This window comes from Neovison vison, chromosome 11 (genome assembly GCF_020171115.1).
Source record: "Neovison vison isolate M4711 chromosome 11, ASM_NN_V1, whole genome shotgun sequence".
Taxonomy (NCBI): domain Eukaryota; kingdom Metazoa; phylum Chordata; class Mammalia; order Carnivora; family Mustelidae; genus Neogale; species Neogale vison.
In genome coordinates this window covers 174,392,767-174,463,392 of record NC_058101.1, presented here as the reverse complement: position 1 = coordinate 174,463,392, position 70,626 = coordinate 174,392,767, and the positions used below count along the sequence as shown (strand labels likewise).

Sequence of the window (70,626 nt, the reverse complement as noted above, 5' to 3'; positions counted from 1 at the left end):
GTGGCTGGGCCACTGTTGTGTGTCTGAGAGCCTGGAGGCTCCTGGCAGGTGGGTGGTCACAGCAGTTTGAATTCCTCTTTTTCAGGTACATGGCTAACACAGAGACCTACCTTAAGAATGTTGCCTTAAAGCATATGCCTCCTAACTTACAGACGGTGGACCTCCTGAGGTCAGGTGAGCAGAACACTCTTTTCAGACACCTTCGAATAAGATCTTCATCTTTACTCTCAAGCCTGGAAAAATAAATACTTAAATAAGCAGAAAAGAGAAGAGAGGATGTTGTCTGGTTAAAAAATATATTAAAAAGTATCTGGTTAAAAAAAAAACCATCAGGGTGCCTTGGTGGCTCAGTTGATTAAGTGTCTGGCTTCAGCTCAGGTCATGATCTCAGGGTCCTGGGATCAAGCCCCAAGTCCGGCTCTGCGCTCAATGGGGAGTCTGCTTGTCTTCAGCCCCCACTGCCCACACTCGTGCACACTCTTTCTCTCTCCAATAAGTAAAATCTTTTTTTTAAAAAATCATTAAAAGCAGGTATAAGAATAGCCTTTCAGCCTTACTTTCGTGGTCTTTAGCTTACATTGAAATTGTTACGACTGCCATTAAAAATGCAGACTCATTCACATGTGCAGCCCTTCATTATTTCAGCTGGGTATCTACTGGGCATCCACACTGGGCTAGGCCTTGAGCACTAAGGAGGCAAAAGTCTTTGTTCTCGAGGGGCTAGCACACTTTTCTTCACAGGTTCCTGCCCATGCTTGGTCAGATGCTGCCTTGATTCAAGGAATCCAAATCCAGTTCAAGGGAATATCTCCAAATGCATTTCCATCCTGAAGTACTGGGGTCAAGGCATCAACATAAGCATTTGTGGGCAAGGGGGACAAGTGCAGCCTACAGCACTGGGAGCAAACCCATCGCAGATCTGTGGAACTCGGAACTGGTTGTTGTGGTGAACCTGCCTGAGGGAAACAAAAGGGCCAGTCCATGACCAGTTCCACCACTTTTTGTCTGCCTCTTGGAAGAAGAGGAAGGAAGCAGGACCACATCCCTAATCATTGCCCAGTGCTGTCACACCTGGTGGACTAAAGCAGCCACGAGCGTGCATCTGAATTCCTGAAACTGAGTCTAACTGAATTCTACCTGATGCTGGCCGACACCTCCTAAAAAACCTGTTGCTTGTCCCAGATCCTCTCCAAGGACTAGAGCCAGGCCCCTGGAATTGGAAGCTTGTGGAAGGGATCATCCTGTCCCAGTGAAATCAGTCTTGCTTAGTTAACCCAGGTGCCCTGAGTCCCCATCAGGCCTCTGGAGCATCGTAGGTCCCTGCGGGCAGAGTGGGGAAAGGCATGTTGAAATCTAAGCTGGGTTTCCTGGAATCAGTAGCTGCCCAGCCGGGTCAACTAGGTGCTCTGTGGCAGGCCCCAAACCCTGAAGCAGCCCAAGGGACCCCCTTAGACCTTTGGAGCCAGTTATGTGGAACTCCCATCTGTGGATGAGGAAATCCAAGGCGAATTTTTGTGCTGAGCTAGGATCTTAGAACAGAGTTTTCCAGTAAATTCTCAGAACCTGAAGTTGATGGGAGTCCTCTGGGTACACAGGGAGCTCTAAGAAATGAAGAACTCTCGAGCAGCCCGGCCAAGGGTCCCTCTTTCCACGCAGTGTTGGCTGGTGGTAGAAGAGGCAGCAGCCTCTCACCCTGAAGTCAACAAGTGAAGGACGGCTCATGGTGGAAACCTGTGTTCTGTCATCTGACACTCAGGACTATCCCCATGTGACCCTATCTTTCTAATGCTCTCCTACTGCTGCTATATATGAAAGATATTTCCTGACTAGATTTATACACCTTTGTCCTCCCAACACGTGTACATATCTCTGCCTTGGCCCTTGCCATTAGCGCCCAGGTTCACTCTCCCTCACTGAGTCTGCATTGACATCTTCCTACCCACTTCCCTGAGCGACTGAGCCACCGGTGTGAGGCATGATGAGAAGCTGCCAGTAGCCCTCTTCAGAGTGACCACATGTCACACCTGCTTGTATCTTCTGCGATGTGCACATTTCACTACTCGGCATCTGTTGAATGAGTCATTGCTATGCGAGACCCTGGATGGGAAGTGTACTGTTTCTGTAAGGAACCAGAGCTGTCCTCAAGCCACCCTCCCCCCAAAATGCTATCACATCAGGGGTCCCTTAGGGCTTGGTACAGTGAATCCTAGCCACTTTCCCAGATTGGTCTTGTTGGCAGAGTATTTTCTGACTGCATTATCATTTCTCTGACAGTTCCCAAACCAGATCTAGATTCATACGTGTTTCTGAGAGTGAAAGAACGACAGGAAAACATCCTGGTAGAACCAGAAACAGATGAGCAAAGGTGAGCAGCATGTGACCTTGAAGGTAGGAAATCTGCCTCCCCTGGGGGCACCAGCTCGGCTCTGCATGCGTTGTTTCCTCCTTTTTCAGGGACTACGTGATTGACTTGGAGGAAGGCTCCCAGCACTTGATCCGCTATAAAACCATTGCGCCCCTGGTTGCTTCTGGAGCAGTTCAGCTGATATAAAATCGAAAGCAAACACAGAATAATGACAGCATGGAACCCTAAAGGAAATGTGTAAGATCTCTTCACTGCTTTGTGCCTAAGGACTGCAGACTTTCCTGGCAGTGCTGCAGGTTTTGGGGCACTGAGAAGGCGCTCAGGCAGGATTCCTAACTTGCCACACGTCCTCACTGCCTGCCATCCCAGCCACAGTCAGCAGATGGAGCCACCGCTCTGTTGCTTCCGCGTGCTGGCCGAGTCCTCCGAGATGCTCACTTTGTGGGCCTTTTTCCTTTGTGGTATTTCTTGAGCTAAAGAAAGTGAGACAACCGCAGTTCATAAAAAAGCATCGCTGCCTATGATTAGGAGACAGTAGTTAGCCCTGACCTGAGAGGGACCGGATAGTTCTTTCACATCCCCGATAAGAAGAAGATAAATGCCATAGAAAAACCGAAGATGAAGTATCTTCTGGATTATCTCACTGGATTGTGTGAACTAACCTTCTGGAACCTCTAATATCAGACTTAAGACCGATGTCTGCCCTGGTTAATAGAGAATCATAACTAAACCAAGAAACCATTTCTGAGTTTCAGTTTTGTGCCAGAAGGACCCTCTGGCCAGCTCTCGGTTGGTAGCCTAATGAAGTATGTGCTCCCTGCTGCTAACCTGCAGCCTTCCTGAATCTCGGGCAGCTTTGCCAAGCCAACCTCCAGGCCATCTGGCCACTCTTGGCCGGGGATCTGCTAACAGCAACATTAACTGTCCTATCTTGTGACCTCAGTAACAGCGTTTCTGTTTTTAGCTCTACTTTCTCAAGGGAAGCGGATGAAATTAACATGAGCAGAGAGCATCATGGTGATATCTGAAGGAAGGATGTAGAGACCGTGAATGAATCGTCTTTCCCTGAAACATGATAAAAAGGAACCTGCATTCCAGTCTTTTGCTGATGAGAAGGCAGCAGATTTTCATTTATATAATATTGGCTGTTAGAGAAATCAATGTAATATGGCTATCATTTCCAAGAAAAATCACTGAGAAAAAGCAAGGAGGGTTTATTTGTTAATAAAAGCATTTATATTTCAGGCAGTGCTTTGTCTTTTCCATGATGTTTTTACCTTCTTCAGCTCTTTATAAAACAAATAAGCATGTAAGGTATCAGGCACATTTCAAGGCACTGAAGCTCCAACCCAGAATAAGATAGAGAATTGAAATAGGACAACTCACTACAGAGTTGACAGGTTCTTACCTAAGAGTGAATCTTACTAAATTGTGCCAAGATCTGAATACCAGGGAGCCAGACACACAGATCAAAAGGAAGATCATTCCAGACAGAGAAGATGGCTTATATGAAGTCCCTGAAGCAGAAACGAGCTCTGTCTGCAAGTCATTAAACACAGTTGGCGAAATGGAAAGTGGTGCCTAGTAAGGCCTGAGAGGCAGTCTGGACCCAGATCACATAGGGCTTTGTTAGCAAGGATCCCATTTGGTCCTCACAATAGTCCTGAGAAGTAGACAGGGCTGGTAGCAATAGATGGGAAATGGATGTTAAAATGGATGTTTAGTGGTAGGTCTGAGCCTAGAACCCGCGGCTCCCTCCTCACCGCGTGTATACGAGGTCCCTCCCCAATGCCTCCCTTATGCTAAGCAGCCTGGGGAGCGATGTGGGCTATTACACTGTTCTCTAGAACATGCCTCCAGAACCTTGACAAGAACACCGATTGCCCAGAGGTCTTGCTAAGATGCCGGTTCTGGTTCAGGAAGACTAGGATGGGGCCGAGGATTCTGCATTTCTGAGGAGCTCCCAGGCTGCACCATTGCTACTGACCCAAGAAGCACACTTTGAGTGGAAGAGCTCTATGCCGTCACTGGTTCCTGCCGCAGACATGCCAGGCTGCATGGAAGATTTAAAGGTCTCAGCAAAACCACCGAACGCGTTCTTCCGTTTCCTAGGCCACCTCTTTAAAGGAAGACTACTTTAAATCAGTCGTTTTAAAGATAAAGCGGAAGTCCAATTTCAAAACCAAGTAGGAAAGGAAGTGGCTTAGTGTAACACTTGACTTCAGCTTTTCCAGCTTTGGTATTTTGCTCTACAGATAAGAGCTCATCATGGAAGCATGACAGATGGTTTTTCAAATAATTGCGTCATACTTCATCATAAGCTTGCTGCCAGCAAGATGGCTATTCCTGAGAAATGCTGGCAGGTCCGTATCTGGGTTTTTCCAGCCACAGCAATCACAATTCAGCGGTGACCTTACAACAAGGTCAGCTGTATTTACTCTGGGCTCCAGCTCCGGCAGGCAACGTGACTTTGGTGCCATCCTCAAATGCATCAAACTTCCTTCCGTGATGTACACAAGTTACCCATAGGGCTTTCAGAGTAAACTGTTAAGCAAGCACATTTTTTATCATTTCTTAATGTAATTTCTTTAATTTCTCATGGGAAGCTAAAATTTCAAACATTTGGAACATCAAGAATTGGTTTATTTTATATATTTTATATATTGTGGTAAAATACACATGAAATTTACCATCTTGACCATTTCTAAGTGTACCATTCAGTGTATTAAAGACATTCATTTGTGCATCCATCTCCATAACTTTTGATCTTATAAAACTGGAACTCTGTACCTCTTTCACAGTAGTTCCCCTGTACCTCATGTAAGTGGAATCTTAACAGTATTTCTCTTTTCATGACCAGCTGATCTTTTCTTCATTTTATTTTATTTCTTTTCAGTGTTCCAGAATACATTGTTCATGCACCACACCCAGTGCTCCATGCAATACGTGCCCTCCATTATACCCACCACCAGGCTCACCCAACCTCTCCCCTCCCTTCCCCTCCCCTCTAAAACCCTCAGTTCGTTTCTCAGAGCCTCAGTCGCAGTGACCAGCTGCTATCACCTAGCATAGTCCCCCCTAGTTTCTTCCATGTTGTAACATGTCAGAATTTTTCTTTTTTAAGGCAAATAATATCCCATTGTATATGTATAGATCCCATTTGCTTATCCATTCATCTGTCATTGAACACTGAATTGCCTCCACATTTCAGCATTAAGAATACTATCAACTTGGATGTACAACCATCTCTTTGAGACCCTGCTTTTCAGTCCTGTAAACCCAGAAGGGGAATTGCTGGGTCACCTGGTAATTCTGCTTAACATTTTGGAACTGATCAACTGTTTTCCATAGCTGCTATACCATTTTACATTCCTACCAACAGTGCAAAAGAGTTCCAGTCTCCAGTTTCTCTGCATCCTCACACTGTTTTGTTTTTTTTTTTTTAATTTCTTTTCAGTGTAACAGTATTCATTGTTTTTGCACCACACCCAGTGCTCCATGCAATCTGTGCCCTCTCTAATATCCACCACACCGTTTTCTGTTTTTGTTTTATTATAACCATTCAAAAGCGTGTGAGGAGGTGTCTCATAGTTTTGATTTGCATTTGCCTAATTATTGGTGATATTGAGCATCTTTCCATGTGTTGATTGGCCATTCCCCTATCTTCTTTGGAGAAATGGCTATTCAGGTTCTTTACCTTTTTTTTAATTGGGTTGTTGGTTTTTTGTTTGTTGAGTTGCCAGAGTTCTCTATATATTCTGGTTATTAACCCTTAATCAGATGTATGATTTGCAAACATTTTCTCCCATTCTGTGGTTTCCCTTTTTACTCTGTGATGAGTATCATTCGATACACACAGCTTTTAAATTTTCATGAAGTCCAATTTGTCAATTTTTTCTTTTGTTACCTGTGCCTTTGGTGTCATGGCCAACAAATCATCATGAAATCCAATGTCATGAAGTTTTGTTGAATGTTTTCTTCTCAGAGTTTTATTGTTTTAGGTCTTACATTCAGGTCCTCGATTTATTGAGTTAAATTTTATATGTGGTGTTAGGTAAGGGTTTAACTTCATTTTTTTAAAGAATTTATTTGTTTATTTGACAGACAGATCACAAGTAGGCAGAGAGGCAGGCAGAGAGAGAGGGGGAAGCAGGCTCTCTGCTCAGAGAGCCTGATGTGGGACTCTATCCCAGGACCCTGGGATCAAGACCTGAGCCGAAGGCAGAGGCTTTAACCCACTGAGCCACCCAGGCACCCTAACTTCATTTTTTATTTTTTCATGTGGATATCCAGTTTTCCACCAGCCCCTCCTCACACACACACGTAATTTGTTGAAAAGACTGTCCTTTTCCCATTGAATGGTGTTGGCACCCTTTTCAAAAATCATTTGACCATTTATGTGAGGACTTATTTCTGGGTTCTGTACTTTGTTTCATTGGTCTATATGGCTTTATGCCAATACCACACCATTTTGATTACTGTAACTTCATAGTAAGTTTATCATTAAGAACTTGTGAATCCTTCAGTTTGTTTGTTTGTTTTTTCAAGACTATTTTTGGTTATTTGGGTTTTCTTGAGATTACATATAGGTTTTAGGATATATTTTTTTCTATTTTTGCAAAAATGTCATTGGGACTTTGATAGAGCTTGCACTGAATCTGTAGATCACTTTAGGTAGTATTGACATTTTAACAATATTAAGTCTTCTATTAAGTATTTTATTCTTTCTAATGCTATTGTAAATGGAAATATCTTTATAACTTTTCATTGTTTGTGTATAAAAATGTAACTGATATTTGTGTGTTTGACTTCATATCCTGCTACTTTGCTGAATTTATGTATTCTAACAACTTTCTTGTGAAGTCTAAGGTTTTCTACTTTTAAGATCATATCTGCAAGCAGAGACAATTTGACTTCTTTTCAAGTTGGCTACCTTTTATTTCTCTTTCTTGCCTAATTGCTCTAACAAGGACTTCCAGTACTGTGTTAAATATAAGTGGTAGAAGTGATCGTCTTTGTCTAGTTCCTGATCTTAGAGGAGAAGCTCTCACCCTTTCACCGCCGAATATGGTGTTTGCTCTGGCTTTTATTATGCGGAGGTAGTTTACTCCTCTTCCTATTTTGTTGAGTATTTTTATGGTGAAAGGGTGTTGAATTTTGTCAAGTTCTTTTTCTGCATCAACTGAGATGACCTTGTGGGTTTTTTCCTTCACTTTGTTGATGTGGCCTATTACACTTACCAGGTTTCATATATTGACCCATTCTTGCATCCCAGGAATAAATACCATTTGATCATTGTGTATAATCCTTTTTGCATCAGGACTCATAAATGATACTGATCTATACCTTTCTTATAGTGTTTTTGTCTGGATCTGGGTTATACTGGCATTGAATGAGTGAGGAAGTGTTTTTTCCTCTTCCATATTTTGGAAAAATTTGAGAAGGATTGAGATCACTTCTTTAATTGTTTGGTAAGATTCACCAGTAAAGCCATCAAGTTCAGGGCTTTTTTTGGGTGGAATATTTTTTATTACATATTTGGTCACCTTACTAGTTATGCAAGTCTGTTAATTCATAGCGGTTTAACTTCAGCAACAAAAACTTTGTTTATTTGCAGCCCTGTCCCACCCTTTCAGTTGTTGCTGTCACAGTTACATCTGTATTCATCTAAAATATAAACTTATTCATCTAAATTCATTAGTCTCCTAAATTATGTAGAAAGCAAAATTTGTAGTTACAAATTAAAGTTAAGGTAATACTAGTTTGATACTATAAAATTGGGCATTTTTTCTTAAAATACATGTCTCTAAATCATGTAGAAAACAAAAGGTACAGTTGCAATAATACTAGCTTTTATAATTGCCCATGTATTTACCATTATTAGATTTTTATCTCTGACTAGTGTCATTTCATTTCACCTTGCCAGTCTCCCTTGAGCATTTCTTGTAGGTCAGGTCTAGTGGGTCATGGACTCCCTTCACTTTTATTTATCTGGAAGTGTTGTAATTTCCTCCTCACCCTTGAGGAACAGTTTTGTTGCATACTTTCTTTTATTGACAGTTTTTTTCTTTTAGCACTTTGAATATATTGATCCACTGTCTTCTGGCCCCAAAGTTTCTGATGAGAAATCTACTCATAATCTTATTGAAGATCCCTTGTTATGTGATGATTTGCTTCTCTCTTGCAGCTCTCAAAAGTCTCTCTCTTTGGCTTTTGAAAGTTTGATTATAACGAGTCTTAATGTGGGTCTCTTTGAATTCATCTTGTTTGACGTTTTTGACCTTGGATATTTATATTCATATCTCTCATCAAATTTGGGATATTTTCAGCCATCATTTCTTCAATTAATCTCTATCCCTTTCTGTCTCTCATTTCTTTCTGGGACTCCCATGATGCATATGTTGGTCCCCTCAATGGGGTCCCCACAAGTCCCTTAAATGTTGTTTGCTTTTCTTTCTTTTTTTTTTCTGTTCTTTGGCCTCAATAATTTCCAATGGCCTGTCTTCAATTCACTGAATCTTTCTTCTGCTGTTCAAATCTGCTTTTAAATCTGCCAGTGAGTTTTTCATTTCACTTACTAAATTTTTCAGCTCCAAAGTTTCCTTTTTGGATTCTTTTAAAGTTTTCTGTATCTTCGATTTTTCCATTCTGTTCACATATCATTTTCTTGACTTTCTACAGATCTTCTTTTAGTTCTTCGAACACCTTTAAGACAGTTTTTAAAGTCTTTGTCTAGATTACTATGTATTTTTCAGGGACGGTTTCTATTATTTTTTCCTTCGAATAGGTCATAATTTCCTGGAGGGGTTTTGTATACCTTGTGATTTTTGCATTGAACACTAGACTTTTGAAACTAATAATGCAGTAACTGTGTAAATCAGACACCCCTTTTCCCCAGAGTTTGCTGTTTTTTCTTATTGTTAGTGTTTATCAGTTTTGGTTTTTTGTTTGTTGTAGGCTGTCTCAGTGCCAAGGAGTGACCTGAGGTATAAACTTAATGTCTTCTCAGATCTTTTCTGAGCCTTTTTCTGGGCATGCACAGTCACTTTCTAGTATTCCCAGCATATGAGATTATTTTTGAATGTCCTAGTTTTTAAGTCTGGCTCCCAAGTAGGGAAAAAATGAAAAATAAATGGGGAAAGAAAAGGTACCAGCCCTTTAAGTCCCTTGGAAGTCACCTCAAACAGAGGGAAAGGGGCTTGCAACAGTGAGGGGAGGTTCGGGACACCTGGGTGGCTCAGTTGGTTAAGCAGCTGCCTTCGGCTCAGGTCATGATCCCAGCGTCCTGGGATCGAGTCCCACATCGGGCTCCTTGCTCGGCAGGGAGCCTGCTTCTCCCTCTGCCTCTGCCTGCCTCTCTGTCTGCCTGTGCTCACTCTCTCTCCCTTTCTCTCTGACAAATAAATAAATAAAATTAAAAAAAAAAAAAAAAAAACAGTGAGGGGAGGTTCAATAATGGCTGCCTGCCCCTTTGCACCTCTGGGATCAGGAGAGCCAATCAGCAGTCAGAGCACAGAACCACCTGTATTTAGAGAATTGGGTCTTTTTTACCCACATGTGGAGTGCAAGCTTCTCCGGGAACACTTGTACAACTACCTACCACATGGCTAGGAGTGAAGGATGGATAACTGCTAAGAGCTGAAATAGACCAAAATTAACTGTGATTTACCATGCAAGGGTTCCCTAGAAGTTGTAAGCCTTCAACAGACTCCAGGGTTCCAAAATAGTTACAAAAGACAGATTCTGCCAGTGTAATTACTATCTAGGCAGAGAGACAGATTCCTGATGCGGCCTACTCTACTGACTTCCCAGAATCCTCTGAGAACTGATTTTTTTAATCTATCTAATAAACCAGCTCTGAAAATACTCTCACTTGTCAAAACAACTTCTTTTTTTAAAAAGAAAAATCTGTATCCTTTATTTACAACTTGGCTTCAAATAACATAGTTGTTTCTATGTTAGAACAGCCCTTCCATGGCTGAAAAACAATTACTGAGTGCTGTGAAAATTAATAAAGGAAAACCTCAGTGAAGTGGAGTTGGGAAGCCAGAAGAGAGCAGCACCATGCAACATCAATTATCAACAACAATAGAAGAGTTCCTAATAGGAAAGAATCATCAATTCCAAGTCCCAATAGGAAAAGTTGTACATTGCATCTCCTACAAGACCTTTCTTACCCCTGCAGCTCACCCAGTGGGAAACTGTCATCACCTTGGACTCTTACTTTTCTCCAATAGACTTTTGTTCAAACAACCCCTCCCAGCTTTCTCCTCCATAATATAACATTCCTCTTCTGCTTTGGTGGACATGGTTATGGTTTCACCCTAGCTTGGCATGTTCCTAAATTGCAGTTTTCTGTTATTCCAAAGTAAGCCTATTTTTGCTGGTAAAATAACTGTTTTAGGTTTTTTAAGATTAATAGGGTATTCAAAGGACTGTAGTACAGATTCTGAAGGCAATAATATTGGTCAAGTATTTACTGTGAGTCATACTATTCTATGCCTTCGGTAGGATAGACTTGTAAATCTTCACAGCAACTTTATTTTTTTCTCAGCAACTTTATTTGCTTACAAATTCTTCTAGCTTGTTAAGGAAAACTATTCAAAATAAATTCACACAGTTATCTAAGCCTTGTTTTTTGTCCCAGTTCTATTGGGTTCTATGAGAATAAAAGTAAATGACTATTTCTGCCCCCAAGGAATTTACAATGAATCCTGAGAGAACCCCCCAAGTGTAAATCTGAAAATATGTGATTGTTTGACTCAGGAAAAAGATTGTCTAAAGAGCCAGGACTATGACATTTGAAAGGAAATGATTTGCTTGGGTTCAAAGCTTTGTCTCTGAGAGGATTTTTAAGCCTCATAAGTGGGGTATTCCTTGAGACCCAAAGTTGTTCCCAGCTCCAATATAAATTTTTTAAACTTCAAGTTCCTGCTTCTGTTATCTCTGAAGCTGCAATTTTCCTCACATATAATTCTGGCCATTTCATTGCCTCTCTTAAAAAGCTTTAGTGGCTACACACTGCCTACAGAAAAAGAAGGGAGTAAAGGAGGTTAATATTTTTTATGCACCTATGTCCAGGACAATGTATGAACTGCCCTCCACAAACTACCTCGTTTAATCTTCTTACTCACATTGTCTCCCAGTTGAATCACCTTTTCTGGCTAAATCACCCTTTCTCTTTCCCTAAATGGTTTCTAATCTTTTTATACTCACAGTTTTACTATTTTCTGTTCATTAAGATCCCACCAAAATTCTTTGGAGAATTAAGTAAGGCATAAATAATTTTATATTAGAAACACGGGAAAAAACAAGATGATTTAAGCATGACTGCAATCTCCTCTCCTGAACAGATCATGAAAACATGATGAGAAATGGCATATGGCTCATCTAATTTCATTTGTTAGCAAACGCGGCGTGTGTGCACCCACTTGGCTGTGTTTGCAGGCGTGGCTGCCCTCAACCTCCAGACAAGGCAGTTGGCCTTCAGTCTCGGTGAAGCTGCAGTCCACCTCCATCATTTTTATAATAGATCACCAACTTTGCCATTTCCTGGTATCTAAAGCTTTCTGATCTGCAGTCAACACTATCACAAGTGTACACTTGCATGAACTCAGTGATGAGTAACAGGCTGCCAGCCATGGGGTGTCAACAGTTTAATAAACAAAACAAGAGAGATACCGAGGGCCATATCAACAGTCTCTCTTGGTTCCGCAACTTTTATTGCTGTATTGAACTCGGTCCAGAAAGCAGTTGCCCTGGGCTAATGGGAATGTATTAGTTCCTTGATTTTAGCAGAGAAATAGCTGTGTGAATAACATCTCCATGTCTTCCAAAATTTAGAGTCAAAGACATTCTCAATTATGTCAACTTTTGTCATATTTATAAGAAGTTTTATAAGAAAAATAAGAAATTTTTCTCAAAGCATAGTACAAGTAAAAATTTGTCTCTTCAGCCTTCTGTGATTCATTCTATCAGAAGAGTCCTACTGGTTCCCATTTTTAGCCTTCCTACCAGGGAGCTCAGAGCTAATTACTGTGTCCATTGCCTCCCCATGGCTTTCCATCACATTGTCCTGGGTCTTTCCTTAAATAGTTTCTGATCTTTTTATACCTACAATTTTACTATTTTGTCTTAATTTAAAAAGCTATGCCAAATCTTGAGGAGAATTAAGAATAAATAAGTACATCGTAGTAACTTGGACATGTATTAGTAAACTGGTGTTCCCAGTTTTTAAAACATGTGGAATAATGAGCCATTTCACGGAATACAAATTCCTGGGTGAGGAACATAAAAAAAAAGTGGTACTGAAGGCGAGACATAGTGTCCTATTACTCTAGAATTTTACGAAAGTGACTACATCATAAAAATAATAGTATGCCGTATGCTTCATCTAAAATTCAATAGTAGGGGCAACTGAGTGGCTCAGTGGGTTAAACCTCTGCCTTGGGTTCAAGTCATTATCTCAGGATCCTGGGATCAAGTCCCACATTGGGCTCTCTGCTCAGCAGGGAGCCTGCTTCCCTTCCCCGCTCCCCCCACCCCGCCTACTTGTGATCTCTCTCTGCCAAATAAATAAATAAAAACTCTTAAAAAATAAAATTCAATAGTAAAAAAAAGAAGGTGTGAAGTTCAAAAAGTTAATATTAGGGGCGCCTGGGTGGCTCAGTTTGTTAAGCCGCTGCCTTCGGCTCAGGTCATGATCTCAGGGTCCTGGGATTGAGTCCCGCATCGGGCTCTCTGCTCAGCAGGGAGCCTGCTTCTCTCTCTCTCTCTCTCTCTCTCTCTCTCTCTCTGCCAGCCTCTCTACCTACCTGTGATCTCTCTCTGTCAAATAAATAAATAAAATCTTAAAAAAATTTAAAAAAAAGTTAATATTAAAAGAAAAGTAGTATGCCAAGTGCAACTCCTCTCAATTTCGTGAACAAACATAAGGTCAGACACTGTAGTGTGCAACCTGTATGGAACCTGTGCCTCAGAGGAAGAAAGGGTATCACCCAGTGGGAAAAATCAACAAGAACACAATCACAGAATAATATGCTTTTGAAAAAGTAGGAAAGGGCAGGAAGTGGTGCAAAAGAACACAGGAAGGACTCCAAGGACAAGAAATCACAAAAGCTTCCTGGAAAGGGTAGCTTAAGCCAAGACCTGAAACACGAGAGCAGTTAGGCCACAGAGGGAAGAGGAGATGACTATTTGGGGTAGAAATATCAAGAGCAAGGCACAGAGCCATATGGCACATACAGCACAGCCCGGAAGGTGCTCCAAGAAGCTGGGCATGGTAATACATTAGGATAAGGGTGGGTCGTGGGAGGAGGGCAGCTTCCCATCTTATATGGTCCTATAGGAGACACATGGGAGTCTCTGAAGGATTGAAGCTAAGATCCGAAAGGGTTAGAATTATATTTTAAAATCTGATTTGCATTTAGAAAAATGCTTCTGGTGACAATGGAGAATGGAGGCCACACTACAGGTAGAAATCAGTGGCCGTGCTGGCTGTTCAAGGGAGAAGAAATAAGGACCCTGTAGCACATGAAGATGGGGATGGTAAGACAATGGGGCAGGCAGCTCTGCTTCCTATAGTGGCAGACTAGGTCATTTGGGTCAACTCACACTGAAGACAATTTAAAAACTGGTTAAAATATAGAAACATTTTTCTGAAGACATCAAATTGCTAACAAGCCAGTGAGAACCAGTTGCACCAAGATCTAGGAGAAAAGAGAAGCCCAGAGAAGGGAGTTTGGCATTTGCCCAGGCCAGGTGTTAACCGAGAGACTGAATAGCACTGCCAACAGCCAAATGCAGTGATCCTATATCTGAGGTTCACAGACCCTTCAATTCATGGGGTCTATGACCTTGGTTAAGAAAAAAAAAATTACATCTTTCTTTTCCTTACCCACTAAATGAACTTAGACATTTCTTCTATTATTAATCTAGGTCACAAGCCGTAGTAATAGCCACAGTACTTGAGACATTTGTCATCAATGGAAATCAGATATTTTCATGCCACATTCACAGTTGCTGCAGATCCCTCCAAATGTCATTTACGTTCATCACAATTCTAAATTACAGTTGGTATTCAACCTGCTGCTAGCACGTGCCATTTAAAACATTAGCAGAGAAGCAGATTATTACCGTATCACAAATTTTAAATCAGTGTTTTTATAACTTTATTTCAATATAATAGGTTTCCTTTGTAATCCTATTTAATGATTTTAGGGGCACCTGGGGGGCTCGGTTGGTTAGGTGTCTGACTCTTGATCCCAGCTCAGGTCTTGATCTCAGGGTGATGAGCTCGGGCCCTGTGTCAGGCTCCATCCACACCTACTTAAAAAACTTAAAACAAAACATTGTTCCAAGGAGTCCATAGCTCCATCAGATTGTCAAAGGGAAAAAAAGGTTAAGTACCTCTTGCCTGGTGGGAGTAGTGGCACAAAAATTAGAGTTCTGTGCCTGTGAAGGTTGAGACTTCTGGGAAACCAACCTCCTTTGGGATCAGAACTCAGGGAGCAAAAGAGAATCAGAAGCAAACTAAGCCCTCATACACAGATTTTAGATCAGCTTTAAATCGTGTGGATGGTCCTGCAATTTTTAACCTCATAAATTTGATTAAAGCAATCCAGACTGCTGGTGAACAGAACTAAAATCATCTCTGAGGAAAGAGAACATCCTAGGTCTCAAATGATTTCTATAAATAATTTTTCAAATGTAACGTCCGGCATAAAGTTCATGAGGCACATAAAGAGAAGAGATAATATGTGTGAGAACCAATAGAAGCAACAGATAACAGAAAGTCAGGTATTCCAAACGGTGGAATTAATTGGCACAGACTATAAAAGAAAAATCCTCCATATTCATGGGGAAAAAAGATGACCTCAAAAATTTCATTGAGGAACTAGGAGCAATAAAAAACATTGCAGTTTTGGGGAAAAAAGGGGGGAGCAGGGTTAGCAATGATTAAGTCTAAAGAAGTAGATGACCTTTTAGGTTGGAGGTGCATGGAAATTACAGTAGAGGAAAGAGAAGTCTAGAATGACATCCAATCTGGGAAACTGTGAAAATAAAGACTACATTAATTGGTATAGGAAAATATAGAAAAATTCTGTTAGTTTGAAGTAGAGTGAAGGAAATGATGATGTCATGCACATATGGACCTTAATGTATTCGTGGGACATTAAAGTAGAAATTCCTGCAGAAATATGACTGGCTGGAGCTCAGAAAAGAGGTGTGGCATGGAATATAATATGGAAGTCAGTATCCAGGTGAAGTTGAAGTCCTAGGAGCAGATGAGATAACCAAAGGACAAGTGTAGACTCGAGGGTATGGAGAGAGTTCCACAGATCAAGGATTCTGGGTACAAGTGATGAAACTCAACCTGAGTTAACTTCAGGAAAAGGAATTTACCAGCTCTTGTAACCAAAAATGGCAGCTGGCCTCCAATGACCAACTAGGTCCACAGATCCCAAAACTACTTTAAGAGGGATATGTGTGCACACGTGTGCGCGTGTATGTGTGTGTACAGTTTCTATCTTTTCTCCTGCATCTCCATGTCTTTGACCTTATTCTCTCCTGCAGATGGGGTTTCTCTTGAATAGGAAATAGAGCTGCACGCAGCTTCATGGTTATTCCACTCCAGTTTAGCGAATTCACATGTTAAAGTCCCACCCCTCTAAGGTGATGCTATTTGGAGGTGGGCTCTTTGAGAGGTAATAAGGTTAGAGAAGGTCATGAGGGTGAAGCTTCAATGATGGGATTAGTGCCCTTAAAAGAAGAGAGGGAGATCAAAGATACCTCCCTTTCCACCATGGGAGGACACAGCAAGAAGGCAAGGAGGTAACCAACTACAAACCAGGAAGTGGGCTTTCACTAGAATCCATCTAATGCTGGCATCTTGATCTCAGACTTCCAGCCTCCACACCTATGAGAAATAGCTGTCTGTTTTTTAAGCCACCCACATTATGGTACTTGCTTTGGCAGCCTGAACTAAGATAGCATGTACAAGTTACATGGAATTTCCATCCTGGGAGTCTCTGAGAAAGATGTAGATGTGCCTTCCATCATTGGTAAATTGGGAATTCCTTGCTTCTTGTGATTCACAGCCAACCAAGATGCTTTAGACTCCAGTGACATTTAAAATGAAACTGCTTAAAAATAAACTATCGGGACTACATCAAAATAAAAAATTTCTGCAGAGTAAAGGAAACAATCAAAACCAAAAGACAACCCACTAAATGGGAGAAGATAGTTGCAAGTGCTATCTCCAGTAAGGGGTTAGTATTCAAAATGTATAAAGAACTTGTACAACTCAACACCAAAAAACACCCAAATAATCCAAAAAATCCACCCAATTCAGATCCAATAATCATTCTAAAAATGTTCAGAAGACCTGAACAGATATTTTTCTAACAAAGACATAAAGATGGGCCAAGGGTATATGAACAGATCATCCACATCACTCATCTTCAGGGAAATGCAAATCAAAAACACAACGAGAGGGACGCCTGGGTGGCTCAGTTGGTTGGACGACTGCCTTCGGCTCAGGGCGTGATCCTGGAGTCCCAGGATCGAGTCCCACATCAGGCTCCCAGCTCCATGGGGAGTCTGCTTCGCTCTCTGACCTTCTCCTCGCTCATGCTCTCTCTCACTGTCTCTCTCTCTCAAATAAATAAATAAATAAATAAATAACACAACGAGATAGGACCTCACACCTGTTAGAACAGCTAAAATCAAAACCACAAAAAACAACAGTTGTTGGCAAGGATGTGGAGAAAAAAAGGAACCCTCATGCACTGTTGGTGGGAATGCAAACTGCTGTAACCACTGTGGGAAACAGTGGGGAGGCTGAACTACCATATGAGCCAATAATTCCACTACTGAGTATTTTCCCAAAGAATACCCAGATGCTAATTTGAAAAAATATATATACACCTTTATGTATATTGCTGCATTATTTACAACAGCCAAGTTATGGAAGCAACCCAATCATCCACCTATAGAGGAACAGATCAAGAAGATGTGGTATAGGGGCCCCTGGGTGGCTCAGTCGGTTAAGCATCTACTTTTGGCTCTGGATGATCTAGGGTCCTGGGATAGAGCCCGCCATTGGACTCCTTGCTCTGTGAGGAGCCTGCTTCTCCCTTTCGCTTTGCCCACCACTCCCCCTACTTGTTTTCACTCTCTCCCTTTCTGTCAAATAAAGAAGGAGGAGAAGTTGTATGTACACAACAGAATATGACTCAACCATAAAAAAGAATGAAATTTTGCCATTTGCAATAAAATGGATAGATCTACAGAGTATAATGCTAAGTGAAATGCCTGAGTCAGAGAAAGACAAATACCATATGCTTTCACTCATATGTGGAATTTCACTCAAACGAAGGAAACAAAAAAAAGACAAACAAAAAAAGAGACTCTTAACTACAGAGGACAAACTGATGGTTACTAGAGGGATGGGGGATGGGGGATGGGTGAAGTAGGTAAAGGGGATTAAGAGAACACTGATCCTGATGAGCACTGAGCAATGCATAGAATCGGTGAATTACTGTAATGTACACCTGAAATTCATATAACGCTGTATGCTAATTATACTGGAATTAAAATGTTTTAAAAATGAAATTACTTAATTTTACTGAATTAAACAGAACAGACAGGAGTCTGGACATGATGACCAACAATGAAGCCATCAACTTGTATGTGGCAATTAGAGGCATAAACTAGATCTGATGATCAATTTGGTCTTGGTTTTTAAGGGATACATTAGTTTTATGGGATAAAAAATGCAGGAGGAAATGGTTGGGAAGTTATTTAGTTGACAGGAAAAGGAAGGAATTAAGCAGCTTTTTTTAAAAAAATGAATGTTAAAAGACCAAAATTCTCTATATTATCATTAGCAGGCGGGAAAGCAATGGAAAAGAAATGGAAGCTCGTAAAAATCAAACTGTTTTCCTAAAGTATAAGTCAGCACAGTCAGGAATATATAAAGAACAAAAGAATCAGAAAAGTGACAAGTGACAAAGAAAGCCAAACCCAGAACTTTTTACAAAGAGGAAAGAGACCTATATGGTACATGAAGAAAAGGCTTTTTGTCACAATACTGGGTCAGTCTACCAAAGAAGGTTGTAGAAGCTAAGATCTTGGAGATAAAAAAAAAAAAAAAAAGTCACAGCTACTTTTCTGTTCCTGAAAGCTTTTAACACTTGCTTGCCTCATGCTTGCAAAGGCTTGGACCAAAATCTCCCAAATTCCCTTGTAGTTTTCACCCTGCCTGCAGCCCAGCAATCTTCTGCAATTTTATGCCCAGACCCACACGTGCCTCTTACAGAAAATTAACACAAAATCCTTACATCTGCAAGGTGTTTTTTGTTTATCAAGATGTTTTCACAAGGAACAGATTACCATGAAATGCTGCTGGGATTTGGAGTCAAACTTAGGTTCAAGTCCTGAATCTGCATTTTTTAAAAGATTTTATTTTATTTTTTGACAGAGAGAATGAGAGAGCACAAGCAGGGGGAGGGGCAGAAGGAGAGGGAGAGGGAGAACCAGGCTCCTCTGATGCAAGGTTCAATCCCAGGACCCTAGGATCATGACCTGAGCTGAAGGCAGACGCTTAACTGACTGAGCCACCCAGGCTTTGCATTTTTGTCAACTCAGGAACCGTGGAGAAATCACTTCCTTATATGTGAAAGAGGACGAATAGTAACACCAACGTAACAGGGTTGTCATAAGGAAAAATTAGGATGAGGTGTGAAAAGGTTTCTGAAAATTCTAAAATATTAATGCATATGTAAATTGTTCTGTTATTGCTGTCTTCTTCTACAATATATTGATGTAGACAGAGGTCCCTTTCCCATTTGTAGACTATCATGGATGTTTGTAATTACCCGTAAGTGGTTTGGCCAAGACTGGAACCTAGCACCTTTGACGCAGAAAATCAGTTATCTTTCCTGAGCCACCTCACTTGGCCAGCAGAAATCGGTTTTAGCTTTCTGCTCTTCAGATGGCAGTCACACAGACAACGCCTACCCAGCTCCCCAGTCTCTGTGTTCTGTGTAATAAGTAGTAAGGTTGTTTATCTTGTGGTAGATCTTTTCCACTTCTAATTTTGGTTCGATATGTTCTTCCAACTCAACGTCTCTTTGTGGGTGAAAGGTATTTTATTTTATTTTATTTTTTTTTAAAGATTTTATTTATTTATTTGAGAGAGAGAGAGACAGTGAGAGAGAGCACGAGCAAGGAGAAGGTCAGAGAGCGAAGCAGACTCCCCATGGAGCTGGGAGCCTGATGCGGGACTCGATCCCGGGACTCCAGGATCACGCCCTGAGCCGAAGGCAGTCGTCCAACCAACTGAGCCACCCAGGCGTCCCTGTGGGTGAAAGGTATTTTAAAATCGAGACTTTTGCATGCCTGTATGCACAGTGTATTTCTGTGTTTACCAGATAAGGGAAATTTAGGTGTATGGGATAAATGCACGTAATCCTGACAGAAGGAGTTCTGGTTGATAGCCAGATACTCCCCTTTCGGTCCACATTAGCTTTGATACCAGTGCTAGGATCTCGTTGATCTAGATGCTTGGCATTAGGCAATGAGGATGGAGATAAATCAACTCCTAGGTAATGTAGGTCAATTGAAAACCTACAGTTCATTGAAAGAACCAAAAACAAGAGGAAAAGAAGAGAAATCTAGAAAAACACAGTCCAGCTATTTATGTTCCTTCCAGATAACCTCACACTTAAAATAATAGAAAAATAATAGAAACGTAGGTAATAAGTACTAGATACAGCTGTAACAGACTGATATTAATGAAGCAAAATAGGGTACTGTTAGAATTATCAATGTAGACTGCAAGGCAGAAAGATTAAATAGGACAAAAAGGGATGGGTGTCTGGGTGGCTCAGTGGGTTAAGCCTCTGCCTTCCGCTCAGGTCATGATCTCAGGATCCTGGGGTCGAGACCTGTATCGGGCTCTCTGCTCAGTGGGGAGCCTGCTTCCTCCACCCCCATGCCTGCCTCTCTGCCTACTTGTGATTTTTCTCTCTGTCAAATAAATACATAAAATTGTATCACTCTATATAAGATAGACTCACCAAGAAGGTATAATAGCATTGAGCTTCCATGCACCAAACAAGGCAGTATTGCAGTGATATAAAGTTTAGTTATCAGAGAGTATATGAATTTGATAAAAACACTGTCGTCATAGAAGATTTGAACACTCGTTCCTCAGAATTTGCATTCAAGTGAGGGAATTTTATTTTAACAAAAGAAGAAAACACTTTTTTTTTCCAGAAAATTTGTTCACATTTTGGCCAACAAAGAAAAATCTCACTAAATTCCCCAAGATAAAGGTAATAAAGACCACATTTTCTGAATGCTAGAAATTAAACCCTGTGTGGTCAGCAACCTTGCCAGTTCTGTTCACTGTTCACCTGTGCACCTCAGCACCTAACACACTCTTTACCTACAACATGGTAATTCAGCGTATTGGTGCATAAGAAAGAAAGGAAAGGTGACCCACAATAGAACTTAAAATCAAGATGAAAAATATCCTCCCCAAGGATCATTTCTTAGAAATTTCAACATGTTTAAGAATAATTCTCTTGGGGGCGCCTGGGTGGCTTAGTCCATTAAGTGCCTGCCTTCTGTTCAGGTCATGATCCCTGGATGCTGGGATCCAGCCCCACTTTGGCGGGCTCTCTGCTCAGCGAAGAGCCTGCTTCTCCCACTCCACACCCCCCGCCACGCTCTCTCTCACTATCTCTGTCTCTCTCAAATAAATAAATAAAATCTTTAAAAAAAAAAAAAAGACAAGCCACTGTGCCAACGTTATTTATTAACCCAAGAACTACTACTTTGTTTAAAAAATATACAAATGACTTACTGTAAACTTGGCAGATTTGACTAAGTGTTTCACTGAAAAGGAAATGGAAACGGCAGGAAATATATGAGAAAAATGCTACATGCCACTTTCATTTAAAAATATAATCATGGGGCGCCTGGGTGGCTCAGTCATTAAATCTCTGCCTTCAGCTCAGGTCATGATCCCACGGTCCTGGGATCGAGTCCCACATCGGGCTCCTTGCTTGGCAGGGAAGCCAGCTTCTCTCTCTCCCACTCCCCCTGCTTGTGTTCCCTCTCTCGCTGTGTCTCTCTCTGGCAAATAAAAAAATAAAATCTTTAAAAGTAAATAAATAAATAAAAATGTGATCAGGGCACCTGGGTGGCTCAATAAGTTGAGTGTCCGAGTTTTGATTATGGCTCAGGTCATGATCTCTGGGTCATGAGACTGAGCCCCACATGGGGCTCTGCTCTGGATGAGGAACCTACTTAAGATTTTCTCTCTCCCCCTCCCTCTGCTCCTCTCCCCTGCTGCTCTCTTTCTCTCTAAAATAAATAAATAAATATTTAAGAAAAAAATCACGAGATACTGTTTTTCACCTTTCATATTATAAAACATTTTGAAGTGCAATCACTGTAGTGATGGAGAAGCTATAGAAAGAGGGCAACTCTTGAAGGTTATTGGTGAAACTGTAAACTGACGCAGTCTTTCTGGAGGCAATATGGGGTGCCCTTTGAACTAACAAGTCCTCATTCTCAATATCTGTCATGAAGAAATTTTCACACAAGTACACAAGTGTATGTATGCAAGAGTTTTTATGGGGGCATGGGGTTTTTTTTTAAGATTTTTTCATTTATTTGACAGAGAAAGAGCACAAGCAGGGAGAACTGCAGAGGGAGAAGAAGCAGGCTCCCCACTGAGCAGGGACTCCAAAGTAGGTCTAAATCTCAGAACCCTGGGATCATGACCCCAGCTGAAGGCAGACGCTTAACTGACTGAGCCACCCAGGAGCCCCAGTATGTATGTGCCCCAGTGTGCAAGTTTTAGTTGCACTACTTTACTGACAAAAAAAAAAAATTGAGAATCACCTACGGGGCGCCTGGACAGCTCAGTGGGTTAAGCATCCAACTCTTGGTTCCAGCTCAGGTCATGATCTCCAGGCTGTGGGATTGAACCCCACCTCAGGCTCTGTGCTCAGTAGGCAGTCCGCTTCTTCCCTCTCTCTCTGCCCCTTCCCCCAATCCTACTCGTGCTCTATCTCTCTAAATTAAACAAATTAATCTTTTAAAAATATTTAGAATCACCGAACTGTGTGTGATAGAGTATGGTGGACCTAATGCTAGAATACCATGCCCCATGGGTAAAAAATGAACCACGTTTATAATACAAAATGATGTTCACTGCTGTATGTATGAAGTGTAAAATACATATCGACTTTATACATATTCATTCTGAGGCCATTTTTGTAAGAATAAAATCTCCAAATCTCTATATAATTAACAATTTTACCTCCTTGCTGGTTTGTTTTATTTTTAAAAGATTTTATTTATTTATTTGACACAGAGAGAGAGAGAGATCACAACTAGGCAGAGAGGCAGGTGGGGGTGGGGGGGTGGGGGGGTGTGGCGGGGAAGCAGGCTCCCTGCTGAGCAGAGAGCCTGATGTGGAGCTCAATCCCAGGACCCTGAGACCATGACCTGAGCCCAAGGCAGAGACTTAACCCTCTGAGCCACCCCGGCGCCCATTCTTTATTTTTTAAAAGATTTTATTTATTAGAGAGAGAAGAAAAGAGTGAGAGGGGAAGGGAGAAGCAGGTTCCCCACTGAGCTGGGGCTCCAACCAAGACCCTAGGATCACAACCTGAACCAAAGGCAGACGCTTAACAGACTGAACCACCCAGGTGCCCAGGTTTTTTCCTCGAAATAAACCTTTGATTGGTTGAGGACAAAATTACAAAGTGAACTCACCTGTGGTACCACCACCCAGATCAAGAAGTAGAACCATTATCTAGGAGTCTGGAGTGCAATGAGAGAAAGGTCTAATCTAAACCCAGATGTGCTAGTCTGCATATGAAAGTAATTGAATAATTGTCAAAATTGGATCAGGATCTCCAAGGAAAAGGTCTAAAGTGAAAAATGCAGAGTGCTGAGGACTTGGGGTGCATTAAGATTGAAGGGATTGCAGGGCGCCTGGGTAGTTCAGTGGGTTAAAGTCTCTGCCTTCATGATCCTGGGTTCCTGGGATCCATCCCCACATCAGGCTCTCTGCTCAGCAGGGAGCCTGCTTCCCCCACCTCTGACTGCCTCTCTGCCTACTTGTGATCTCTGTCTGTCAAGTAAATAAATAAAATCTTTGAGAAGAAAAAAAAAAAGATTGAAGGGATGGAGAGCATACAGCGGTCTGCGGAGGAGGCTGGAGAAGGATGCCAGAGGTGAGAACACAGGGGAAGTTGTCCAGCCCCGGAGGCAACCTGATCTGATCATGTCTGGCATAAGTGTGCCATGCCCGCCTGCCCGGTGGGATTCCTTATAGAGAGACTTTGTAGCCTATGACCTTGTCACTCGGGCCACAACTGACTGAACCAGATATCCAAGTCCCAGGCCCTATATGAGTGATAACTGGTCAATGAGTGCCTCACCCAGTGACCTTCCTCTCTTCTTTGGATCACACCCACATACACACCAAGGGGTACAGAGTAATAAATCGTCGCAGAAACAGAAACACAGAAAGAAGGCAGTGGCAAGCGTGATTGGGAAGAAACCCTGAGGTGGAGAGAAGGGCAGCCAAAAAGTGGGCAACAGGTCACTGCACAGGGAAGCGCCGCAAGGCAGACTCGGTCAAGGGAAGAGGCAGAGAAAAGTCTGTCTCCCGGGGGGGGGGGGGGGGGGGGGGGGACGACAGCCGCAGTGCGCTAGAAACCCTCTCTTCCCAGGAAGCCTGGGCCCGTGTCATCGCCCTGCCTCTCCTCGCCCTTGACCACAACCACGGATAACCCCAGAGTGACCCCTCGGGCTGTCTGGTCAGGGGTGGAGTTCTGGCGGCCCCCGGCAAAGTGTCTGAGTCACATTCTCTCGTCATATCCTTTCGCTTCCCCAAGCGGTTCGGACGCGAAAGGCCTTTCTGATTGGCCGCCTCCAGGGGCCAGTGTCCCGCAGCGGCTGGCAGGCTGGGGGTCCGGAGCGCATAAGTACGTCCCGCTGGGGAGGGCGGTCCCAGACGTCGGGAGCTGCAGCTGCCGGGAGCCGCGGGGGTAAGTGCTCCCGCCTTCGGGAACCGACGGGCTCCCCAGTGGCGCCTGGCCCACAGCCCCCGCCTGCCTGTGCTTCCTTTTACCCAGTTTCATCAGATATTTGCGGGCAGGGGACCCCAGGGGAGGAGAAATGCAGCGATGGGGCAGGGAGGAAGGGCAGGCTAGGCTCCCGTGGGGAATGCCAGGTCCTTCTGCCCCGTCCTCAGAATGTCCCTGCCCTCTTGTCCAAGGTCCCAGTGCTGCCGGCCTGTCTCCTGTGCCTCGCCCCATGCACCTCTGCCTCGGCCACAGCAGGTCCCCGCAGCAGCTCCCGCGATCCGGCCAAGCCCAGCTGCGGCCCCTGTGGCCCTTGCGCTCCTGCCTGGCACGACCTCCTAACCCCCAGGGCCCCAAGAAGCAGGTGGTGTTTGCAGACACCAAGGGGCTCTCGCTGACATCCGTGCACATGTTTGAAGACGCTGTGGGCGGAGACTCAGAGGAGGGCTCCTGTCACCCGTCCAACTTGCCGCGCCTCGCACCACCGCCATCCCCCTGCGCCCCAGGTCTCCCCGCACCTGGACGGGACTCGGGGTTTCCGGGGACGCCAGCAGATCCGGAGAGGGTGCCCCGAGCTGAGCGCGCGGCAAGAGGGCTCCCTGCGAGGCACCCTGCGGGCGCGCGCTCTGGCTTTCCAGAAGGCCATGCAGGTGCGCACCGCCTTTGATGCCCGCGCCTTGTTCCAAGAAGCGCAGCGTTCACACCACGCGTCCTTGCAGAGGCGAGACTGAGAGCTTCGGCTTACAGGTGGCGAGGCCACCTAGAGTCCCGCGCCCTGGGGACGCCATCCGGCTCTGCTCCTCTTTAGGGTGTGCTCAGCAGCTTTGCGTGGTGCGCAGCTCACAGTCCCGCTCGACAGACTGAAACTGAACTCTCTTGAGGGCCCACCCGCTGCGCCCTGTGCAATGACTTTTTCTGCCTAGGCAGAGCTTGATTTTCTTGCCCAGGTGGTGCGTGTTTGCTCTCTCTCCAGGAGCCTCACCCAGACTGTCACTACCCGCGAATTCACACTGGGGGGGGATCGGCATGGAGGCAACTGCAGCTGCGCCCCTCTTCTCGGGACCCTACCCTTGAATGCCTCTCGTTCTTCTTTCTAGGGGGACAGGCTCACTTCCTGACCGAATGAATGAGATTTCCTTCCGGAAGATGCTCGGAAGGGCACCCATTACCCTTCGCAGGGAAGGAAGCCTTGGGAATGTGGAACAGAAGGACCGTAAATAAAGTTTCTACATGTAATTCTGTAAAAGGCCTGGCAGAGAGGGTCTCCCAGAGCTGTGTGGGTGAGTGGGAGAGGTCAGGAGGAGTTCCTTATGTCGAAGATAAAGATGCAGCACAGATATGTGCTCTTTTACCTTCCTCCCTATCCTGAAAGGGCTAATTTTCTGGTAACTCAAAATCGTCTTGCCTCTTCAATGTGTGCCAATAAATAAATCACAAATAAATTTGTTAAAGCATCTTCAGGAGATCATCTTGTATCATCTGCCAACACCAGACCCTTTCCCCCTCTTCCAGCCAGTAAGAGTCTGGGGAAACTCTACCTTAAAATAAATGTACTTTAAAAACAAACATTTTTAACTGCTTAGAACATTCTTTGAAGTGTAATTTACCTAGACCCAGAAGCCAGACCTTGGTTCCTAGTTCCCTGTCCCTCCCCCACACACTTTCCCTCTTATATTTATTCCCCCATAAATACAATTATCTTGTGTTAAACTGACTGAAACTGCTTATCGAACTGTTTGCTCCCCTCAGGCCCTTGGAAGCCTGGGACAGTCCCAACCATGTACATTGCTGGCTCACAGGCTGGCCACACCTGGGACACTCAAGACATTTGGGTTCAAATCATGCAGGAGTATTCAATTTATAATATTCTGAGATCCTTGGTCTTTGGAAGAGTTTAACCTCTTTTCAGAGGTTGTTCATTCTCTCAGATTATCGTTCATTAGATGACAAATTTTTAACATAAGTGTTTTGTTTTGTTTTTTGAAATCTTCATCTCCTCTGATCCTTGACTCCTTGGGCTACATTTATTGAGCAAGCAACATTTGCTTTATTTATTTATTTATTTATTTGTCCCTTAGAGGGCTTGCCCCTGGGTCACTCACTCTGTGGTAAGACACCCAGGTGGTTAACAGGGTAAAGATAGCGGTCCACCTGGCAAGTTTCCAGCTGCAGCTTCCTCATCTGATAAGGGATCCTACAGCACCTCCACTGTTTCCTCCCCATGCCCCACCTGGAGCTTCTAGTCTTTGACTCCTTTTTTTTTTTTTTTTTAAGATTTTATTTATTTATTTGACAGTGAGAGAGATCACAAGTAGGCAGAGGCAGGCAGAGAGAGAAAGAGGGACGCATGCTCCCCACTGAGCAGAAAGTCCCATGTGGGGCTCTATCCCAGGATCCTGAGATCAGGACCTGAGCAGAAGGCAGAGCCTTAACCCACTGAGCCATGCAGGCGCCCTTCTAGTCTTGACTCCTTAAGAGATGATGGCGAATAGGGTGGGCAGTCCCCACAGGGTATGCTGTTAGGATTGGGAGTCAGCGTCCGAAATTAAAGCTGGTAAGAATCAACAGAAAAAATGAGCAGTCAGCTGTAAAGTGACTTACCCCTAGAATGCGCTGTGATACAGTTCTCATGAGACTAGGGTCTTCTGCAATCTCCCTGATGAGCTTTTCAGAAAATAAAGTTGAGGTCAGGGCCCACCACTGGAGATGGGAAGTCTTGAAAGGCCATGTAGGTCAGGTCTCACAGTTTAGGGGGGTGCTGAGGAATCTAGACTTAAAAGATAGTATCTCCAGTGACATGCTCCTGCAACCACAGAGAGAGCTAACAGGATTGAAAAGAGATGCTGCCCCTTAGTCAGCCTTGAATTCCACATGTTTCAATGCCAGATCACAAAGTATATCATTGAATTAATATTTGATATTTTTAGGGCGCCTGGGTGGCTCAGTGGGTTAAGCCGCTGCCTTCGGCTCAGGTCATGATCTCAGGGTCCTGGGATAGAGTCCCGCATCGGGCTCTCTGCTCAGCAGGGAGCCTGCTTCCTCCTCTCTCTCTCTGCCTGCCTCTCTGCCTACTTGTGATCTCTCTCTGTCAAATAAATAAATAAGATCTTTAAAAAAATATTTGATATTTTTATAAAGACTTAGTTTATAAATAGCATAACAGTGTTTGTAAATTTTGGAAAGACACACATGAATTGTATGCCGCAGTTGTAATCCTCTAATTCTTTTTTCTCTTTTATAGGGATAATCTCAGAAAAACAAAAGTGGCCCAGGACTCTTGACTAAGAGTCCTTAGTCAGACTAAGACAAGCTGGCTTAATTTATGACGACCTTTCCTATGCAGGTAATTTTTCCATTCAGTGACCCCTTTGACTGTCTTTCCCCCACACACCCTGTATTGTCTTCCAAATCTCATGCATTAGGTACTAGTTCATTCATGACTTTATTAAATACATGGATACTTTGTCAAGTTTCTGGTAGTCATCATGTAGTTTTAAGTCATTCAACAAATATTTTCTGAGCAACCACGATGTGCCAGACATCATGTTAACTATTGGGGCTAGAAAGATGAATAAAACAAAATTCACAGTCTGGAGAAAGGAGCCATACATATAGATGATTGATAAAAATAATGCGAGAGGCATCAGGCAGTGTTAGACACACATGGAGAGGAGAAAAAAAAAAGGTGGGGGGAGAAAAACCACACAGAATGAATGAGCACTTAAGAAGAAATCAGAGAAAATGTCTTATTGGAGTTGGCCCCCCAAGTGAGTGCCTAAAAGATGAGTAGGTGTTTGCCAAAATTACATTTCAATTAGCTTAAGTAGCCTTACTTATATATGTGATTTCCACAAGACTTGAATTGTTGTTACACTAATTGGAAACGTCCCTTTTCTCCCCCCCACCCTCAGGATCCCAGAAAGGCAGGGGGTGATAATGGCAGGCAGGAGTGAATTTTGGAAAATAGAGAGCTGGGCAAAGAGGAGGGGATGGCTGTATTCATCCAAGAGGACATTCTGCTCAGACAAGTGTTTTTGGTTGTTTGGCAGGTAGAACCCCACACAAGCACAACTCCTGGGGTATATCAAATTGCCAGATTCTTTAGAGTTAAATATCCCTTTCCTTTCCTCTTTCTTTCTTTCTTTCTTTTTTTCTAATTTTATCATCAACATATTGATGTTGATTTGGCTTCCCAAGGACACATTGCCATAAGGGTATGAACTGACTAACGGATTCTAGTATTCCAGTTAATTTTGCATTTTCAATTATCCACCTAATTTAATTTTTCAAAAGCCCCCTTTATCAGTGTCTCCTGCAGATATGATTACTACAAATCAGTCCCCAGAAACAGAGAATCAACTTGCTGTGAATTGAGAAATTTGGGTCTGTGAATTTTCAAGTTGAGGACCACAGTGTGGATGCAGTCAGAAAACCTGTCTTCTTCAGTTTGCTCTTAACCACAACGTCTCTGCTTCTTAAGTCAGAGTGTGCTTGTATTGATCTGACCCAACACGTGTATCGGCCATATTCTGATGACTCTCAGATTTAAATCACTGGAGCTCTCCTCCCAACTTCAGACTCCTACATCAAAGAGCATCACAAATGGTGGTTCCCCCAAAATTAAATACAAAATTACAACATGATCTGGCAATCCCACTTTGGGAAATAGATCCCAAAGAATTGAAGGCAGCATCTCAGATATTTGTATATTCATGTTTGCAGCAGCATTATTCATAACAACCGACAGGTGGTAATAACTCCGATGCACATCAGGGGATGAGTGGTAAAAGTAAACGTGGCGTACACTTATAGCACGACATTATTCAGCCTTCAGGAGGAAGGAAATGCTAACGCCTTACAACATGGATGAACCTGGAAGACATTATACTAAGTGAAATATACCAGCCCTGAAAAGACAAATATTCTATGATTTCACTAGATGAAAGAGGTATGAGTAATTAAACTCCAAAACAGAAGTAGAATGGTGGTTGCCTAGGGCTAGGGGAGAGGGAATGGGTAGTTTTTGTTTAATGGGTACAAGTTTTTGTTTTTCAAGATGAAAACTTGTAAAGATTGATCACATAATAATGTGAATATACTTAACGCTACTGAACGGTACACTTAGAAATGGTTAAGATGGTAAATTTTATGTATGTTTTACCACAATTAAAAAAATTTTTTTAATAAAGAACATGGCTTTGGATGCCTGGGTGGCTGTCAGTTAAGTATCTGTCTTCAGCTTGGGTCATGATCCCAGGGTCCTGGTATAGAGCCCCATCTAGAGCTCCCTGCTCAGTAGGGGTGTCTGCTTCTCCCTCTCCCTCTGTCCCTATCCCTGCTTGTACTCTCTGCCAAATAAATAAATAAAATCCTTAAAAAATAAAATTAAAAGAATATGCCTTTGCTTAATTTGTCTTTTTCTCTTGGTACTTAGAAATGAACACTGGTCTTGATAGTTGTTCAATAAATAGTTGTGGTTCACCTCTTAATGTCAAAGACTTTACACATGAAGAGATATCTGTGGAAGACAGGGAAGTTATGCAGCACACTTATGGGATTATTCTACTGGGGGAAGGAGTACCTTTTAAAAGGAGTATCTTCCCAGGTTCATAGCACCATTTGCCATACATGCAGCAAAAACAATGATTACAGAGGCACATTTTGGGAAATTAGCTCAAAGTGGGGGGTTGTCAACACTGTGATCCCCTTTTTACATTTATTTATTTATTTGTTTGTTTATTTAAAAGATTTATTTATTTATTTGAGAGAGAGTGTGTGCATGCACAGGGTTTGGTGGGGGCGTGGCAGAGGGAGAGAAAATCTCAAGCAGACTCCTGCTGATTGCAGTGCCCAGGCAGGGCTCTATCTCAAGACCCTGAGATTGTAACCTGAGCTCAGATCAAGAGCCAGACACTTGACTGAATAAGCCAGCCAGGTGCCCCAAGATCCCCCTTTCTTAATGGACTATCCTTCATCAGGTTTTTAAGATTACTCCCACAGTTTTTGTATTAAAAGTGCATTTTCCTTTTTTTTTTTTTAAGATTTTATTTATTTATTTGACAGAGAGAAATCACAAGTAGATGGAGAGGCAGGCAGAGAGAGAGAGAGAGGGAAGCAGGCTCCCTGCTGAGCAGAGAGCCTGATGCGGGGACTCGATCCCAGGACCCTGAGATCATGACCTGAGCTGAAGGCAGCGGCTTAACCCACTGAGCCACCCAGGCGCCCCTAAAAGTGCATTTTCATTCTAGAATGTGGCAAAACCGCAACAGCAACCTAAAGACAGTCCAAATTCAGAGTGACAAGGAATTTCACATCAAAGGTAAGCCTAGTTGTGCTATGTATAGGCAGTGGGCTATATAAACGTACTGTGTGTCTAACTTTTCAAGCATTACTTACTCATCTTATCTCTCCTGTTTGTATTTCTCTGCCTAGAAGTGGATATGACACCGATATGCCCAGATCATTGACCTTTGCAAACAAAATTCTGGAGCCAGAGGGAACCATTCTGGCTCCCTCTTCAAAAGGAAGTTCGATTGCCTTCCTGCACTAAAGAAGTTTAGAGGATGTATCAAGGAGTGTGTGTGTGTGTGTGTGTGTGTGTGTGTGTGTGTTTATACCCAACAACTGAGTCTACTATTTGGCTGGGCAAAGAATCAATCAGTGTCATTTGTGTTGAGTCTCTAAAATGTGTGAAACATTTTTTAATTTCAAAATTATCGTCCAGAAGGAATGGTAATATATGGTGAGAATGGTAAGAAAATGTAAATACGGGGTGCCTGGATGGCTCAGGGGGGTTAAGTCTCTGCCTTCAGCTCAGGTCATGATCTCTGGGTCCTGGAATCATGCCCCACATCCAGCTCTCTGCTCAGCGGGAAGCCTGCCTCCTGCCCCCTCTCTGCCAACCTGAGATCTCTGTATGTCAAACAAACAAATAAATAAATATTAAAAAAGAAAAGAAAATGTAAACACGAATACACAAAAGCAGAGCACAAACTATTTCCAGGAGCAGGAAAGAAGACCAGATATCCAAATCCAAAAAGCATTGAAGGTGGTGGTGACCACTTCAAAACTAGCCCTAGCACTGAGTAGGACATAAAAATGTATCATGTCCACTTTCCTTTATGGAATTTAATCTAGTTGAAGATTTCCCATGACCATGCATTATTCAATTTTGTACCGTCATTGGGACAATGGGAAAAACTGGCCACATGGGAAGGACTCCGTGAAGATTTGTTAAATGAATAAATGATTGAGTTTAAAATATGGAGTAAGTCCCAAACAGGTGTGGTGATGAGTAGGGATGAGTGGCCCAGTGTTCTGTAATAGAGCCATCATTCTTTTTTTTTTTTTAAGATTTTATTTATTTGACACACAGAGAGAGATCATAAGTAGGCAGAGAGGCAGGCAGAGAGACAGGGAAGCAGGCTTCCTGCCGAGCAGAGAGCTCGATGTGGGGCTGGATCCCAGGACTTTGAGATCAGGACCTGAGTCGAAGGCAGAAGCTTAACCCATCAAGCCACCCAGGCACCCCCAGAGCCGTCATTCTTACAGATTTTGAGGCCTAAGAATGTGGACCTTACCCTGAAGATTTATTATCAAGTTATTTAGCAGGGAATGGCAATCTGACATTAGCACGCAGAATAAACTGGGGGTTGGGTGGAAAGGCTTGGTATTGGAGGTGAAAATGTCTTTTAAGAACAAGGGAAGGGGTGCCTGGGTGGCTCAGTGGGTTGAAGCCTCTGCCTTCAGCTCAGGTCATGATCTCAGGGTCTTGGGATCGAGCCCCACATCAGGCTCTCTGCTCAGCAGGGAGCCTGCTTCCTCCTCTCTCTCTGCCTGCCTCTCTGCCTACTTGTGATCTCTGTCAAATAAATAAATTAAAAAAAAAATAGAACAACAAGGGGAAGGGCTGATTTTTTTCCTAAGGAGAATCCATTTGAGGGAAGATGATAAACTTGGGTTCTTGGGTTAGGCATTTGAAGCCTGAAGTGCTGGTGAGAAATACACAGGCAAACTCCGGCAGTCACCAGCTGGACTTCAGCAAGAGATCCATTGGAAAGTTCCACAAACCCCTCGCACTCCCTGGCTTCATTAGCAAGACCAATGAGACTCGGGGATGATGAGGGTGGTTTCGAAGATGGTGGTGACGGTGGTGTCAGCGACGGCGACGTGATGGCAGCTAATGTTTCTTGAACGTGTCAGGCCTTGAGCTAGGTTCTTTACGTGCAGAACTGTATCTCACTGCGCACTCACAGCTGCCCCAAGGTGACAAGATAATTTAGGGACTCAAGCCTTTCTCGCTGGTCCGGACTGATCTCACCCTCTCTAGAACCTACACGAGTGTACGCTGGGGGAAGTAACCAGTATTCTGGCCCGGGCACAGCTCAGAAACGTGGAGACCCCTCTTTAGGGAGCGCCCCCCCCTTATCAGAGCGGGAATCCCCGGGACGCGCGTCACGGTGAGGGGCAGGGGCCCAGGGCCCTGGAAGCACAGTATCAGCCTCTGCGGCGCAAGGCCTGCCCGAGATACCGGCTCCTCGACCGCCAGGGGGCGCCTCGGTCCGTCCTAGGCGCGCCCGACCCGGGGCAGGTGACGCGGCGCCCCGCCCCTCGTGGGGGGGGGTCCCCGCCCGGCGCGCGCCCGGCGCCGGGCGAGAGATTAAACGGCGGGAGGGGTGGGGATGGGACGCGAGGGGTCACGTCAAAGCGGCGTAGACAAAGGGCGGGCGCGCGCACGTCTTTACGCACGCCTCGGCCGGCGGCGGCGGCCAAGGGCGGGAGGGATCGTCCGCGGAGGGATTGGGAGATTCGGAGTCTCACGGCCGGTGAGTATGACCGGGTTCCCGCCGGCCTGAAGGTCACAGGCCCCAGGGGAGCCGACTGCGGGCCGGGGGGTTCGGGGCCAGGCACCCCGCGAGCGGCCTGCGGGCTGGGAACCCCCTCCCTGCGCCGCTCCGGCGTCAGGAGACACCATCGCCGCTTCCCGGGGTTTCCCGGCCTGTCGGAGCGGTCCGCCCCTCGGCCGGAGTGGAACCGTCCGCGCCCCTCCCCGGCGAGCGTTAGCCGCGCCGCGCTCCGGTCCCGCCGCGCTCCGGTCCCGCCGCAGCGGCCGGAGCCCCGCGCCCCGCACTCCCGGAGGCCGGTGCCGGGCGGCTCCTGCCACTCCCTGCTCAATCTGGCCCCGCGCCGGACGAGCGCCCCGCGCTTCTCCCGCATCCCGGGTGCTCCGCCGCGCGTCGTCCCCGAGCGTGGAGGCGGGGAGCTTGGGACGGCCGACGGGGCACCGGGGATCACGAGGAGGCGCTTCACCTGCAATTTCTTTCTGTCCTCCTGCTTCCCTGGGATGTAGAGGGGCCTCGCTGCTTCTCCAAAGGAACCCATTTTTCTTTCTTGAATTTAACCCCGAAACCCTTCGCCTTCCCGTCTCGATACGGCGCCCTGCAAGGCGTCCTTCCAGAGGGTCTTGTTGATGTTCTCCCTTCTGGTTCATGGAGGGTTTTAACTTCGGCAGTTTCGGAGTTAGGGAAAATAGTCTCCGCGGAACACATGCATCGCTCTAGAAATAAGCTCCATACTGCACCGCTCCTGCCGGCGGGGCCACGGGTCTTCCCAGCGATAACCTTCTTGAGAGCATTTCCTTTTTGGCTCATTTTCCTTAATTTTGACTGAACTCTGCGTGCCTCTGCTCAGTTTCATCTCCTGTAGATACTGTCCCAACCCAAGGGAGATGGTGGGAAAGCGGTTATCCCTGTGCCAGAGACATAGTCATAATCATAACAGGCATCATAAATGCCAGTCTGGTATTCTTTCCTCACTTGATAGTGGTTTGTGGTCCCCCCCCCCCTTTCTGCCTACTTTGTATTATGGAGACTTTCAGATATACAAAAAGATAAAATAGTAAGCCAGCATGTAGCCAGCATCCAGCCTCAACGACTGATTTTCAGGTTAAGCCTGTCCCATCCATTTCCCCCTCCCCTAAGCTCTGGGATAAGTCCTTGATGCCAACAGTAGCTTGAGATTCAAAATAAAAATCGTACTGTGTAAAGTCATAACGTACTTTTCTGGGACAAAGTCTACTATTCGAATTTCTTTAAGAAATATGTAATAACATTGAAGAAGGGCCAGAAGAGGCACCTAAAATGATCAAGGTACTGGAGGACAGGTTGAAAGAAAAAATCTATCAGATGTCAGTGAGAACTTCCAGGTCATCTTCCTTTTTCACTTTTGATGCACCCTCAGGGTCCTAAAGGTTCGGTGACTTGTCTGGATCAACTAGGAATAAGAGTCCAACTGAGGCTGGAAACCTTGCCCAACTCCACATTCAGTCTTCTTTCTCCCAATACTGCCTTTATATTGTTTCTTTTAGGAAAGGGAAATGTGTGGAAGGGCTATAACAATGAAAGGTTTGAATGGGTTAATAGGAACTTTTCCATCAATTTCTGGAATAATGAAACTAGGGGATATGTCTTAAAATATTTCTTATGTCAGATATGGGACAAATGAGAAATTCTAATCACAGTTTTAGTAAACATGGGAAAAGTGTGACCTTAGAAGGGAAATACCAGCTGAGAATAATTACAAACTTTAAAAGATGTAGATAACATTCACAGCTATTTCAGAAAGAGCAGGTAAGGGAAACGAATGATTTGGCATACACTCCTGGTTTTGCTCTTGATAGCAGAACAATAGAACCTTTCTATGAAACATCCTTTCTTGACATTAAAAGATAAAAATCCTCAGCTAGATGTAACATGGATTAGGTGTTTGCTTTCTTTTCTTTTTTTTTTTTTTTTGTTTTCGTTTTTAACAAAACCATAGTATGTATTTCTTAGCACACTGTGCTGTGAAGTTTCCTTATCTCAGGAAAGATGGTACCTCAGTCTTCACCCTTAAAATTGGAGAGGATATTTTACCTCCAAGGAATACTGTGAGCAAAGGAATTTCTGTATATAGAGTTCATTGAGTTTGCTTTTAAGTTGTGTTTATATGATGTGACATAGTGTTTGTAAATTATTTTCAAGACTTTTGTTAGCTTGTGATTTAAATACAGTGGTCGTCACATGCATTCAGCTTATGAAACTAAGTGCTGAGAGAACAGCATCGGGGTGTCTTGGTAAATCATTACCCTAAAGACATGGATGCAGGGAGAACTTTTATGTTTTTGTGTGGGTTTTTGGTTTTTTTAGAGAGGGAGGGTGGGGAGAGGGAGGAGGAAGGGGAGGGAAAGAATCATTACCCTAAAGACATGGATGCAGGGAGAACTTTTATGTTTTTGTGGGGTTTTTGGTTTTTTTAGAGAGGGAGGGTGGGGAGAGGGAGGAGGAAGGGGAGGGAAAGAATCTTAAGCAGGCTCCACACAAAGTACAGAGCCTTACCGTCAGGACCCTGAGATCATGACCTGAGCCAAAAATTAAGAGTCAGCACTTAACCTACTGAGTCACCCGGGTGCCCCTACTGTGGGTTTGTGTGTGTGTTTGTGGTATCAGAAAGAGTGCAGTGGTTAACTAGGATTCTAACCTTGTAGCTAGTTTCTGCTGAAGAATAAACCACTTCTCATATCTGTATGAACATCACAAAATGTTACCTTTTATTAAAAATCTTTCTGGAGATAGAAGCAGAGATTATCTGATCCTGATTGAATTGTACTACAAAATTGTTTCTTCAAGTAAAATAGAACCTCATTATGGCTAGGTTCTTACTTCTTTCTGTGTCATTGTGCTCAAGGAGGACTTGATCAAGTGTCATCAATTCCATGTATCACTAAACTACAGAATACTTAGGATAGCTTGAAGAACGCTTTTTTAAAGCACTGAATTTTAGAATTTGTAGTAATGTTCTAAAGCTTGAAGTTTTTCCTAACTCCTTTAAAGGTACTCTCTCTCCTTTCAAATATGCATACCCATGCACCTGCCACCCAGTCACGGCATTGTTTTGTTTCTTTGGGCACTCTTTGAGTGTGCATTGCACTTTCTTTTAAACTAGAAGCCCAAGATCTGCAATATTAGAATGATGCTTTGTAAAAAGGAGGAACACAGTAAGTTTTTGTTGATCTTTTGAATTAAAATTCCAAAAAAACTGGCGAGGAAATTGAAATCCAGGGAAGCTGAATGATGTACAGACCAGGTAGTAACGAAGTTGTGCCTGAGCTCTTAACTAAGGAGACTCCTGAGTTCCAATTCTAAGCTCCTCTATGGGACCATTTTCTTGACACAGCAGAGGAATGGGGAGGGAAAAAATATTTATGTTTGGTATTTATGCACATATTTTATTTTCAGGGTCTTCTTTAAACGCTTCAGATCTGGGGCACCTGGGTGGCTTAGTTGGTTAAGGATCCGACGCTTGATCTTGGGATCCTGAGTTTGAACCCTGCATTGGGCTCCGCTCTAGGTGTGGAGCCCCTTTAAATAAAAATAAATAGGGACGCCTGGGTGGCTCCGTCTTTAAGCATCTGCCTTCAGCTCAGGTCATGATTCCAGGGTCCTGGAATCGGAGCCCTGCATTGGGCTCTCTGCTCAGCAGGAAGCTTGCTTCTCCCTGTCCTGCTCCCCCTGCTTGTGTTCCCTCTCTCGCTGTGTCTCTCTGTCAAATAAATAAATAAAGTATTTAAAAATAAATAAATAAATAATAAACATATTTGATCAGTGTTAACTAATAGAAATAGAGAACACATCGTATATATAATTTTACATTTTGTAATAGTTACTTTTTTTAAAAAAATTTTTTTCCTCAAAGATTTTATTTATTTGTCAGAGAGAGAGCACACGCAAGCGCTCGCACACGCACAAGCAGAGGGAGTGGCAGGCAGAGAAAGAAGCTGGTTCCTTGCTGAGCAAGGAGCTTAATGGTGGGACTGGATCCCAGAATGGTGGGACCATGACCGGAGCTGAAGGCAGACGCTTAACCAGCTGAGCCACCCAGGCATCCCATGTAAGAGCCACTTTTAAAAAAGTACAAAGAAACATGAAAATAATTTTAATCATGTATTTTATTTAACCCAAATTATCCAGAATGTCACTAAAATGTGTAATCAAGATACAGATTATTAATGAGGTCTTTTACATTTAGTTTTTCATAGAACATTTAAATCCAGTGTATATCTTATTTACATTTACAACATATTTCAATTTGGACTACCCACATTTCAGGTGCTCAAGAGTTATATGTGATTAGTGGCTGCTGTGTTGGACAACACGGAGTCACTGTCAGTTGAGCATAAAGATAAAGGAGGATTTTAGGTTTTTAGTAATACTCAATTCTGAGGTTACAATAGTTTGTGGTTGTGATCATTGTTTTTTTTTGTTTCATGTCTTAGTGATTTTTTCTCTGCATAATTAGGATTGCTTCAAGTTTGTAGCAAGTTGAATAGAGAAGTCTGATGGTCCACAAATTTTGTACCTTTGTGATGAAATGCGTTCTTGTCCTTTTTTGGGGGGGGTCTGTGGGATCAATCTCTCTCTCTCTCTCTCTCTTTAACCATCTTGACCATTTTAAAGTGTATAGGCCAGGAATAATGCTCTCTCATTTTAAAATAACACTATTTAGTTGGGGGTGGGGTGGGGAGCTTGATTTTTAAAAAACAACCAGTAGCAAAACTAATAAAATAACCTAATAAAAAATGGGTAAAGATTTGAACACTTCACCAAAGAAGATAGATAGCGAATAAGCACAAAAGATATTCAATATCATTGGTCATTGGGGAAATGCAAATTAGAACTATGAGCTGCCACTTCACATCAATTCGTGTGTCTAAAATTAAAAAGACTGATCCTGTCAAGTGGTGGTGAGGTTGTAGAGCGAATAGAACTTTTGTACATTGCTGGTGAGGATGCAAAATGTTGGTACAACCCTTTAGAAAGCAGTTTGGCAGGATGCCTTGGAGGCTCAGTTAAGTCTGCCTTAGGCTCAGTTCACCACCCTGGGCTGCTGGGATCCAGTCCAGCAGAGTCCTGCCTGGGCTCCTTGCTCAACAGGAAGCCCGCTTCACCCTCTGCCTGCCACTCCCCGGGCTTCTGCTCTTTCTCTGACAGATAAATAAAATCGTTAAAAGAAAGAACGAAAGAAAAAAGAAAAGAAAGAAAGCAGTTTGGCAGGTAAACATATACCTGCTTTAGACTCCCGTCAGTACACTCCTAGGTATTTATTTACCCAAGAGAAATTAAACTGTCCGTGTAAAGACTTGTAGATAGCAGCTTTATTCGTAACAGTTCCAAACCGGAACCGTCCAGTTGTTGGTCAGTAGGTGAATGCGTAAGCGAATGTGGTGTACCTATACATTGGACTCCCACTCAGCAGGAAAAAGGAATGAACTCGTGACCTGTGCAGCAACATGAAGGACTCTCAGAGTAATTATGCTGAGTGAAATAAGCCAGACAGAAAAAAGTTAAAAAGTAAATAAAAGTCCGGGAAGTTGCTTCCAATTACATATGTGGAGCTCTCAGAGCAGCGCTCAGGTCAGGTAATGAAATGTCGTGGGTCTTAAAACTCCAGTAAGTCAAATTGTCCTTTCTCAGGCTGATTGACCCCAGATACCAAATATCCTGTGACCTTTGTCTGTTTTTTTCTTTTCCAGCTCTGGAGACTTCATGTTGCTTTGGGGGATCTTGGTACCAGGTTTCTTATAACCCGGGTCCAAGTTGGGTTAGTACTTTGTAGGCAAGGGGAAAGTTATGTAAGGTCAGTGACTTAGTTAAGACGAAGACCCCAGAACTGACCGTATTACTGTCTTCTTTCTGGTGAGTTGAGTTATCCTTTAGCTTACTGTATCTTGACTTGGTCTTGAACCATTTATTTTATCTAGGATCGCTGTCAGCTCTGTCTTTAGTCGGTTTTTTTAGCACTTCAGATTCACTTCAGCCTAGTAGCTCTGAGTGCTGCCCTGTTCCCTTGGAAACACTGTATAGTTCCTCCAAAGCAAGGGCTTTCCATTCAAGCAAATTTCTTCTACTCTACTACTTTGATACACTTGACATTCAGTTCACTCAGCACTGTTACCTATTCAAAATGGTAAATAAGATTTTAAAGCTAGCAAAAAGATAAAGTGACCTCTCCCTTACACTCCTAGAGGCAGCAACTATAGCCATTTTTGTATCTTTCCAGAGATCTTTATCTTTGCAAATACATATAAACTGTATATATTTTTCCTTTTCCTCCCTCTCAGTTGGTATTTACTGGGGGCATTGTTTGGCATCTAACTGGTAGATTGTTTATCAGTGCACAAGTAAATTCTTTTTTCATTTAACAGATGAATAGCATTCCATTGTATCTTCTGTTGATTGTGGCCGGTGATGTTTCCTTGGCTATTATAGACAGTGCTGCAGTCAGTAAATGTGCACACACATCATCTTGTATATGCATCAGTACAGGGTTTCTCAGCCTCAGCACCCTTGTCATTTGGGGCCGAGTAATTCTTCGCTGCCAGAGGTGACCTACGTATTACAGGATGTTTAGCAATATCCTTGTCGTCTTTGTACTCATTGCTGGTAACTCCCCATCCCAAGTCCTGACAACTAAAAAGGTCTGCAGACATTACCAAATGGTGGGGAGAGTGTTGAGGGAGAGGTTAGGGGGCAAATGGCCCCTGGTTGAAAACTACTGCTCTAATTTATGAGGTTTTTGTTTCTTTGTTTTTTTGTTTAGAGAGAGAGTATGCAAGCAGGAAGGGGCCTAGAGAGAAGAAGAGAGGGAATCTTAAGCAGGCTCCACGCCCGTGGTGGAGATCATGACCCTGAGATCATGACCTGAGCCAAAATCAGGAGTTGAATGGTTAGCTGACTAAGCCATCCAGGCACCCCTCTAATTTATCTTTTTTTAATCTACTTTAAGATACATTTTTAGAGGTAGAATTGCTGGAGCTGAGGTTGTGTGTATTAAAACTCCGATGGCCCCGGCGCCTAGGTGGCTCAGTCGTGAAGCAGCTGCCTTTGGCTTAGGTCATGGTTGTCCCAGGGTTCTAGGATCCCCAGCACCTGCATCGGTCTCCCTGCTCAGTGGGAGGCCTGCTTCTCCCTCTCCCATTCCCCCTGCTTATGTTCCCTCTCTCACTGTCAAATAAATCTTAAAATTTAAAAACTCTGGTGGCCTTTACTGAGTTCTCTGAAGAGGTCGTTCTATGTTTACACTCCAGCCAGCAGGATTTGAGAATATTTTCTCACTATCACCATTATGGTGGTTTATAAAATTTTTTTTTTTCCCCGTCTCATTAGTTAAGTCACATTTCTGTGCCTTACAGATAACCTTTTTATTGTTTTATTGAGCACCTAGTGCTTGTTGGGCATGTAGTATTTTTTGGCTGGTGGGTTTTGTGACATAACTTTGAAATACTTTCCTCCCTGTCTAGCTCTCTTAAGATTTGGTATTTATAACTGAAGACAGGGGTGCCTGGGTGACTCAGTCAGTTAAGCAGCCAGCGCTTGATTTTGGCTCAGCTCATGATCTCAGAGTCCTGGATTGAGCCCCATGTTGGACTCTGGGCTCAGCAGAGAGTCTACTTGGGGTTCTTTCACTCCCTCCCTCTCCCTCTGCTGCCCCCCCCCCAACTCACACATGTGCTCTTGCTCTCTCTAAATAAATGCTCGTGTGCTCTCTCTAAAGTAAATAAATCCTTAAGAAATAAATCCTTTAAGAATATAATATATATATAAGAAGAAGAAGAAATAATATAAATCCTTTAATAAATCCTTTAAGAAAAAAACTTAAGACAATACCCTGGGTTTCTTCTGATCCTAATGTATTGATGGTACATACCATTTATTGAAATCTAATACGTGACAGACATTGTGCCTTGTGTGCTTAAAAAATGCATTATCCCTGTGTTGCCTAACATTTATGTTTAAGAAAATTGTGTATTTTCTTCCTTTGAGTTGGTATATGGCATCTCTCTGATCATATTCGGTAGTTCTGGTCTCCTGAAGTAAGGTGTGTCTCAGAGAGGTAACAGAAGAAATGCAGTTGGCCCTTTAACAACATGGTTCTTTTTTTTTTTTTTTTAACATTTTATTTATTTGAGAGACTGAGATCACAAGTAGGCAGAGAGAGAGGAGGAAGCAGGCTCCTCGCTGAGTAGAGAGCCTGATGTAGGGCTCGATCCCAGGACCCTGAGATCATGACCTGAGTCGAAGGCAGAGGCTTTAACCCACTGAGCCACCCAGGCACCCCTAACAACATGGTTCTTAAAAACACAAACTCCCTATACAGTCAAAAATCTGCGTGTAACTTCTAATCCTCCTAAAAGTTAACTAACAGCCTACTGACTGGAAGCTTTACTGATACAGTCGGTTAGATTAGCACATACTTTGTGTATGTACCATATGCTGTGTTCTTATAAAGAAGGAAGCTAGAAAAGGAAAATGTTACTAAGAAAATCATAATGAGGGGAGCCTGGGTGGCTCATTTGGTTTGTTAAGTGTCCATCTTTTAGTTTCTTTTCTTTCTTTCTTTTTTTTTTTTTTTAAGATTGTATTTATTTATTTGACAGAGAGAGGGAATACAAGCAGGGGGAGTGGGAGAAGGAGCAGGAGAAGGAGCCTGATGTGGGGCCTGATCCCAGGACCCTGGGATCATGACACAAGCCAAAGTCAGACACCCAATGACTGAGCCACCCAGCCGCCCCCACCTCCACCCCCAGTTCTTGGTTTATGCTCGGTAATGATCTCAGGGTTGTAAGATCTAGCCCTGCTCTGGGCTCTGCCCTGAGCATGGAGTCTGCTTGAGATTCTCTCCCTTTACCTCTCCCTCCCCCTCTGCTCCCTCTCTTGCGTGTGCATGCACAGATTCTGTCTCAAATAAATAACATTTTTAAAAAATCATAGGAAAGTGGGGGGACCTCGGTGGCTCTGTGGGTTAAGCCTCTGCCTTTGGCTCAGATCATGATCTCAGGGTCTTGGGATTGAGTCCCACATCCGGGTCTCTGCTCAGCAGGGAGCCTGCTTCCTCTATTCTCTCTCTGCCTGCCTCTCTGCCTACTTGTGATCTCTCTGTCAAATAAATAAATAAAATCTTTCAATAAAATCATAAGGAAGAGAAAATACATTTATGGCACTATATTTTTCCAAAAAATCCATATGTAAGTGGACCTGCACAATTCAGACCTGTATCGCTGTTCAAGGGTCAGCTGTATTTGGTTCTGTAGTTAGAATCGTAAATGTCCTTGTCTTGTGATTGGGTCAGAATTGGTTTAAATGAGCTGATATAAATGAAGTTCCCTCTGTTATTTTCTCTTCCAGGATCCTCTTTTTCTTGCTAACAATCATCAAAGTGTGAAATTTTGTGTTTGCTTATTTGCTTAACACCTGTCTCTAGGCATATTTGCTCACCTCTAAATACTACCTGACCTAATGTGTGGCATATGTTATGTGCCCAGTGAATATATGTTGAATGAATGAACTTGTCACTCTGAGAAGTGAGGAACACTAGAAATTGGGTCATTTGGGGGCCTAAAGCCTAAAGGCCCCATTTGCCATTCAGTGGGCTGAAGAGTTCAGCTAGTGGTGGGTTGTGTCTTCTGAGAGGCTCATAACTACTTGGTTCTTGGGTTTTTCTCTGGGCCCTTTGGGCTGTTACGGGTTCTTTGGTGCAAATAACTCTGTGTGAGTTTGGCTGAAAGCTGTGGAAATTAAGAGAAATGAGCAAATACTACCTCTTGGTTATGGAGTCATATTTATTTGAAGCAAAGGGGTAGCCTTTCCTAAGTGAGATTATTCTCTGAAGTGAAATCATCCAGATAATTTATCCACAATTATCTGGAAATTGTGGTGTGGTAGAGCTTTGCCATGACTAATTTTCTGATATTATTTCCAGATATCAAAGTTTGTGTTAAGGGGGCCTAAGACAGCAGTCTTCTGGTTTCAGTGGCTGCTTTGCTAATCCAGCAAGATGTTGGGAACTCTGTTTGATAACTGCAGTTTGCTTGCTTTTTCTCTTTACTTCTAAGAATTTATGTGAGGATTGTTCAGCGTTGGCCAGATAACTTGTTTGGCTAAGTGACTGTTCTCTTTGTTCCGGAGTCTGGCACTCACAGACATGAACTCAAGGGGTGGGGCAGGACCGTAGAGGGGAGTGCCCCTGGGTCAGGGGAAAAGAGTGGCTGGGTCATGGGTTGGCAAACTGTAGGGTCAGATAGTATTTTAGGCTTTGCTGGCCATGGTCTGTGTCACAAATTATTCTTTGTTTTTTTACAATTCTTTAAAGATACAAAAACCATTCCTAGCTTGCGAGTCTTAGAAAAACAGGCCAAAGCCAGATTTGGCCCACAGGCCCTGGTTCTCCAACCCTTGAGCTAAGTGAAGAAATTAGTTTATTGCTAAATGTGTTTAATGTTTGGGGACATGAACCCAGAATAACCTTGGGAATTGTCAGTTGATTGTGATTCAAAGAAAAGAGATCTAAACTCTTGGATGGGAAGTCACAGTGACCCTAGTGTCTGTCACCTTGTGTCCATGAAACTCAGGGTAACCATGGCCAGTGGGACGGAGGGATTTTGCTGCTGCTTTCCCAGGGGAATGCTGGACAAGGGAGACAGGGACCGAAGAGTGGAAGAGATGTGGCCCTAGAATTAGGCAGGAATTAGGTTTAAAGAATACAGTGACTCAGCAGATTAATCAGGAATATTTCTAATTTCCTCAACCTCTGCTGGGTTGTTGTTAGAAATCTGGCATGTAGAGTCAGTTTGGCCAGTTTATATAAAAGAGCAGGTTTGTACCTGGGATTCTGAGAACACCAGATTCTGATACATGAATCCAGTTTGGCCTTGTGGTTTTTCCCTGACCACAGAAAGTTCTATAGACCAGGCCTGGCACAAAGGAAGTGTTAATTTATTCCAGGGTAGTTTGAGAGCTAGGAGGGCATACTGGTTAAAGAGCATGGGCTGAGAGACAGATCCCCTGCTCCAGATTCCTGCTCTGCTACTTAGTAGCTGTGTCATTCTGGGTAACATACTTAATCCTCTAAGCCTCGGTTTTGTCCTGTGTCAGATAGCAGTGGTAGCAAAACTCCACCATAGGGTTGTGAGACTTAGGTGAGGGTCAGATATGGAAAATGTTTGCCATGTGAGCTCAGGCTCTGTGGTGGTGTTAGCATGCAGTAAAAGTTAGCAGTGGTGGTGACCATGTGAATGTGGAAGAACTGGAGGATCCAAAACAGGAACTACTGTTTGTGACTCAGTGCCACGAAATACCTTGTCCTTTTGATTTAATCATTAAATGTGTGGGAATGTAATGGGAGCAGTACTGGGTTAGGAGTCTGAAGAACTAGATCTGTCTCTCTCTGTCTTCATTTCCTAATTGATAAAATGGAAGTAATACTGTTGGCAGGTTATAAAAGAACCTATGAAAGGGCTCTAAGAGTTATAAAAAGTCACTGGACAAAATTTAAGGTAGAGGTAGTAACCTACTTATTTGTTCAATTTCTTGACCTTCTGAATGTGTAGGAACTGAGCCAGAAGATGATTGGTGTGAAGCTGCAGTGTTTGCCAGAGATTTGAAAGGACTTTCCCAAGTGCAGGACTTGCATTGGTAACTTGTGGTTAGGGATAAGTAATATAAAATTGAAGTGCTTTTGTAAGATGTTTAAAATAGTGGAGTTCATGAGTGGCTGTATTAAGTGGAAAAAGCCAATCTGAAAATTCGACTCCAGTTATAAGACATTCAGGAAAAGGCAAAACTACCCAGACAGTAAAAGAGCAGTGGTGTCCAGGGTAGGGCCTCAGGAAAGGGGGGAATGAATAATCAGAGCCCAGGGGATTTTTAGGGCAATGAAAATGCTAAATGATACTATCATGGTGGATACATTCATTTTACTTTTGTCCAGACTTCTAAAATGTGCAGCACCAAGGGTGAGCCCTGATGTAAGCTGTGGACTTTGGGTGACTCTGATGTGTCAGTGTAGGTTTGTCAACACTTGTAACAAATGTACCCTTCTGATGCGGCTCTTGATAATGGGGTGACTGTACATATGTTAGTCATGTTAGGGATGGGGGTATGTGGGAAATCTATCTTCCAATTAGTTTTGCTGTGAAACCCAAACTGTTCTAAGGAAAATAGTCTTTAAAGCAAAAAAGAGTGACCAGTGTGGGAGATAGACAGCTGGAGTTTAATCAACATGTAGAAAATGTGATAATATCTTATAAAATTATAGCTGTGTTTCCTTTTCCCCTGCAATTCCATTTCTAGGACTTTATCCTGAAAATATATTTATATTTCCATGTGCATTTTGTATGCTAAATCACGTACGCACAGGGTTGTCCATTACATTACTTAAATAACAATAAAGTGGAAATATTGGTGTTCAACCTCAGGAAACCAGTTAACTGACTTATGGTACAATCTTTCTTCCTCACTTCTTCTTCTTTTTTTTTTTTAATTAATTTATTTGTTAGAGAGTAGAGTGCAGGCATGCATGCAAATGGGGAGGGTCAGAGGGAGAGAGACTCTTAAGCAGAATCCCTGCTAAGCGTAGACCCTGTCGCAGTGTGCAGTCCCATGACCCTAAGATCACAACCGGAGTCGAAACCAGGAGTTGGTCACTTAACCAACTGAGCCACCCATGTGCCCCTGTGGTACATATAGTCTTAAAGTTGAGAACTGTGCACCTGGAGAGAGTGAGGGAGCCCTGCATGTGCTGATGGAATATTTGTCCAAGACACGGTAAGCTGAAGACACAAACTGAAACACGAGTTGAAGAACAGTGTGCAGAATATGGCGTCATTATTGTTGTCAGGGTGAGAGGTAAGCAGAAAAGCAAGTTATGATTTCCTCCTCAGCACAGAATACCTTGGGAAAAATATGAAGCTGGTAACATGGTTGCGTCTGCAGACAAGGACTCTGGGGAGCTGAGGACAAGTAGGAGGGCGGTCTCCTTCTGTAGTATAAATGAAACATGGTGTAGATCCATACATGGTGTATCTTTTGTCCAGACTTATAACATGTGGCATATATCCATATATTTTCTCTTCAGAAAGTTGGCCACAGATTATTTGTTGGAATTAAAGCCATATGAAACATCTCCATTTGCTTTCTGCATTTGTGTCTGCCACCTGTTGCTGTGCCTGCTCCCTTTGACCTTGATGACTCGAGAAGCTGGCACTGACTCTAGGCTTACTCTACAACAGGCCCCCCCACCTCCAAAGCATATTGATGTTTCTCCTCTTGATTTGTGTGACTGATGGTGTTTCTGTTTCCACCCCCAGCTTTGGCAGCATGTAAGCAACTTCTTGCCAAGAACCCAGGTCACCGCTGAGAAGGGGGCCTTAAGGAGAAGAATATCCAGAGGAAACCAATGCCAGACACGTCTGGAGTTACACTCAACGCAGGCAGCATGAGACATTCTGTGCCAGCATCTGTGTCCTGCTGGCAAAGACTGTAGCTCTCCAAGTTGGAGGGTCCTGGAAGCAGCACGCACCAGGAGCCTCTCGAGAGGAAGAATGGGGCCAGATGTGAACTCTCTGCAATGAACACAGTTTTCAGCTTATGAAGGAGTTTTAAGTAAAACAATTATTTAATTTCCACATATTCAAGTTCGGTAGCCTTCTGTGTGAAGAGCCAGCAGTCACCCACCCCCCCCCCCCCCCCCCCACAAAAGTTATCAGGATTATTCTGGCACCAAGTTGAACTCTTCTTGGTACTTCTGGCAATGACAGATCTTCAGGACAGATTTATCTGTTAAATGCTCTTGAGCAGGAAAGAAAAAGTAAAACTTCTGGAAGGAGCGGGAAGTAGCAGAGCAGAGGTCCCTCCCTCACTACTCACTTTCACAGAAACTCTGCCTGGACTCGGATGCTTATACTGAAGATTGGTCCTGCCTCATTCACTTTCAAAGTCCATCAATTCTGGGGAGAGCTGGCATTTTCGGGCTGCCTCCTGTGGCCTTTTTTACTGTCCTTCTGCCTGTAGGCAGTCAAATAATGTGACTTGGAACGGGGTTTGCTATCCTATGGGGACTTGCTTTCTTTCCCAGGCTGGTGCTGTCTGACAGGACCATCGGAAGACGGTGGTTTGTTCTTGGGGGAGGGCACTGGCCTTGCCTGGATCCTCCACCATGTTTCTGTTGCTGCCTTTTGATAGCCTGATTGTCAACCTTCTGGGCATCTCCCTGACTGTCCTCTTCACCCTCCTCCTTGTTTTCATCATAGTCCCTGCCATTTTTGGAGTCTCCTTTGGCATCCGAAAGCTCTACATGAAAACTTTGTTAAAAATCTTTGCGGTAAGTTTTACTATTTATAAATGGTTGCTTCACAGAGGAGGGGAGAAATGCTGTTATTAGTAAAGAGTTTTTCTTTTTTTTTCCTTTTCTTTAAGGTTATTTATTTATCTTTAAGGTTATTTATTTATCTTTTTGATGGAGAGAAAGAGGCACAAGTAGGCAGAGCAGCAGGCAGAGGGAGAGGGAGAAGCAGACTCACCACTGAGCAGGGACACCCCCCCACCCCCCGCAATGTGGGGCTCGATTCAGGACTCTGGGATCATGATCTGAACCAGAGTAGATGTTTAGTGGACTGAGCCACCCAGGTGCCCCAGTAAAGTTTTTTTCTTATTTGAAAGATTATCTCTTTATTGCATACAGAGAAATTTGGGAGAGTGGAAAGTAGCATTTTTAGTAAAAACTTCCCTAAATGTGTACCTGTGAAAGTATTTAACAGACCTTTTCTTTCCAAGGTAAGGTACTTGTATGTATGCTTGATTCTTCCAAGCAAAGGAACCTGTTCCATAACTCCATACCTTCAAAGAGACGGGCTTAGCGTTTAAGAAAAAATCATTGCCAGACTCTGCCTTATCTTACGTAGCAGATAATGAAACCCAGACCTGCTGCTACATATTCCCTCACTAATAGGTTTGGGAGAGACTCTTTTCTCTTTTTAGACTTAAATACCTTAAATAGGTTCTTGCATTTCAGATGAAAGATAACGGGGCAGGGCATTTGATGAATTGTTTGATTTTCTTAAAGATACAGGAGAAGGACAATTAACTTCTTAACATATGTCAGAAGTAGCTAATGATACCCTGAACAAAACAGTCCACAGTGTAAAGGAACTATTTCTGGAAGTTGATCTTTGCCACAGGACTTTTAATATCTATCCAGAAAGTTGGTACTTTATTAGCAGTATCTGTTTTCAGTTGTCACCAAATCCTCAGGTATTCTTTTTCATAGCTGAGACCATATATAATTTGAGAAAACAAAAAATTTAAGATGTTATTTGTTCATATAGTATCTTATGGTTCAGAATAAATTCATTCATTTTCCTTTGGTTCCTTATAATTCTTCAGTGGACAGGGTATCTACATTTTGTCAGTGAGAAAACAGAGACTGAATGATTAAATGAGCTCTAGAAATGTTACTTTATAGTGGTAACTGTTTTTTATTGGGTATTATTGAATATTGGGTTTTGGTATTTAATACTCCTGTAAGAATGTTTTTGTCACATGTAAGAGTGGCATTTATTACATTCGCAGTGTTGTACAGCCATCACCTCTGCTGAGTTCCCTGACACTTTCATCTCTGCAGGGGAAACCCCACACCCATGAAGCAACTGTCCTCCATTGTCCCATGCTCCAGCCACCATGAGTTTATGTTCCAGCTCTGGATTTGCCTGTGCTGGACAGTCCGTATTCGTGGAGTTCTAGCAGATGTGCTCTCTTGTGGTTGCCTTCTTCCAGTTAGCGTCTTTTTGAGATTCATCCACATTATAATGTATTCCAGTACTTCTGCTTTTTTAATGGCTGAATAATATTCCACTGTGTTTCTGTACCATGGTTTGTTTATCCATTCCTGCACCAGGGGAGGTGGCTTGGCCTGTTTGTACCTTCTGGCTATTGTCAGTAGTGCTGCTAGAGTGTACGTGCTTGTGTCTGAGTACTGTTGTCAATTGTTTGATTTTTGAGCCCTGCAGATGGTCTCTGAGGTTATCTAGTTACTTGCTTCTTGGAGAGTAGTATGGATACAGCTTGAGTTTCACCTAAGAGCAGGTTAGAAATGGAAGTCTCAGGCCCACTCCACACCTGCTAAATTAGAATCTGCATTTCCGCAAGATCCAGGTGATGGATGTGCACGCTGAAGTTTGAGAAGTGGCGACCTAGTCGGTCTTTGGACCCGCTACTTTGCTTATGTGTAGTATTTATTTTAATTAATCAGGAAATGTGATTTTCTTATATTTCAGTCCAAGAAAATCTTCATTAGAGCCCAGGATTCCTGTGGGCCATATAACTTAATACTCGTTTTGCCACTGTGGCCCTTTTGCCACTGTGAAAAACCAGTAGAGGGGCAGTAGAACAGCTGGTAAACTTTTCAGGAGACAACATTGAGTGATGGCTAGCTTTCATTCAAGTTTAGAAGCAAGTGGCTAACTCACAGATCTATGGAAATCTTTATTTTTGAAACATAGAAATCATAGCATTAGCCTTTGAGTTATTCCGCAGTAGCTAAAATTTTCTAACTTGCATCACTTTGGGCCACAGAAGGCCTAGCATCCGTGTATATTCTCTGTTCCGTTTTGAATATGTCTCCTCAAGTTAATATTTTAAAATTCAGTCAACTAAAATCCTTCTAATTATGACTGTATTTCTAAATGTATATTCTTGTAACATTTAATATGGATTATAATTACGTAGCTGAAATTCATTCAATATATATGGTTGGGTCGATCCATGGGATAGGTAATCTTGGGCCATCAGAGAATTTTCTTTGCTGATCACGTCTCGAAAATTACTAGTTTAAGGCACAGTGATTTAGAAGTGATTTGGGTATATGTGTGTATATTTATGTATGTACCCATTTTTGACCTCAAGATTTAGGATTTCAAGAACTGGATTTGTACTTCTATTTCCTAGAGATGTGTCTATCAGGCACTGAAAGGATTCTGGGTACTCTGGGTACTGTCCTGTTGAGCCGCATGGATAATCACAACTTGGCGCATAAGCTAGAGTTGGGGGTGGGCTAGAAAGGACTGATACCGTTCCAGCAAGGTTGTAAGTGGTTCTGCAGGAATGTCTGGTCTTTTCTGACTCTGTTACTTTTCTGAGTTGACCTTAATGGACAGTTAAGAACTGAATGCTATCAGGATTAGTATTAGACTCAAGTTGGATTTGGCCAAACTGGTTTTATTTTATTTTTTAAAGTTTTTTTTTAAAGATTTTATTTATTTATTAGAGACAGCAAGAGAGTCTGTCTCTAATAAAGGGAGTGGGAGAGGGAGAGGGAGAAGCAGGCTTCCTGCGGAGCAGGGAGCCCCATGTGGGGCTCATTCCCAGAACCCTGGGATCATGACATGAGCCGAAGGCAGACGCTTAAGAACTGAGCCACCCAGGTGCCCCTTATTTTAATTTTTTTTAGAAGATTTTATTTATCTGTCAGAAAGAGCACAAGCAGGAAGAGCGGCAGTGGGAGAAGCAGGTACCTCCCTGCTGAGCAAGGAGCCCAGTCAACTCAGTCCCAGGAGCCTGGTATCATGACCTGAGCAGAAAGCAGGTGCTCAACTAACTGAGCCACCCAGGAGCCCCACTTGTGGGTGTTTTTGTCCTGTTTTGTTTTGGTTTAAATTCTAGCAATATTAATTCCATTTCTTTTACTATCCTTTGAATTATTATTGTCAAGCATTTTACTTCTACATATGTGGGTGTTTTTTAATAGACTTATTTTACCTTTTTTAGCCTCTTTATCCTTCCTAAATCAGACTGCTGTGTATAATTTTGGAGCTGGAGGAAAGCTCAGAGAGCACTGTAATTCTGTGGGTCTTTCCCCCACTACATATGAACTACCTCGGGAAGCATTTTAAAAGTACTTATTTGGGAGCAGTAGAATCTCCCCAGATATCCTAACTTAATTGGTCTAGAAGGGTATATTTTTATAACTCCCCAAGTGATTCTGAGGTCTGCCATCAAAAGGTGGAGTCTGATTGACTTCCTCTTGGATAGAGGATCCTGCTTTATGACTTAATTCTAACAGAACATAATGGACATGAATTTTACTGTGTAATAGGTGAGATTAGGTTAGAAATGGCAGTATAACTTCTGCCTGTTGGGGTGCTTGCCCCTGGCACCCAGCGACTGTGTCGTGAGGAAGCCCAGGCCACATGTTCCGTATTCCAACTCACAGCCCCAGGAAGGCCCTGACAGCCAACATCTAGTACTACATGCAGGAGCGAGCATTCCGCAAAGGACCCCAGTCCTTAGTCTTCCAGCCACCTAGCTGATGGCAAACCTCATGCAGTTTGCAGCTTCATGAACAAGATAAGTGGTGGTGGTGGTGTTTTAGGCCTCTGAGCTAGGGGGTAGTTTGTTATGTAGCAATGGATAACCAGACAAATAATAAATATAATGTTAAAGAATTTTAAACATTCATTCATGTTTACATAGCTTCTAATGCCTTAACATTTTTGTACATGTATTACCTTTCAGTATTTGACAACTGCATTCATATTTAATGGTTATGTTAATAGTGTATATATCTAATTTTGTATTTGTATTTTCTTTTGGGATTTTATTGGCCGTTTTTACTAAGTAATCTTCATAATGCATATCCTGTTGGTCCATGCAGTACCTGGACTTGTGCTTTTGACAGAACTAAGCAAGCCCTGGCTTAACAGCTAGTTTCCCATAATCAGCGCATCCTTGTATAAAAATGAATCCCGGTATCCCTGCCAAGGGGAGAAGGTAGGTGGGTGTCTTCTCGGTTCGCTTTCCTGGAAGACTTAGCCGACTGAGTGTAGGTCCTGTCTGGTGCTGAGTTGCAGAAGGTTTTTGTGCGCAGAGAGCAGCAGCGTTCTTTACAAGTGTTGTTTTCTTGATGTCGGTGCTTCACATTTACCCTCAATATAGTAATGATGGTATTACTGGGGCACAAGTCCTGGAAGTGGCTTTCCATTGAGTTGAGAATGGTTTGGAGAAGGAGAAAGTAGGAAGCCTGGAAACAGAGAGATGGAAAGAAATGACCTGGGTGATTTTGCCTCATGTGCAAGGGCTTGATCGGGTCAGATCAGAGACCATTGTAAACATTACAGCAATTGTAAACATGAGACTCTAGAGCGGAAGTGGCTGATGGAGAGTCCTAGAAAGCCAGTGGTGGTAGTGTGAGGAAATTGAAGAGGGCTGTACAGTGGGAGTGTGTAGTGGGATGGGCATGAGTTTTTGAGTTAGTGGCCCTTAGCTTGAAATCCAGGGCTCTCTGATGAACTCTGAAACTTGACCTAAGTTGTTAGACTTTCCCATGTGCTGCTTCATCTGCAGAGTAGAAGCCATAGCTTCATATGCTTCTAGTGAAGGCAGTCCTGTCAATCAGGCATGTCCTCCCTACCCTAGTGAAAAGGGGTGACTTTGACATAACCCTGATGAGCTGAGTGGATGAACTGAAGGAGGTGAGAGTATGACTCTGGCAGGGAAGGTGATGGGAAGTATTTGTAGGTTGTATCCTTTCCGCTCTTAGCTTTTCACATGGAGATCTTGATGGAGAGAAACACTGGGAGTTAAAGGCAGCCCTTAGTGACTGCCTACTAAGTGCAAGACCCTCTATCAGATTGCTGGAGTGAGAACACAGGTTGCTTCTGGCTCCTGTTCCTCAGGTTTTACAGTCTTGTAAGAAAGACAAGTATATGCATATATAACTAATTCACAATTGGTTGCTAATTCATATACACTGGGAAGGACGAACGCCACAGGAATTGGGTAGGTAACATTTCATAGCAGAGTTGGCATTTGAACTGGAATCTTAAAAAGGAAAAGCCATTCTAGAAGTGCAGATAAGAAAGTACAGTCTTACTTAGAGACTGTACTTCAGAGACTTACTTTAATTAGGGACTTACTTAATTAGAGGCTTAGAGACTGTACATAGCTTAGTGGAGCAAAAACATTGGGTACACAGAAGGGTGAGGTCAATTATAAAGCAAATGTTTCTCTAGGCATTGAAAAGCCACTGAAAGTTTTTGAGCAAGGAAGTGACATGATCAGACTGGCAGCATGTGTCGGGTGGCTTGAAGGGAGGAAGGAGCCATTGAATTGCCATGGCATTAATACAGGCAAGAGAATAAGCTAGGGGGCAAACGTGACGCCATCACCCAGGAGGCAGCTGGGAAGGAGTGCCCTTTCAGGGCAGGATCGATAGGACTTGGTGACAGATGGGAAACTCGGAAGCTTGGATGACTAGAGGGATAGTGATCCCACTGCCACAGGAGGTGGGCCAGAGGGAGGGGAGCACTTTCGGGGTTGGGAGGAGGTGTGCTGTTTTTAATTTGCAGCATGCTCGTGAGGGCTGGTTGGACTTGCATGGGGAGATGCCCAACAGGCAGTCGGGAATGTGTGGTTGGCACTTCAGTGAAGTTAAGATTTACACATTTGCTAGTAGCTACTTAGAGGTTACAGCGGAAGCAGGGAGAGGAGAGAGTTGCTAAAAGAGGTGGTGTTTGCAGGGGACTAGACGTGCTGGATGATGGGAGCCTGAATTTTCTAAGGGTCTTGTTCTTTGGGATGTATATGGTTAGTTCATGGGACAGTGTAGCGGGGCTGACTGAAAAGGAGGTGGATTCTGCTGAGATTAGGTTGCGAAGTCTGTGACTTGTGGTTAATTCCTAAATTGTAGGTTCAATAGAATGAATAACTAGCAAAAGTACACCATTGCACCCTCTGCCTTTCTGGGAGCTGGGCCTACCTTTCACCTGCCAAGGTCTGCCTTGGCTTTGATGTTACCTAAGAGTGCAGCATTGTTAATGCCCTTAAATGGTCTCTTCTCTGTCTGGGAGAGGCTGCGACTGGAGTAATGTAGTAATCTGATGCTCAGTAGCTCGGTAAATGGCATCTCACGTCAGGGGGAGGAGAGGAGGTTTATGGGAATGAGCTCTGAACCTAGGCTTCTCAGTTTTGTTCTGCATGTCTGAACGCTCTAGCTCTGCAAATGACCACTCAGGGAAGCCGGCTGTGGAGTTACCAGATGCTGCTCATGGGCAGCCCCCTTTCCTTCGGTCTTCTGCATCGGGCCGCGGCTTGCCGGTTCACCCATCAGCCTCTCCTCCTGAACAGGCTCTTCCCAGCTAACAGCCAGGTCCCACCAGCCTTGTGACTGGGCACTTCTCTCCTAAACACAGAAGCATTTTGTAACATACCTGAAGTGTGGAAAAGGGAGGGTAAGGCGATGTTGGTGACAGCTCTGTGATAGAGCTAGGAGATGGAGGGGCTCATTTAACCTATACCTTTCCAGTTCAAACACCACAGCCATCTTGAGTTTTTCAGAGTGAAGCAATCTTCACAGACTTCAATTCTAGTGCTCAGAGGCTGGACGTCATATATGGCAGCCTCCTCTGAGTTTCAGAATTGTCAGTATGGAACCAGGTTTTTCTGGTTCTGACTGTAGTTGCAGACTTGGCCAGAATGGAAACCCGCAAACTCCAGCTGAGAGGCCTGTGTCTGTATGTCAGCCTTGCTAGATCCTCTTGTCTTCCTGGTCACCAGTTCACCTCTTCCCTAGATGGAATTCTACCTTCCTCCATTGTAGGAGTTTTGTTTACATTTTCTTCTAGAAGAGATCATCCATGCGTAGAACCAGAAAACATCAGCGCTAAATATCCGAAGTATAGAAAATGGGCTGTGGGTTTTCTTGCCTTAGACCCCTTCTGAGCGAGTGACTCTAAGCTGTGTTTTTTCTAGACAGTGGTGTCTGAAGAAATTTCCAGATGAGGTCAGATCACTGATGAAAAACTCACGTCCTGCTTTTGGCTTTGCCAGACCACCCAGAGCCGTCTGCTGGTACTTGAAGCTCTGCCAGCAGAGTATACACCAAATGCTTCAGGCTCTGTGGGTTTTGCTGCATCACGGGATGACAGGGTTCTCTCTCACCTTGCATAACTGTGGAAACAAGTTTGAAAAGATGCCTTTTAAAATATCTGTTCTGTTTCTTCGACTTGCCATGGACTTCACTCTCTATACTGTGATAACATATTTCAGTTAGGGATAAACGAGCGCGTTTTCACCTGAACTTATGGGGTAGTGGGTGAGACCCTGGCTCGCTTACTGCAGGTAGACACATGGTAAGGGAGGGAGGCTTCTTTTCTAGATGTCTTGTAGAGGCCGTCATTATTTCAGTCACAGTGAGGACAGTTAGGGCGTTTTGCAGTTTCCCAAGTTCTGTCACATATTCGATCTCATTTGATCTTAAGCGACCCCATGAAGCAGGAGGTTGACATACTATCAGTCCTATTTTATAGATGGAAAAGATGAGTTGGGATGAGTTGCTTAAGGGACTTAGCATTAGTGTCCAATTAGATTTTTTTTTTTTTAAATCTCCAAATGGTGTTTTTGTGTATTTTTGTTTAACACTAAGCCCTTCTGTATCAGGTTTGGGGTGGGGGGGTTGTTCTAGTACAAGGCTGCTCAGAGCTGGATGGACAGTCTAGACATATATATTATTTAAATTGTTGCTTCTGGAATAATTGGGGCGGTAGGCAGCGTCAGGTGGTGGGCGGTTGCTTAAAGGATGCTTGGTTCTGCTGTTTGAGAACAGCTGCTGTTCAGCAGTGAGAGAAACACGAGGTCTGTGTGCTGCCGGCCTGTGGACTCCTTCGGTGCCCTGAAGACAGATGTAGGCGGAGAGAACCTAGGCCTGAGAAATTTACCCAAGCTTCTGGAGTCTCCAGGCCTCTACTCTAGATGACTCATCTTCTGTTGCTTGTCATCAAGGAGGGAGATGGCTCTAGAAGCTGAAGCTTTGACTTTCCTTTTAGAGTGGGGGCTTTCTCAGCTGCAGTCCCATCTCAGGTGACTGGGATTGAGGCTTTCCAAGAATGGATATGAAGTCAGTTGCTGTATGAAGAAGGATCTCATTCTCTGTGTTGTCATTTCTCCCTACAGTGGGCCACCTTGAGGATGGAGAGAGGCGCCAAGGAGAAGAACCACCAACTTTACAAGCCCTATACCAATGGTAGGACTGGCTCTTTCTCCTTATCTCACAAAGTCCCTTTGACCTATGTTCCTAAGTGCTTTTAATTCCACACATACTCTTCACTCTATCAAAGGGAGTATATGGACTCTGTATATTTTAGAGACTTTTATTCATTTATTTATTTATTTACTTGAGAGACAGAGTGTGAGCAGGGGGAGGACCAGAGGGAGAGGGAGAAGCAGACTCCATGATGAGCACAGAGACTGACAGGGGATCCTGAAATCGTAACCTGAGCTGAAACCAAAGAGTTGGCTGCTTAACTCACGGAGCCACCAGGTGCCGCTGGACTCTGAATATTTTTAACATGCTTCCTCCCAGCATGTTGCTTGACACGGGTGTTCTCTGTTACAGGAATCATTGCAAAAGATCCCACTTCGCTAGAAGAAGAGATCAAAGAAATCCGTCGAAGTGGCAGTAGTAAGGCTCTGGATAACACTCCAGAGTTTGAGCTCTCCGACATTTTCTACTTTTGCCGGAAGGGAATGGAGACCATCATGGATGATGAGGTGACAAAGAGGTTCTCAGCAGAGGAGTTGGAGTCCTGGAACCTGCTGAGCAGGACCAACTATAACTTCCAGTACATCAGCCTTCGGCTCACTGTCTTGTGGGGCTTAGGAGTGCTGATTCGCTATTGCTTCCTTCTGCCACTCAGGTGAGGGCAGGCCTGACGGGGACAAAAGGCTTGAGCGGCGGCTGCCTAAGCCCGAGGTGTGGCTGACCTCCCTGTGTCACTCTGCTTTGCTTTCCCCCTTCAGAAAGGAAAAAAGTTTGATTCTGTCACTGGCCAGTCTCTTGGGAGGGAGACCATCCGACTCTTGGAAGGGTCCACTGGGGGTGATCTTTTAAAGGCCCTTGGATTCTCTGCAAATCAGACAGAAATCGTGGGGTTTCTTAAAATGCTCGTCTAGGTGGCCTAAGCACAGGGACGGAACATGGTGTACTTTCTGGCCATTCCTCCCTGGACATGACCAGGTCTTTCCTGCAAGCTTGCCTCTCTAATACAGAGGCAATATTGAACTCTCAGGTTTTCTGTACCATGTGCTATTCTGAGTACGCCTTGCCGGCTGCCGGTACCTTCAGGCTCTACTTCCTGTTGCTCCACAGAGAAGCTCTGCTTTTGCCAGGGTGTGGAGCCAAAGGGAAGGGTAAAGACAGCAGGACAGCAGGTGCCTGGGGGCAGAGCAGCCAACAGCAGGCTTTTCCATCCTTCTGGCTGCCTGATGCTGTGGGAGATAGCGTCTGCTCAGAGCCATATCCATAGCCTACTCTCAGTTTGGAGTTAAAATGATATCTGTGTATGCCTTGCCTCTCATTTCTCGATGAAACTCTTACCTGGATCCTAGGTGATCTGATGGTCTTGGGGGTGGTTTTCGTGATGTCGACTTTCATTGTCACACGTTCCAGTCTATCTGTAGTGCAAGGGTTTGTTTGCTGTGTTTTCACGTGTCTTCTTCTTACAGGATAGCTCTTGCTTTTACTGGGATTAGCCTTCTGGTGGTAGGCACCACCGTGGTGGGATACCTGCCAAATGGGAGGTGAGTTGTTTTCGAGAGTCCGTTTCTGGAGGGCACTTAGCTCCGCAGCTGTGTCTCCCCCCACACTACTCCTCTGGGCACAGGCAGACCTGCAGCATCTTAGGTAGATAAGATAACCCAGTGATAACAGTGGCGTCAGCATTGTTATTTTTCACCAGTCCTGATCTGTGACTTTGCTCTTTACCCTCTAACCCTCACACTCTTATCCCTCTAACACAAGGGAGGAACCTCCCAACTGTGGAGTCGAGGGTCAGCAGATTTAACGGCATGTCATTTAGTTTTGAGCATTCTACTGTGTTGATAAATTGGTAAAAGGAAAAGAAATATAGGTAGGGCTTTTTTGTGTTTTGTTTTTTTAAGATTTTATTTATTTATTTGACAGAGATCACAACTAGGCAGAGAGACAGGCAGAGAAGTGGGGGAAGCAGGCTCCATGCCGAGCAGAGAACCCCATGCGGGGCTTGATTCCAGGACCGGAGATCATGACCTGGGCAAAGGCAGAGGCTTAACCCACTGAGCCACCCAGACGCCCCTTGTGTTGTTGTTATTGTTGTTTTAAGAGAAATGTGTTCCTTCTAGAAGTTCTGGGGCCAGCTCTCTTCCCCGGGCTGGTGAGGTTAAAGAATCTGTCCTTGCCCTGCCTGTAGGCATTGACTGGAAGGAAAATAATCAAGGAGGCTTATCTTTGCTGGAAATTTGAGGGCTATATAAATTCTAAACCCAGTCACTTCGGTAAATTGAAGCAATTCTTGTCATTTCTCTGTTTCCTCATATGTAGGCATAAAGACACTCGTGCACTGTAGAGTTTTACCATATGCACTAATGTTTATAAAAATAGCCTGCAGTCCTAAAGGGCTGTAGGCAGGGATGGTTGCATTGTTCCAGCCTGTAACTTCTCCCGACTTCTTACATGTAAAGTAAAAAAAATCTGTGTCCTGTCGTACCAGGTTTAAGGAATTCCTGAGTAAACACGTTCACTTAATGTGTTACCGGATCTGTGTGCGAGCCCTGACAGCCATCATTACCTACCACGACAGGTGAGGGCACCTTGTGTGACATGGGGAACTGGCACTGGCCAACCACGGCTCACCTGCACCTCACCAGTGAGGGCTCTTCTGAGTTCCCGGAGCCCATGAGGTGGGTGAAGTAAGGGCTGAGTTCCAGATCAGTTGTTTCACATGGATTTTATTGCTTTTGCATTCTTTCTAAACACAGAGAAAACAGGCCCAGAAACGGTGGCATCTGCGTGGCCAATCACACCTCTCCAATCGACGTCATCATTTTGGCCAGCGATGGCTATTATGCCATGGTAAGACTTTTCTCTGTTGCTCTCTTGGGCAAGTAAGATCTTAAGCATGCTCAGGGCTGGGATGTTTCTGGACCCTTCAGAGAGCTCTTCCTGAAGAAAATAAACATGGGAACATGTAAGACTGTTGCCTCTTTCTGTTGCTTTGAGAACTCTGTGGGACTTTGATAGCAGGTCTTCTGAGTAGGTTGATAACGAAGAGCGCGGTTGGAGGTTAGCCTTTGGGTGTTGAGGCAGACCATGGAAGGGGGTGAAGGACAGGGAAGGGGGATTTGAAAGGACTGGGTTCAAGGGCATTAGAGAATCTGCCCAGGAAAAGCACTTTTTTACACGAGATATTACACAGCTTCATTAATTTTTTTTTCGGGTTCTCAGCTATGTTTTTTAATTATGTATCTTTGATATCACTAAATAAAAGGCAAAATTAAAGATTCAGAGTCTAATAATGGTTTCTTAATAAGTGAGAAAATTAATGTTTTCAGTAAAATGTTAGAGGGTGAGAGGTTGGGATACTTTCCTTTTGGCATCTGGGGCTGTCTCCACATAGTGGGGATTGCGTGTGAGAGTGGCTTCACTCCCGGTTATTCCTCTGTGTGAGATTAGGTGGGTCAAGTGCACGGGGGACTCATGGGTGTGATCCAGAGAGCCATGGTGAAGGCCTGCCCGCACGTCTGGTTTGAACGCTCTGAAGTGAAAGATCGCCACCTGGTGGCTAAGAGGTAAATCCACAAAAATGCCGGTTGCTCTCTGTGATCAGTTAGGATGTATGCGCTTTAGGGGTTGTTATCCCTCCACGGTAGAATCGTAGTGTCTTCTACACTGAGTCCTCACTGCTTTCATAATAAAACGTTTTTTCCCTAAAATACGGAATAGAAAAAGTATGGAAGTCTTGGTATTATTTTTCAAGTTTGTAATTTCTCTTAACCTTTTTTATTTATTACTCATTGTAATGAACCACATATGAACTTTTAATGCTATTTGAAATCTCGGGATGAATTCATTATCACAAATAAAAACAAACTTAAGGCAGCGGGAAAAAGATAGAGTTGATGTACATAATGGCAAGAGCTTTGCAGGAAACAGAGGAATGAAGGCTCAGTTGGGACCATCTTCTTCAGGGACAGACGAGCCTGCCCCGGATTCCCTTTACTGCTTCTCTCAGGGACAGTATTAAGCCAGGTGGACTGCACATTCAATCCAACGCGGCTGTGCAGAAGTCCAGTGACAAGTGCTTCTTGAGGGTGCTGTTAGCAAGGCCCTGTCGCAGGCACGTCCTTTAGGTTGTCCCAGGTCTGAGCAGTGTCCTCTACATAGACCTTAATACTTCACTGAACAGCTGTATGAGTTAAACTGCAGTCATCTGATTTTCCCTGTCTTTATATGTTTTGTCTTTATGAGATTCAGACTGGGGTTTGTCAAAGAGCATCACATTTGTGGTTTGTGTGACATCCACGTAGCATATTTATAAGTACATTTTGGTGGTGATGGATGTAAAGCTGTCTGAGCCTCTGTGTTCTTTTTCCCTTCCAAAGACTGACTGAGCATGTGCAGGATAAAAGCAAGCTACCCATCCTTATCTTCCCAGAGGGTAAGAAGGGGTGGGGCCCTGCAGAGGGTTTCTTTGTGGGAGGGCGGGGAGGCCATGCAGGATGGTGACTCTGCTGTTGCCTCAGAACCGAGTCCCTCAACCCTGGCTGGGGTTATCTGTTTTCACTGACGGATGTTCAGTCCCCCACTAAACTGGTTGTGGGACTTAAAAACCCTGGGAAGTGCAGCATTTGGACTGGGAGTGCCAAAGTGCGACCTTCGCAGTACAGGAATCCCTTCTGTCATATGCCAGTGGGGTCTCAGCTTCTTCTCGAGTTCTTCCTGAGACCTCCCAAGTCTGCTCAATGGCTCTGGCCTTTTATTGAGGCTGGGTGTGTTAATTGGGGAAAGTGATCTTGTAATAGCAGAATGAGAAACAGTACAGTGCTTTGCTTATCCCTGTTAAGTGTTCATTCCTAAGCTAGGGAGATTATCCTATTTGAAGACTTTTTCTTACTATATTTAGTTCTTACTCCTAATCTCTGAGGTGAAGGACCAAAAGAAATCGCATTTTACTCTCTTCTGTGTTTTAGGAACCTGCATCAATAATACATCAGTGATGATGTTCAAAAAGGGAAGTTTTGAAATTGGAGCCACAGTTTACCCTGTTGCTATCAAGGTACGAGACCTCTGAGGGCACATGTGGTCATTGTCGCATCTGCTGTGGATGGGACGCGGCAAGAGAAAGGGGAGGAAGAAAGTGGCGTCACCAGTCAGCGGGTTGATCCTCCAGTGGGGCAGCTTGGGCCAGGATAGTGTGGGTAGAGTGTGCTAGAGGAAGAGAAGGGACATGTTCATGGTTCAGAATCCACTGGGCTAGAAGGGACAGGAGTGTCCGAATGAGGACCATCAACCAGATCACAAGCTCGCATGTTGTCCCCCACTTACGACCTCTCTGTAAGCCTCCCAGGCGGGGAAGTTACTCTGCTACAGAGGGGTGTGCTACGGGGAGCAGGGGTGTGGCCCTGCTGGATGTGTACGTTTGGTGGAGAGGTGAGCTCGTGTGGCTGTGGATATGTCCTAATACTGAAAGAAGCAGCAGCCGCACAGCTTTGGGCTTTGGTATCACTGTAAATATCAGGAGCCACTGATAAAGATGAAATACATCTTAAGAGCTTGTCTAGGCTGTCCCCCACTTTTCGGAGCTTGTACTTCTAACTTACTGGGAAGATGGGATTCAGTCAATCATTTTCCTCTTTTCTTCCTCTCTCCGCCTTTACATCCGTCTGGTTTTACGAAGGCATACATCATGCTGTTTTTAATCCACTGAGCCACCCAGGCGCCCCCATCATGCTGTTTTTAAAAGAATGTTATTACTCACATTATTACGTCTACACAGCACAGGCTGTTGTGGGTGTGTTTAGTGCTTAAGCTGAGATCGCAGCGAGGTAGAACAGCAAGGACGTGTGTGCTTGTTATACTTAGCATTTAGTGTCCATCTCTCACGGGGTCTGCGTGCCATGTGCAGAGCTTTCTGTTGAAAGAATCCGCGTCCCTTAGCACAGTGCAGGGGAGGCAGGGTGTTTCTCTTGGGAAAGCCAGTGCTTCCCAGCCAGCGCTCCCCTCTACCAGGGAGGCAGAGCGCTGGGGCAGGAGTGCAGGATGCATAGTGGCTGGAGGAGAACTGACTGATCCCATGGGTTCGCACTCCCCAAGCCACCTGTCGGGGGTGCTGTCTACCGGAACAGCAAGAAAGCAGGCAGTCTGGTAGCAGTGTCTGCCGGAGGAGGAGAGCCTGGGGACTGCTGTCCGTGTCACCTGCATCCCATCTTGCATTCGGTATCCAGTGCTCCCCGTCCATGTGCATTAAAAACATTACGAGAAGAGCCCTTCCTCAGTGTTCACTCCAGAACATGAGTTCTTTGTAGCTGTATCAGTGTCACCTGGTGGGACTAGGAAAACACAGACTACTGGCTCTTTCCGAACTTGCGTGTCTGACCCGTTCCTGGGTGCTACGGATGGGATGGTGGGAACAACACTTGGGGAGCCCTGCTGTGGAGCAGTGGGTCTTAAACAGTTTTGAGACATGGACTCTTAGGACAGTTATGGCTCCTCTCTAGACAAAAAGTCCCGTCAGTTTTACATATAATTTCATTCTGTCCAGATTTATTAAAACCCATTCAGGATTAAGAACTTCTCTACAACAACTTTGCTAGTTTTTATGAAGCCTTCATTGGTAACCAAAGCAGTTACCTTAGATAACCTTAGCAGTTTCAAGGCTGTTATATTTCCACCGAAATTAAGCCATTTTTTGATTTTGAGAAATTTATCATGATTTTGAGTTTTTGCCTCGTTTTTCTCTCTACGCTTTCAGCTCAGCGTGGAGCAGAGATTCCGCTCTAAACAAAGGGCTCTCATGTACGATGTCAGCTATTTTATTCATATACTGCTTTATCAGAGATAACACCTCTTTCTTCAAAACGTGGGCATTAGTTTCTATTTAAAACTCATTTTTCTCCCCCATTTCCCTTTGTTATTATAATGTAATAGTTGAATCTAAATTTCTTCATTTAGTCCGTAATTCAGTCTAAATGTCTTCGTTCCTGCGTAGTCAGGTCCACGGCTAGGCACAATTAGTCTCTATTTGAGAATCATAAAATCTAGGCTTGAGGTTCACGCCCAGCCCCGACCCCTCCCGTGGGGCTCCCGTAGCATCCCCGCCGGGGATCCTCTCAGGCTGCTCCAGGGGGAGAGGAGCAGCCTGAGAGGCTCACCAAGCCTGTGAGCGTTTCTGACGCCAGCGGCAGCCTCCTCCTGCGCCATCACTCTTGCCGTTCGTCTCGTCCCGTTTCCATACTCTAGTCCTTCTCTTTGCGTTACAGTCACAGCCTGAGGTCATGTCTGCGGTGGCGCCTCGGACGTTTGCTGGTGGTTGCAGGACATTCCGTCCAGGTGTTCTCCTCCAGGACTCCGTTCTTTTTGTTGCTTCTTGCATAACTTCCTCCAGCACCTTCCCCCCCGCCTTGCTTACTGGCTGCTTCAGCTTCTCTTCTGTTGGGTGACACTGCAGGTCACAGCTTCAGCCACATTTCCCACAGAATGCCACTGACGTACAGCCTCTGCTTCCATTAGAGTCACTGGCAAAGGACAGTGTGGTGGGTCTGCTGCTTGGCGGGAAGCGCAGCACCTGCGTGGCGGAGGCCTCGGGAGCTGTTGTGCGCGCGTTCGCCAAGGAGGAATGCCAGCGACGCGGTCAGAGCAGAGCCTCCTGCTTGCACGGTCAGCTTTGTTAGTGGTGTCGTCACAGAAGCCTCTCAGAAGCTTTGTCGTCTTCTCTTTGGTCAGGGGCACCAGAAATAACTAATAAGTTGGTGTCTTTGGGTGAGGTACATGTAGCAGCAGGGATGAGTGAGCGACGTGGTGTTGGCGATAGGCAAAGCCTTGTGGTGGAATGTTCTAAAGGTTAAATCTGGGGAATGGAGGTGTGAGAGTATATTACCCTGATCTCTTTGGTTTGGGATATGCTTGAACATGTTTTAAGAATTACATCTGTGGGCACCTGGGTGGCTCAGTGGGTTAAAGCCTCTGCCTTCTGCTCAGGTCATGATCTCAGGGTCCTCGGATTGAGCCCCGCATCAGGCTCTCTGCTCAGCGGGGAGCCTGCTTCCCAGTCTCTCTCTGTATGCCTCTCTGCCTACTTGTGATCTCTGTCAAATAAATAAAATCTTAAAAAAAAAAAAAAAAAAAGAGTTACATCTGTGAGTGAGGAAGACATGAAATGGGTCAAAGAGGGGCTCACTTGTTTGAGAAAAGCAGGTAGGGGAGTCCTCCCTCGTGACCTGGAGCAAAATCTTGAGTCCATTTGGGGGGCTCATGTTGCTAGAGTTCAGAACTGCGTGAGCATAGAATGGCTTCAGAGGTGTTCATGGAGGGGGTCTGGGAGCTGCTTTTTGGAACTGATGCTGCCCCAGGTGAGCAGTCACACAAGTTGCTGTCGACACCCATGTTTTGTTAGAATTGTGGACTTCTTACCATCCAGTTTTCCACTGCTTTTCAGTATGACCCTCAATTTGGTGACGCCTTCTGGAACAGCAGCAAATACGGGATGGTAACATACCTGCTGAGAATGATGACCAGCTGGGCCATTGTCTGCAGCGTTTGGTACCTGCCTCCTATGACCAGAGAGGTAGGTCCTCACCCCGACACCATGCACAGGTCTTTGCTTCCTTCTGTGTGACGCCAGCCTGTGTTGAGTAGTCTCATTTATGCTTTCTTACAGACAGATGAAGATGCCGTCCAGTTTGCCAATAGGGTGAAATCCGCCATTGCCAGGCAGGGGGGGCTTGTGGACCTGCTGTGGTGAGTCAGAGCCAGGTTTTATCGGCAGAGTCGAGCAGGATGTGAATTTCTGAAGTAGATGCTGAATTGTTGACTCCTTTTACAAAGAATCCTCCTCTCCCTGGTGTGGAAAATTAAGCTCATCAGCCTTGGAGAACGAGCAGTGTGACTGCTTTCTCCTAGTTCCAGCTCAGAAGTGCCCCATGCACTTAGAGACACAGAGCCCAGAATACTGGGCCTGAAGCAGTTGATTCTTCGTACCTTCTGGGGTTTGTACCCATCTGCCAGGCACCCAGACAGTCCTTGTCTCTTTAGGTGGGGGTGACTGGATGCTGGTCTGGAAGCTGCATTAACTGGTCCCTCTGATCTTGAATATTTGGTAAAACTGGGCCATCCTTAGAAAGGCGGAAGTTTCATTTATTACATTTAGTTTGTTAACCTACCAGAGCAGGCGTTGGCAGACTCTCCCTGTGAAGAGTCAGTAAATATTTTAGACTTTGTGTATCGTGTGGCCGCTGTTGCAGCTGCTTTAATCTGCCCCTGCAGAGTGACAGCAGCCAGACAGCATACAGAAACACATGAGCCTGGCTGGGTCCCAGTAAAACGTTCTCAGGGCAGGTGTGAGGCTAGGTTTGGCCCGTGGGTCATAGGTGCGGCCCTGCACACTGGAGTATGAGATAGTGACACTCCGAATAACAGGGGCTGAGTTGGGAGCAGTGCTGGCTCGGGGGATCATCCACCCTCCGGGACCCTTCGTTTGAAGTGCAAAGGTCAGCTCTGTTAGGCACTTGACTAAAGAGGGCATTTAGGGAAAAGGATGTAGAGATTCAAATTTTAAACTGACATGGGGATTCTTAGGTAATGGCATGTCCTCAGGTATGGCCTTTTAAAAAAGCTCATGTTCCTCCAGCTCTCGTTGTGAGCCAGGCTCCGTGCCGCTGGCGCCGGAGAGGACAGCCTCCCTCCGCCCTCGCTGTAGACCCATGCGGGATGGGGATTGTCACTCCCATTTCACATGTGAGACACCAGAGCTCAAAGAAGTCAGGTGACTGTTTTCCAGAGTCCCCGTGTAATCAGTGGAGCCAGATTCTGAACTCAGGTCTGACAGGCTGCTCGAACTGGAGTGTCGTCCATACTCCCTGGCCGCAGGGCCCCAGGAAGACAAGTGGGGCTCCCTTTAAAAGAGAGCCTTTTGCTGTGGATCGTAAAGGGTATCGCACATATAAGAGCATTGGGTGTAAGGTCTGTCCAGCGATGGGGGTGGGCTTCATCATACCTCAAAGGGGAAGTCCAGGTGTAGCAGAAATCCTGAAAAGGGACTGGGGTTTCTGTTAGTCACTGAAGGTAGGTGATGCTAATTCTAGCATGAAGGCGAGCAGTCGGGGTGCCAGGTAGGAAGGGGGCTTTGAGGAAACAAATCCCAGTGTGGGGATAGCAGAGGGAGGTCTCGCCGGGCCCGTGAGCACAGGAGTATGGGCGTGACTTGGATTCTTCTCCAGCACCATCCCTCAAGCACAGAAGAAGTAAAGACTCACAGTTCTCCTTATGTTCATTGTTGGCATGAATGTCTCGGTCTGAATTTTACAGACTTCATTTCACAGATCACATTTACAGATTCATTACAGTTTCAGTCGTTCTTAAAGCTGGCTCACCTTCCATGATGCCAGAATGCCTCCTTTATCTTCAGTAAGGTGAGGGTGAACGTTTGAGTAGAAAGCATTGTGAACTCCTTGGTAGGTAGGTTTGAGCAGTGACAAAGTACCCTGAACGTGAGTACTGACTTCTGACCCCAGGGCAGGAGTGAAAGATTTAAGGCAGAAGTGGTAAAATTGGGGAGGGCCAGGTCAGTATGTGAGGTCACTCCAGGAGGGAGAGAGCCGTGGAGTGCTTTTGTTTCTGAAGGGTTCTTCTGGGGTTTTGAGCAGCGAGGGGCTGTGATCTAAGGGTGGATAGGAGGCCTTCTTTGTGTGATACCAGACTTCTCTCTCATCAGGGATGGTGGTCTGAAGAGGGAGAAGGTGAAAGACACGTTCAAAGAGGAGCAGCAGAAGCTGTACAGCAAGATGATCGTTGGGAACCACGAGGACAGGAGCCGGTCCTGAGCCCGCGCCTTGCGCTGGCGGGAGCCACCGCTCGCAGATCCTGACCCGCGAGCCAGCTGGAGTTGCGCCGCCGCTGCCCCTGCTGCCCCCACTGCTGCATCCTTTCCAACTCCGGGGCTCTTCAGGCCGCTCTGGATCCCAGGACTCCAGCTGCTTCAGAACTGCCCCAGGGATCCCTGGGTGCACCGTCTGCAGTGGGCACTGCTGGGGGTTGCTGCCCAGGACGAGATGCCTTCTTGTTTCTTTTACACTAAGTCCATTGGAGGAATGCCATTAAAGTCAGCTCTCCACCTGTGCACGTGTGGGGCTGAGTGGTTGGGAAGCCTTGGCCACGTGCCCATGTTCAGGACGTTAGGGTGTCAGTCTGTTACAGATGCCATATGCCAGGGACTTTGCTAAGGAAAGGCCCCCCCGCTTCTGAGGAGAGGCAGTGCCAAGGCAGTGTGACTTGCTTCAGCCCAAACATCGCCGCCCCAAGCCTCGGAGCTCTGCAGACTGGGTGAAAGGAAAACTGTTGTCTGCGGGGGCTTTTGGCAAAATGGGGTTTTAAATCCTGTGCTCCTGCCCACAAGCAGAAGCACAGGATTACCAAAGGGGATGGCAGGAAGCAAGGTGGACCAGTGACTAGGGCGTGGTGGGAACCAAGAGTCATTTTGTGTTCAGACTCCAGTGCTAATCCTGAACTCCCATGTGACTTGCTCTCTGTTAACTTGTGCCTCAGTTTCCCCATCTGTTACCTGGATCAGGAGGGGAAGGTGGTCATAACCTACCTCACAGGGTTGTTGTGGGGATCGAAGTGCTACTTTGAAGGACAAGTTGCTCAGTGTTACAAGTATAGGTCCATGAAACGTGGCAGGAAAGGTCTGAACTCAGAGCTGCTGCAAAGGGCTTTGAGTTTGTTTTTGTGAGTAAATAAAATTGTCTTTGATGGTCAATTAATTGAGGGGTTTTCCCTTCACTCTTTTCCCCTATAAGTAGCCCTAAGCAACATGCTTCATAGAGTTACAGTCCTCTGACTTGACCATAACCCCGAGACTGTCGGGAATCCATTTGGCTTCTGGAATGAAGAATAGTACCGTTCAGAAGCTACTCCCCCTATCAGATGTTTGCCTGTTTCTCTGATGCACTTAGAATTTCCAGCACAGACAGGTGTGGAGTTCTCCACTGATGGGTGCCTGGGATAAGAGGCGTGTGAAGAGGTGCCATTTGTTGAGGACAAGGATAGGGCAGTCTAGATGTAAGGACTGTGGGAAGCAGCAAGGTAGGAACAGAGGCTCTGGAAGGGTTAGTGAGGGGACAGGATGGGCAGGTGGTGCACCATGGGCTTCCACACAGCCGGAGGAAAGCTGGGAGCTTCCTGGGTCTCCTGTGCCCAGCTGCAGTCACTGTGAAGGCGGATCCCAAGCCAAGCAACCCTCACCAGTTCTGGCTCTCAGGGTGTACCAGTTTCACGCCCCCACCTCACTCTCCCTCTACCCATCCGTCCATCCCTTCCCACTCCTGCCGCTTTATCCAGCAAGGCATAGCTGTGACACCTGTCAGGATTTGCACCAGCTGCCGTAAGCGTCGCCTCTCCCAGGCTGCCCTGGGCCTGTGCCAGGGGCTGAGGCAGGAGGGCAGCCCTGCTCCTGAGACCTGACTTGATAGCACTTTGTCTTCCCCGCTCTGACTACTTCCTGTTCCTTTACCTCCCTTACTGGCCTCCCGTTTGCTCTCACCTGGCCTGTTGCTAACCAGTGAGAAACGATTTTTCTTTCCAATAAAAACCCTGTTTTGACTGTTAAGGAGCAGCCTCTTATGAACTGTTTTACAAAGAGTGAACAGTGGTTTTCAGCTTTTAGAGGAGACAATATAGTGTTTAAAAACCATCCGGAATGATCTTTAAAATCAGTTTTTGAGGGTCAAGTTCCCTTTTTTTAAAAGTTCTTTTTTAAAAAGCTCTCTGTTGTTTAGTACGTTTACATCATGATTTTCACAGATATGCTGAAAAGAATGTGAAAAAACTAAAAACAATATTAAAAATATGCCTGTCAGTTACCTAGCAGAGTATTGCAAGAGCCTGCGTTAGAATCAACTACTGTGTAAAGAAATAGTTGCGGAAACTAAGCAAGGGTTATTGTACTGTTTTACAAAGAGAAGAGATGTGAATTACGCCCCCCCACCAGAAAAGCAATTTCTAAAATTTTTATTTGGTTCATGTTTAAAGTATGGAGACTCATCAAACTACACTACCTTTTTAAATTGGGGACCTGCGGGCCCCCCATTACCCCTAAGTCAGATGCTTGGTTTGGGATAGCTGGATAGGTTTTGGGTGGTAAAGCCTTACAACACGTAGGACCAGCCACAAAATCATGTAAAGCAAAGCCAGGTACAGAAGACTCAGGATCTAGCAGCAGTGAGGATGATTCTGGAATAAAACCAATGGCATCAGTTGGTGGGGTGAGCCCTGGCCAACCTCTAATCCCACTTCTAAACCGGCTACTCACTTGCTGTTTTGACTTTATCTCTCCATTCCCTGACCCACAATTAAGGACTTGGGCTAGATGGCCTCCAAACCTCTTTCCATGTCTGTAAGTTTAAAAACCATGGTTCTAACTTCAGCTCTCATTTCCCAAGTCATCTGGTTCAGATCTGATTCGGATGCATTTTGTTCCTCCAGAACATAGAGCTAGTGAACACTCCGCCAGAGGGTGTCCCTGTGTAAAGGGGGGGCTTCCAGGTTCAGGTGAAGGGGGGCCGGATGGATTTGAATGTGGATCTCGGAAAGCTGTTTCCACTCAACCATGAGGTATCTTTGGTCCAGCTAGTTAGAGAAGGAATTTTCTTGAAAGGCTAGTGAGATTCCCCTGTCAGAGGAAGCTCGGTAGACGGCTGTCGGCCAGGCCAGAGCTCCGCAGGCTTGGCTTGATGGAGCAGTTGGAGATGATGACCTTCCAACAGTAGAACTAGCTTTCGAACCTGATCCTGGACCGCGTCAGCCCTGGCTCCCTGCTGCTGCCCTGCCCAGGTGAGAAGAGGCTAGCTGTGAGGGGGCACTGAGTGCCCCACAGAGCCCTGCGTGCCCAGCCCTCGAGGGCAGCAGCCGCGAGCCCTGCTGTCCTGCAGAACTGTTCTGGGTCTGGAGATCCTGCCGTTCCTTCTGGGAATCGCCCGAAAACACCGTGGCCTCTCGGATTGCTGCTTTCATGTCTGTGACACACCAGCGAGAGTGAGTCCGCCGTGGTGCGTGTCCCCTGGGCCCGCTGTACCTCTCAGGCAGCCAGACTTGATTTCTCCCATTGCACGCACGCCGTGTGGCCTGGGACCCGCCGGCCGGAAGGGCAGCTGCACGCACACTGGCTCTTGGACAGGCTAAGAGACGACCAAGCGGCCATCCATCTTCCGTGGCGCTAACACCCCCTCTCCCCCCAGTCAATATGTCTCTCTCCGA

General features: G+C 44.6%; 2 protein-coding genes and 1 long non-coding RNA gene across 5 annotated transcripts in view; all 3 read left to right on the top strand.

Annotated features, from left to right (window-relative positions):
- GINS4 (GINS complex subunit 4) overlaps positions 1-3,613 on the top strand; it is an 18,990-nt gene extending 15,377 nt beyond the window's left edge. Inside the window, exons 6-8 of the mRNA XM_044225322.1 lie at positions 86-174; positions 2,275-2,365; positions 2,455-3,613. Of these exons, the coding sequence (XP_044081257.1) occupies positions 86-174; positions 2,275-2,365; positions 2,455-2,551 (277 nt within the window). The 3' untranslated portion in view covers positions 2,552-3,613. The remainder of the gene's footprint in view (positions 1-85; positions 175-2,274; positions 2,366-2,454) is intronic.
- Positions 3,614-24,337: 20,724 nt separating this feature from the next.
- LOC122889862 lies at positions 24,338-31,307 on the top strand. Of its 3 annotated transcripts, none has more exons than XR_006380986.1 (6): positions 24,338-24,447; positions 25,581-25,763; positions 27,725-27,826; positions 29,206-29,431; positions 30,732-30,802; positions 30,916-31,307. It is a non-coding gene; the product is annotated as an uncharacterized LOC122889862 (long non-coding RNA). The 3 variants fall into 3 exon arrangements; XR_006380985.1 differs by having other exon boundaries at positions 28,790-29,431; XR_006380984.1 differs by having other exon boundaries at positions 28,777-29,431.
- A 1,893-nt stretch (positions 31,308-33,200) lies between these two features.
- On the top strand, positions 33,201-68,135 carry GPAT4 (glycerol-3-phosphate acyltransferase 4). Its single transcript, XM_044225320.1, has 13 exons — positions 33,201-33,308; positions 46,664-47,676; positions 56,298-56,367; positions 56,740-57,040; positions 57,849-57,923; positions 58,871-58,960; positions 59,139-59,232; positions 59,833-59,948; positions 60,762-60,817; positions 61,350-61,435; positions 64,814-64,942; positions 65,036-65,115; positions 67,088-68,135. The coding sequence occupies exons 2-13, from the start codon at positions 47,512-47,514 to the stop codon at positions 67,194-67,196; spliced, it is 1,371 nt and encodes a 456-aa protein (XP_044081255.1). The 5' UTR covers positions 33,201-33,308; positions 46,664-47,511; the 3' UTR covers positions 67,197-68,135.
- Positions 68,136-70,626: the final 2,491 nt, after the last annotated feature.

Bases quoted from the DNA above. Each gene is read 5' to 3' on its own strand.
- GPAT4 (XM_044225320.1), top strand. From the start codon at position 47,512: ATGTTTCTGTTGCTGCCTTTTGATAGCCTGATTGTCAACCTTCTGGGC. The intron at 64,943-65,035 runs GTAGGTCCTCAC...GCTTTCTTACAG, and splicing joins TGCCTCCTATGACCAGAGAG to ACAGATGAAGATGCCGTCCA. The intron at 65,116-67,087 runs GTGAGTCAGAGC...CTCTCTCATCAG, and splicing joins GGGCTTGTGGACCTGCTGTG to GGATGGTGGTCTGAAGAGGG.